General features: G+C 38.6%; 1 protein-coding gene across 1 annotated transcript; it reads right to left on the bottom strand.

Annotated features, from left to right (window-relative positions):
• Positions 1 to 10,870: 10,870 nt before the first annotated feature.
• Positions 10,871 to 25,247, bottom strand: alkal2b (ALK and LTK ligand 2b). Its single transcript, XM_028797750.2, has 6 exons — positions 24,702 to 25,247; positions 23,195 to 23,500; positions 21,842 to 21,895; positions 21,673 to 21,753; positions 20,915 to 21,014; positions 10,871 to 11,693 (listed from the first exon to the last, which is right to left on the bottom strand). The coding sequence occupies exons 2-5, from the start codon at positions 23,439 to 23,441 to the stop codon at positions 20,950 to 20,952; spliced, it is 447 nt and encodes a 148-aa protein (XP_028653583.1). The 5' UTR covers positions 23,442 to 23,500; positions 24,702 to 25,247; the 3' UTR covers positions 10,871 to 11,693; positions 20,915 to 20,949.
• Between the last annotated feature and the right edge of the window lie 35,748 nt (positions 25,248 to 60,995).

Here is a 60,995-nt window from a genome sequence, read left to right as displayed (position 1 = left end):
GGAGAAGTTTTTTTTTCCTGTTCAGGCTTATAGAGAGCCAGACTCTGTCTCATTTAGTTTGGGCACAAAGTCTCTGTCTTTCTTGGAGCTCACTCATAAATCCCCAATCATGGGGCCTGATAAGATCTGACAGCCATCTTAACAAGATGTTTTTGGATGGAGAGAAGCACATATGGACACAGAACATTCAGACTGCTTACATTTCAGTCTGGTAATTGAACTCTAGTTTAATAACTAAATGGTCGTTCAACCTTAAGCGCAATCTTAATTTAGTTTTCATTTGATCATATTTCTATACCTGTCACGGGGGACCAGAGCTTGTCTTAGGAGCATCAGCCATGGACATCATTGACACCAACCCTTTTACAGAAGCTACAGTGTTATTAAATGTAAAGCTTCTTCAAATGGTTTATTAGCAGAGAGGAAGAAGGATTTTAAATGTAAATAATATTATTATTATTATTATTAAGTCCTGTTGTCATTAGGTTAGCATAAGAACATAAGAAATTTGACAAACGGGACCATTCAGTTCATCAATTTTGTTTGTTTAGCTAATAGTTAAGGTGTCCCAATATCTCATCCACATTCTTCTTAAAGGTTGTCAAGGTTTCTGCCTCAGCTACATGTCACGGTAGGTTTTTCCAGAGTCTCACAACTCTTCGCATTAAGAAGTGCTTAATTTTCACTAATGTCCTCGTGTACCTGATACCCCCTTAAGCTGAAAGAACGTTGCTAGATCTACTTTATCGATGCCTTTGAAGATTTTAAATACTTCGATTAGGTCCCCACACAGTCTCCCCTGCTCAGGACTAAGCAGGTCATTTTGTGTCATCCATTTCCCAGTGAAGCAGGAAATGGGTTTTCTCTTCTTGAAACAAATGATATTCAGCTAAAACCTGTCCAATCCTGCTAAGAACATGGCAACCTGCACCATAGTATATAGAATTGTGCCCAGTGAGGTGAAGGGCATTTGAACTTTGACTTTTCCTAAGAACTGAGAGCTTCAAGGTTTTATTTGCCTATTAATATGTCTACAGTGACGTTTTGTTTTCTTCCTCTCAGTAGCCAGCTGGGCTTTCCATACTATAGCTAATCATCAACCTATCATGGAGTATGAGACAAGCAAAGCTGTGTGGGAACCTGTTCTGAAACCAGTCGGCTGCACTAGAAATGATTTAAGTGTGCCATATTAAAGGGTGTGAATGCTTATGTGATCAATTATTTTGTGCTTTATATTTGTAGTTAATTCAGACCACTTTGCAGAGCTCTGTTTTCACTTGGAAATTTGTGATCAATGTATAAAAAAAAATTCAAATCTATTGTGATTCGGTGTTGTATAACAATTAAATGTGAAGACTTCCAAGGAGGTGAATACTTTTTATAGGCACTAATTCTAACAATCATAAACTACCCCACCATGACAAAGCCATAATCCTAGGAGGGACAGTCAGGGCTAGATACGTACAAATATACTGTACATGCCTGTATGTACTGTATGTAAATGTTATATTGTTTAACTGTGTTTGATGTTGAACATCATTTTACAATTTTATTATATTTGTACATACAGTACATATGATGTTCTGATCTTCACAGTGACAGGTCCATCCCTTATCATTATTTGTGAGGCAGGAAGTTACCCTAAAGTGAATGTTAATGTTTTCCCATTCAAGAATTATTTAATCTGCACTTTTATATCATTTTGTCAGATTTTATGATAACTTTCTACTTTGCAGTGTGATACATGCTAACACATACTGAACTTTATGGACTGCTATAATATTCTATGCATTATTAGTTCAATGCATGCTTGGACTGGGTGTTGAGCAAGGTCTTGGGGTCCAGGAGCTGTGCAGCATCTGATGGCAAAGAAAGATTCATTGATCATGACTTTACTGACAATGTTGTGATCTTCATGGAGTCAATGGAGGCTCTGATTGGGGCCCTCAAGAGACTGAGTGAGAAATCTGAATGTCTGGGCTTGCGAGTGTCCTGGATAAAAACCAAGATTCAGGCCTTTAATGAAACTCTTAGGCATAGCCATCAGCAATATGTCTGTCTGCAGAGACAGTGTCGACATTGTCGAGAGGTTTACTTACCTCAGCAGTGACATTCATGTCTCTGGTGACTCTTCCTATTAAGTCAGTAGACGGATTGGGAGAGCATAGGTGGTCATGAGGTCACTGGAAAGGGGTGTGTAGCGCTCCCGATATCTATGCAAAAGGATGAAGGTCCAAGTCTTCAGAGTCCTGGTGCTTCCTGTCTTGCTGTATGCTTGTGAGACATGGACGCTATCCAGTGACCTGAGACAAAGACTGGACTCCTTTAGTACTGTGTCTCTTCAGAGAATTCAGTTGCTCATGGAGTCCTGAATGAGGCACATTGCCTGCATTATAAAGGAGTGGTAATTACGGCACTACGGCCATATGGCATGATTCCCCGAGGGTGATCCAGCTCGCAGGATCCTCATTGTTGAGGACCCGAGTGGCTGGACCAGGCCAAGGGGTTGCCCACGTAACACCTGGTTGTGGAAGATAGAGGGTCATTTTCAGAGGGTGGAACTGGACTGCATGTCTGCTTGGGGGGAGACAACAAGGAACTGCCTAAGATCCAAAGCATACCACCTCATCTATTAAACATGGTGGTGGGGGTGTTATGACTTGGGCATGTATGGCTGCCACAGGTACTGGCACACTTATCGTCATTGATGACAGAACTGCTAACGGCAGGTGTACAGTGAATTCTGAACTGTAGAGCAACATCTTATCTGCTCAAGTTCCAGTAAATGCCTTCAAATGCATTGGATGGCACTTCATCCTACAACAATATAATGATCCCAGACATACTGCTAAGGCAACACTGCCAAGATCAAGCCAGTCACCCAGTTTAAATCCAATTGTGCATGCCTACCATATGCTGAATGGAAAACATAAAGGTACAAGCCCTCGGAACAAGTAGCAGCTGAAGATGGCTGCATTAAGGGCCTCGCAGAGAACCACCAGAGAAGATACTCAGCACCTGGTGATGTCTATAAATTGCAGACTTCAGATAGTCATTACATGCAAATGAAATGCAACAAACTACTAAATATGGCTAATTTAATATACCTGCCATTGTCTATGTCCCAAACATTATGGTGCCCTGAAACAGGGGGACTGTGTAGAAAAAGTGTTGTAATTTCTACATGGTGTGACTGAAATTTATGTAAATACCCTTAAATTAAAGTCTGTAATGTGCACTTTAATCACATTTGAATTGAATGGATGGATGGATGGATGGACTTGTAGTGTTAAACTGAGGAGCAAAGGGGTAAATTCAGTGTTTCTTTCACCGAATTTTATGGAGGGCACTGTAAATCAAATGTCACAAGAAAGAACACTCCCAATGTTACTTCTAATCATTTCTCTTTGTGCTGTCTAAAGAGCGTGTTTAGTGAACCTCAGCAACAAAGCATGCGGAATGACTTGATGAAATTGTCAGGTGCATATCAAGACTTCAGCAAGGAATGTTAAGCTTAGTGCAATGGATTTTAGTGAACTGGTAATTTCTTAAGTCCACTTCCCTAGCCCTGCCGTCAACTATGAATGATACTTCCTTAACAATTTCCAATCTCAACAAAAACAAAGAGCTCTATGTAGTTTTACAACAGACGGATTCTTTTTGCTTTTGATTTCTTCAGATAAACTGCACAATTTTGGGATGTGGAAGGAAACAGCAATACCTGAGGAAAAATCGACACATACTTATAAGGGAAAAGGCGCAAATTCCAGCTAGCTGTACAGTGAACCTTCAATATGCAGAAGGCTTCTGGTGAGGTCCCACATCATTAAACTAAAAGAAGTGTAGTGTGTAGATAAAGGCAAAACTGCCTTCAACACAAAAGATTTCAGAGTGAGGTACTCTTCTGGATTAGGTGTCCCTCGGGATTAAGTGCTGGGACCACCAATCTTTTTAATATACGTAAATGATCTTGATTTAAAACATAAATAACAAGCTTGTTAAGATTGCAGGCGATGCCAAACTAAATGGAACAGAGGATAATCTAGAATGTGTTGAATCATTATAGAGAGACCTGGACAGCATACAGACTTGGAGAGATTTGTGACAGATTAAATTTAATTTCAATAATTGTAAATTATTACAAACAAAAACAATGTAAGAGTTGAATACACAATGGGAGGTTTGAAACTTGAGAAAGACCTAAGATTTGCTGTGGACACTTTACTGTCTACATCCAGACTATACAGTTGTGCTTGAAAGTTTGTGAACCCTTTAGAATTTTCTATATTTCTGCATAAATATGACCAAGTATAATATTTTTGTCTCATTTGTTTAACTGGTTTCTCTTTATCTACTTTTAGGACTTGAGTGAAAATCTGATGATGTTTTAGGTCATATTTATGCAGAAATATACAAAATTCTAAAGGGTTCACAAACCTTCAAGCACAACTGTATATAGAAGTGATTAAGAAGGCTCAATAGGATGTTAGGTTATACAGCACAATGTTTGGAGTACAAGTCAAGGGAATTTGTACTTAAGCAATAAAGCACTGTAGTGAATCTTCACCTCGAGTACTTTGTGCAGTTTTGGTTTATACATTACAGTAAGGACATAGCAGCATTAGATAAAGTCCAGAGAAGACCAGCTAAGCTGATTCTAGGGCAGAGAGGCAGGAGCTATCAAGAGAGACTGAAGCAGTTGAACCTTTTAATTTTAAGTGAATACAGATTAAGATATGACATAATTAAACTGTTTAAAATTGTGAAAGGAATCAATACACCCAATCTCAGTTGTTACTCTAAAGTGATATCGTCAACAAGAACATAGGAACATGGGTGTAAGAAAGACAGGAAGATTTTCTTCACTCAGAATACCATAGACAAAACTCATAAGTAAGCAAGGAGTGTGGTAGACACTTCAAAAGGCAAACTGATACCATCCATCCATCCATCATCCAACCCGCTATATCCTAACTACAGGGTCACGGGGGTCTGCTGGAGCCAATCCCAGCCAACACAGGGTGCATGGCAGGAAACAAACCTCGGGCAGGGCTCGCATACACACATCCACACAAACACCAAGCACACACCAGGGACAATTTAGAATCGCCAATGCACCTAACCTGCATGTCTTTGGACTGTGGGAGGAACCCGGAGCACCTGGAGGAAACCCACACAGACATGGGGAGAACATGCAAACTCCACGCAGGGAGGACGTGGGAAGCAAACCCAGGTCTCCTAACTGCGAGGCAGCAGCACTACCCACTGCGCCACCGTGCCGCCCCAAACTGATACCATTTTGGAGAAATTAGATGAATTAGACAGCTTTGTTGGTCTGAATGACCATCCTCACCCAAATTGTTCTAAAGAAAGTCAAACTCTGTCCCCAAGACCTGTAAGGCAGCAGTGTTAACCGCAATACCTTCCTCTAAGGAACTCTTTGTTTTCAGATATAGGTGAAGGTAGATGCTACAAATAGTATAATTAGACTTCTCTACATTTGGCCATGTGATGGTGTGGGTCCAGCTCCATGCTCCCACTTCTTATTTGGGGAGCCTCTTCAACCCAACACTATCGATAGTCATGGCCAGGATGAGCTGTACAAATGAGGACACCACATGAAGCAAGGGGAAGGAGCAAAAGTGTTCAGTGCTTTTATTAAAAAAAAAAGGTTAAAATAATCCCAATAAAGAAATTTAAATAAGGTTAACCCTTAAACTGCCACATACTTGGGGGTCACTGCACCCTGGACGCTAAATACTTTTTTGCTGCACTTTTTAAGGAAACGTCACAACGTCATAAATTTTAATGGAACACATATTTTTTTCATGCAATTACTGCAATACTGATCATTTTACACACTGCCAATGAACTTTAAAAACTATAAAAAAAAACTACTGCAACAATCTATTATTATATATATTTTATTATATATATATATGTATAAGGTGCAACTGACACCATTGATGAAAATCAGTAAATCACTGAGGCAACTGCGCTTGAACTGGCTGCACGCAATTACACAGAGGTAAACGCTGATGCTTGCAGGCTAGTCTAGTGCAGCGGCTGAATCCCAGGGACAGTGATGGTGATTCGCTAGGGGGCAGCAGTGGTCATGACCTGGCTGCTCAATGAATGTACGGCACTGACTGATCAGCTCCAGCGTGTTGGCAAATTGCACTGGGAACTGACTATAGCTGGTTGCAGCAGTTTAAGGGTTAAAAACTGGCGGAAAAAGTCCTTTTTAAAAATTTTTCCTTTATCTTGCAACTCCTCTGTTTATCCCTCATGGGTCTTGCAGCAGAGGAGTCACTCTAACAGCAAATGCAGCTGACCTTCCTCAGGTCTGGTTGCCTGCCATCACACGATAATGGACAGGCTCCCTCACAGGACCAAAACTTGGGTCCCCAATGGCCAGGGCACTCCTCCCAAGCCTCCTTGACCCCCACTGCCTTTCCGGTCTTACACGGCGAGCTGTTTAAACTGATGGTCACTCCTGCTCCTCACTACTGCTCAGCTGGAGCAACCCATTCCATCTGCCCCCAGGTGTCGGCCATTCACTCTTCTGCAGGGGCTCACCTCCCAGCTGTCTGCCTTCTCTCTCGCAAGCCTACTCTTCCAGCTCACTCTACCCCTGCTCTGGCTCTTTCTGCCTTCTTCTCTCAACTAACCTCCATTCTTTCTATTCCTTTCTTTTTCTTCTCACACTCACGTTTCCCCTTTAAAATGAGGGCGTGGTACAGCTGTGATGATTAGTAGCTCCCGGCACCAATTAGGGTCACGGACGATCCTACATTTGTGCACTTATTGTAGAACCACCCACTCCCACATCGCGCCCGGGAACCGCTTTCGGGAGCCAGCCAGCCTACCAAGACGGGAGTGCAGTGACTACCATATATACTGTCATATAAGTTGAGTCTTGTAACCCGAAAAATCGATCATAAAATCACACCCCGACTTATATGCCCATTCAAAAATGTGACACTTTTTTTTGTTTTTTTGCTTTTTGCCTCCTCCAATCTCGCACCAGTTTCTCAGACACTTCGAATTTTGTTTCAGTTTCTTTCACTACTTCAATGACTTTAAATTTAAAACCAGCTTCCTATTTTGTTCCGATCGAACGCTCCATCATAGATAAGGGATGCTCTTAAGATAAAGGTGTATGAGGTTGTAAGATACAATAAACACTAAATAGTACAAATGTTGGTTTCCAACAGTTCAGGTTTTAGCGTGTGGTCACGTAGGCGCAATAGAGAGAGAGAGGTTAGGAGCACACGCTGATACAGCACATTGCCGCACCCACATAGAAAAAAAAAAGGCAGTGTGCTCTGTGGTTACTCCCTCAGGTGGGCGCTAGCATATCATAATCCCTTGTACCAACAGCATGAGTTTTCCACATTCGACTTATACGACGACATTATACAGTACCAGAAATTATATGGTAAAATCAAATCCCGACTTATCCACGGGAGAACTTAAACACGAGTATATACGGTATTTATTTAAGACGATGCCTAACAGCCGTGCATCTCACTTTACCATGGGCCATTTTTCTTTAATACAAGGTTGGGTCCAACTGCTGGCCACAACATTTATATTGTATATCATTGCAGATAAAATGTATTTGCTGCTGCAGTATGTACAACTTTAATGAAAGCACTTCAGAACATCACTTCTAACTAATATGCACATGGACTGCTGTCATTAGTTTCTTAGCTGAGGTTTAGTTAAAAAAGTATAACAGAGAAGAGGTGAAATTAATATAAACATAATTAAATGACTAAATAAACATTACATCTCAATAATTAGACATTTACAGTATAAACAAAACACCTGTGTGTGTGTTTTTTCTGCGCTTGCATGCACCTCACGTCTCACTACAGTGATGTTGTGCTAATGACACAGATAAAGAGACAACGTTAAAACAAAGCAATACCCAGCTCAACAATGTGTAAGTGAAACACCTCAACAACAGCGGACAAGTTTTCACTAAAAATATTGCTTATCTGGAGGTTTTTTCACCTGGAAAAAGATTAATAGGACTCATATATCAGCAATACTTCTAAGATATGGTGTCTCCAGTGTCTTCTTATGAAAGCAAGCACAAGGTGGGTCCACGTCCTCTGCATTGGGTAATTCTAAAGAGTTAGTTGAAGCCTCTCCAATTTCACAACTATATAGTAAAACTTCTAGGGCGTCTTTGGGTTGTTTTTTTGACCTGAAAACCAAACACAGCTAGTAATACATAAAGAAACACTCTACCCTATTTTGTAGTTTGTTAAAAAACATAAAATCCAAGTGTTGCAGTATTTGGTTCCTGTACCAATATATCATATTAACTCTTTTTTTTATGAGTCTGTACATCTGTGTTGTACAGCACAATTGTGGCACTGGGAAAAGCACATTATCCAATATTTGTAATATTAGATATGCTAAAGGATAAATGTGATTAACCGAGAAGATTTTAGTGATAATAAAGTTGTCAGTGCCATTACCTTAAGGGTCCGGGGACCTGGATTCTTGTCTATATGCCAGTCTGTGCATTTGCTGTGGGGATTTTTTCAAGTTCTTTTTAGAAACTGAATTGGCCTAGCATTACGACGTAGGCCCTGTGACAGATTGGCATCACATCCAGGATCAGTTCTTCCCACCATTGTAGGCACTCCATGACTCTGTAATGGATAAAGCAAGTTCACACACTGGATAGATGTATGCCAGAAGTTTTCTTTCTTTTTAATTTTCTTTTTTGTTCAGACCAAAGTGTGTGTGTGAATATTTATTTATCTACCTATTTATGTATACGTTTATTTAAAGTGCTTCTGTAAAGAGCCAAATTTCCTCCTCAAGATGAATAAACTTCTATCTATCTATGGCTGCACTCTTTGTGATCATTGAAAATATTGAACACTTCTAATGTACAGTAGCTTAATGATTACTCTTCAGCTCTTCTATTCAATAGATCAACATAATGAATAACGATCCACCATTTCCCTTCATCCACTAATTTCAATATATGTTGTTGATTAATCATGGCAGCATTAAGCACATGGCAGGAACCAGCACTTTATGGGAGAGTCCCGAGGCTTTGGAAAACATCTTGTATCACCCCAGTCCCAAAGGTATCACGTCCTAGTGAGCTGAATGACTTTCGGCCTGTTGCTCTGACATTACATGTGATGAAGACCATGGAGAGGCTGCTGCTTCACCACCTTAGGCCACAGGTTCAACACGCCCTTGACCCTCTGCAGTTTGCATATCAGGAGAAGGTGGGAGCAGAGGATGCCATCATCTATATGCTACACCGATCCCTCTCTCACTTGGACAGAGGCAGTGGTGCTGTAAGAATTATGTTTCTTGACTTCTCTAGCGCCTTCAACACAATCCAACCTCTGCTCCATAGGGACAAACTGACAGAGATGGGATTAGATTCATACCTAGTGGCATGGATCGTGGACTATCTTAAAGACAGACCTCAGTATGTGCGTCTTGGGAACTGCACATCTGACATTGTGGTCAGCAACACAGGAGCGCCACAGGGGACTGTACTTTCTCCGGTCCTGTTCAGCCTATATACATCGGACTTCCAATACAACTCGGAGTCCTGCCATGTGCAAAAGTTTGCTGATGACACTGCTATCGTGGGCTGCATCAGGAATGGGCTGGAGGAGGAGTATAGGGACCTAATCAATGACTTTGTTAAATGGTGCGACTCAAACCACCTACACCTGAACACCAGCAAAACCAAAGAGCTGGTGGTGTATTTTAGGAGGCCCAGACCCCTCATAGACCCAGTGATCATCAAAGGTGACTGTGTGCAGATGGTGCAGACCTATAAATATCTGGGAGTGCAGCTGGATGATAAATTAGACTGGACTGCCAATACTGATGCGCTGTGCAAGAAAGGACAGAGCCGGTTATACTACCTTAGAAGGCTGGCTTCCTTCAACATCTGCAATAAGATGCTGCAGATGTTCTATCAAACAGTTGTGGCGAGCGCCCTCTTCTACGCAGTGGTGTGCTGGGGAGGCAGCATTAAGAGGAAAGGCGCCTCACGTCTGGACAAACTAGTGAGGAAGGCAGGCTCTATTGTTGGCATGGAGCTGGACAGTTTAACATCTGTGGCAGAGCGAAGGGCGCTCAGCAGGCTCCTATCAATTATGGAGAATCCACTGCATCCACTTAATAGTATCATCTCCAGACAGAAGAGCAGCTTCAGCGACAGACTGCTGTCACTGTCCTGCTCCACTGACAGATTGAGGAGATCGTTCCTCCCCCAAACTATGCGACTGTTTAATTCCATCCGGGGGGGTAAACGTTAACATTATACATAGTTATTGTCTGTTTTTCACCTGCATTATTATCATTCTTTAATATTATTTATTGTATCAGTATGCTGCTGCTGAAGAATGTGAATTTCCCATTGGGATTAATAAAGTATCTATCTATCTATCTATCTATCTATCTATCTATCTATCTATCTATCTATCTATCTATCTACAAGTCAAATATGGGACCCACATTAACCCGTTAAGGACCAAACTGAGATACATCATTTAATCTGATGTGCATGTCTACACCCATGCGGACACAACAAGGGCATGCAGACCCCACACAGATTGTACCTGGGTTAGAGTCTAACCTAGAAACTTAGAATTGTCTGGCACCATTAGAAGTCTAACCTAGAAACTTAGAATTGTCTGTCACCAGTGCATCTTCATGCCATAAATGAACAGTAACACAGCATTCTTAAACTCTCCAAAATTCAGTTCAGGGTAGGATCTTGGGCAGTGAACAATGATGTGTTAATTCATCCTTATTTAGTATTATAAATGTGAGTAAAATTACTGGAAACAGTAAGAGTTTCTCTGTTTCATCAGCTTCTGATTTTATTTAAATATATTTATATACATATACCTCATCACATCATTTATCATATACCAAACACAATTATTTATAATTGATATCTGTTATTTACAGTATGTACATATTGCACATTTTAGCAGGAATGTTTATTACATTAATTTACAGTAAGACTGAAGACATAAGCTCGAATATACGGTACATATATTCTACTGATATTCAGAAAAATACGCTGTTCATCTTTTACAGAATGTAAACTATAATCAGCAACTTATAAAGCAGATCACCTCTGCTTACAGCATAATGCCTTGCAGAGTGTAAAAGGCAAGAAAATTGTCATGCAGTTCATATTTTCAACATGGGATGCAATATGACCCCATTTGAACTTAATACATTTGCTGTGATGGATGATTTCTTGAAAATGAGACAAGTAATAACCAGTGCTGTGAAGATGATTTATGCAATGCCTCCTTGAATATGTTCAAAATGGCATGTCAGATGATATACAAGTGTCTTTCCAACATTGTGTTGATGAATTAAAAAAATCCATGCACACAAGGTTCATTTACTTTAGTTTGGCAAGATAACACTGAAAAACAGTGTTCTTTCTTCATTTATCAGTTTCATGGTACTATGAGGTTCATTACAGAATTGCTGCAGGTCTGTAAACAACATACAAAAACATGTCTGGAGAAATCTATGGAAATATTCCATCAGTTTGCAAAAATAAATCTTTGTTCACAATGGATCATGATACAAAAGTTGGTATGTTTCCCTGTTGGATTCCAAGGCACTTTTTCTTGGTTCATGGGATCTTGTTATTTCAGTGCAATCTGCGGAAGAAAAAGATTAGAATATTTAATACTTTCTCCTGTCATATCTCCTCTTTATTTATTATTTATGCATGAATTCATTTTAAACATCTTTTTATTAATACTTTTCAGAGGATCAGATCTCTTACAATTTTTTCACACTCTTTTCTTTCTTTACAGTGCTATTGCCTGTTAAATATTATATTTAAAAAATGTAAGGAACCCCAAACTTCCATTCCTTTTCAAAATTGCACAATCCAATTATGGGATCATGGAAAGGTGGGGTCTATCTTGCTGGATCAGGGCCAGTGCAGGAAACAATTAACCTAACATGCCCATCTTTGTTAGCAGTGAGATGCTCGAAAGATTATTGTCCAGTGGCTTTGACACCGATAATTGTGAAGTGCTTTGAGATATTCATATTGTTATACATCAAAACCATCATACCCCCACTACAAATCTTGATCAACACCAGTTTACCAGGCAAACAGACGCACAAAGAATGCTCTTTCGATTGCAAACCACATAACTCTGACATATCTATAGAATCAAAATGCATATCTGAGGATGCTTTTTGTAGATTTCACTTCTGCTTTTAATACAATAATGCCCACTAAACTCATCAACTGGTATGGGCCTAGGGACTTCACTCTGCACTTGCACTATGGACTTCTTAACCAACAAACCCCAGAATATCAGGGCTGGAGGCTACACTTCCTCCACCTTAATCCTTGGTAAGGATTAAATGAAATGCTGGAGATGACATATGAGCCAAAAAAACTTGGTCAGGAATGAACCAAAAGTCAAAGCCAAGAAGTCAACAAAATGAAATCAATAAAGCCAAAGGAAAAAGGCAAAGACGTAGATCAAGAGACAAAACCAAATTCAGAGCCAAACAAACCTAACACCGGGGTCTACGTTTAGAACAGTAGAACAACCTAGATGAGAACAGGCTTTTCAGCCCAACAAAGCTCGCCAGTCCTATCCACTTATTCTTCCAAAATAACATCAAGTCGAGTTTTGAAAGTACCTTAAGTTTTGCTGTCTACAACACTACTTGGTAGCTTATTCCATGTGTCTATGGTTCTCTGTGTAAAGAAAAACCTCCTAATGTTTCTGTGAAATTTACCCATTCCAACTGTGTCCCTGTGCTCTTGAAGAACTCATTTTAAAGTAACAGTCTTGATCTACTTTTCTAATTCCCTTCATAATTTTAAACACTTAATCACCTCTTAATCTTCTTTTGCTTAAACTAAAACAGCTCTTCTAATCTTTCTTCATATTTCAAGACCTTCAGCCCTGGAATCAGCTTAGTCGTTCTTCTTTGGGCCTTTTCTAGCACGGATATGTTCTTTTAGTAGCCTAGAGACCAAAACTACACACAGTGCTCAAGATGAGGCCTCACCAGTGTGTTAAAAAGCCTGAGAATAACCTCCTTGGACTTGTACTCAACCTATCATGCTATATAACCTAGCAAGCTAACCTAACCTGTACTTGGTACAGAAGCCAACCAAAACTAAGAATTATATTGTTTGCGATATCCATTCAACATAACTGAACATGCTACATATTGCCATATTTATACCAGAAATAAAAATGATGTGACTGACCCAAGTCTCATAAAAACGACAATGGGAGCATGATGACACACAACCAAAATGGCATCAAGTAAATAAGAAAAAATATGACAATAATCAAAAAAATCAATACCCTTAAGTAAAATAATAATAATAAAGTGAAAACTAAGGTCAGCAATAAAATCTCCAGATATAAAAACCCCAAATCAGATAAATACATATTAAAACAACCATACAATCCTCAGTAATGGAATGCTACATGTGTTTATCCTCAGCCTTCTTTTCTCCTCCCTTTTTATAGATAGATAGATAGATAGATAGATAGATAGATAGATAGATAGATAGATAGATAGATAGATAGATAGATAGATAGATAGATAGATAGATAGATAGATAGATAGATAGATAGATAGATAGATAGATAGATAGATAGATATTATAATGTGGCTCTTAATACCCATAAAACTAAAGGAATCATAATAGACTTCAGGAAATCCAGGAAAACTAAACATTTTGTTCTCTATATACATGGAAAGGAGGTATAAAGGGAATAATGTTGTAGATTCCTGGGAGTCTAGCCAATCAAATAGATTTACATCATAGGGAGAAGGCAGTCCAGGCAGTTATTGAGACTGAACTCTTGAGCCTGGATGTTGTTTACACTTGCTGGCTATATAAGGTTAGTAGTGTTGCTAGAGACCCAACTCACCCTGCACACTGTGTGTTTGCTGTTTTACTATCTGGCAAGCACTATAGGACAATCCATACTCACACAAATAGATTACAGAAGAGCTTCTTTTTAAGATCTTTAGCTTTCCGTCACTCCCACTATACTGTTTTGAAGCTTTGAAACTGCCTCACACATCATCACCCAGTTATTGATTAATGAGCATGTTATAGTAACAGTAGTGAAATAGATCACAGAGTATTATTATTTTAGCTGTCTCAGGTTATTTGTATTTTACTGTTTTAATACTTTATATGCATGTAGTTTGTATTTAGTACTTGGATAGTGTGTCTTTTGTGTTGTATATTGTATGGTGTATTTTATTATTCCATTAAAGGCCTGTTGCCATATGAATTTTCGTTGTATGTATTATAATGACAATAAACTTTTTTATCTTATCAATATCTTATCTCTGGAATGTGGGATGAAATCCAACACAGATCCTCAAATTCAAACACAGGACACTGGATCTGTCAGGCGGCAGTGCTAACCTTCACTTAAGTGTTAAGTTTCACTCTAAAACTATTAAATATAATACTTTAAAATACTCAGGCCTGGGATAAAAATACAGCTTAAATGCCTTGATGCAAACCCTATGTATTGTGTCCACTAAACAAAACATATGGAGACATATTTGTCTTTGAAAATTATGATATTTTTGAACAGTGATAAATTGTGGGAAATTTTTTGTTGAATACTTGGGTTTGCATGGATAGATAAATGTTATTCTATAACAAGGAGAATAAATTTACTGCTGGCTTGCATGGGGTTGGTTCCTGCCTTGTGCCTAGTGCTGCTGGATTGAGCTCTCTAGCCTAACATCCCAAAATGGATTGAGCAGAGTTGTAAATGAATGGATGGCTCAATAGATCAAATTATTGAAGTATTTAGTATTTTCCGTATTGGGCAGGCACACAGTGACAAGTGTTGAAAGTATATGAAACTACTGTATGACTTCTAAAGTGTCCTAAACTTTATTAAGCTTTATAGGACAGACATTAACTCTTAGCATTAAGTCAAGTCAAGTGGTTTTATTGTCTTACCACCCATATGTAGTACTGCAGAATACAGTGGCACAAAATAACATTCCCTAGGACAACATATACTGTACATAAACACAAGACAAGTGCAAAACAAGCAAAGAACTATACTATCCTATGAATAGGTAAATAATAAACAATGGGTAAGTGAAAAAGTAATAATTGGACTTGTGGTTTGTTTAAAACTTTCATTAGTTACATTAAAAGAAACAACAGGAATAAATAAGTGGTTTTCAATCTTGTTATCAATATATGACTGTGAAAACTGGACCACCATGAAAGCTACAAAATCCCATGATTCTGAGCTACAGTCCTAGAGAAGATTGAACTTAACACAGTGGATGCAAGAAGGAAAGGCGGTTGATTTTGGATCAAGCACTTGACCCTAAAATAATATATCTTGCTCACATCTTAAGAGTTCTGTGTCAATAAAGAAGCAATGCTTGGAAGAGTCGCAGGTAAAAGTCATTGAACCCTTATAGAAGATACAGAACTGGCTAACACTTTTTGTAGTAAATAAGAATCCTGAAAAGCTGTTGTCCACTGGGTCACAAAAAGCCAGAAATTATTAAATGGTTAATAAAAATAAGCATGGTGTCTATCTGTGTTTCTTAAACTTTTTAGGATTGCATAGTCTTATACGAATATTTTGATCTGTGGGAGCTCTATGAAAATTAAAAAAAGAAAGGAAACTACAAAATAATCAGTTACGTGAAAAATATTTTAATCAAGAAAAATATGTATAAATATATGCTTATACGATATGTTTTTACGAAGAAGATGAGACAATAAAAAAACTGCTTCAGGCATTAAATGTGAATGTAAATGAAAAGGATGTGCTGGTATTGTATGACTCAAATCATCAATGTATGGTGAAACGTTTATTAAAGATAGCCTTTGTGACGTGAAGGGGTCATACAGTCTTCAGCCTGTTTTGATAAGTTGTTTTTGTTGTAATGACAGTTGAAAATCTACTTTCACAGATGTGTGTAAAAGCAAACTGCAGCAGGGGTTTTAAAAGCTTATTTTTTTTTTACCTATCAAGATGTAAACTAGTTTTCAATTTTTTTAATAATATCCAAGAAAAATTCATCCAGTATATTTTTTTTATTTGTTTCTAGATTATTTGTTACTTGTTCATTCTAGTTAAATTGAATCCAGAATCCACAAACAAGCCCTTCTCTCGAGTCCTGGCTATCAGGAAAATAGTCTTGAAATTTAACTAACAACTTTTTATAAATGATTAATAACAATAAATTTTAGTTGGTTAAAATAGTAATCTTCATTTCTTCGAAGTACAGTTACATTTTGAAGTTATCAAAGAACTTATCATCAATTCTTTGTATCCGTTTAAATTTTTTTTCCTTCGGCCTTCTATTTTTTTTAGAACTGTCAATTGTCTTTTTTTGTGATCAACTGTTTATGTTATTCAACAATGTCAAAAATAGATCAATACTTTAAAATGTGTAACAATCAATATGTGAATTAGACCATGTTTCCTGAAGTTAAAAGCTTAAAGGTTTATAAAAGCCGAAGTATGTCTGTAAGGTAACATAACTTCAGGTTTCAATTTGTTTCTTTGAAGAACAGCACAAGGTCACAGTTTTTTTTGTTTGATAGAAATATAATTATTTTTGCTCTCAGATCTTCACAAAGTGATGCATGCAATAACAATTGAATATATATATATCCTAGAAATCATCCTAGAAATAAATAAAAATAAATAAATAATAACTTTACAAAAATTAATACAATTAGGTCCGTTAATGTGCACAACTAGATGCAAAGTATCAAATACAACACTGCATGCATCAAACAATAAAGACATTCAGTAACTGTCATTGCAGACAGCAGGACCTCGACTTTTGGCATGACCTCAGATCAATGTGGCAAGAGATGCAATATATGGTGTGTCAAATTCTACCTATCCGTTGATCTCTGCTAATTTTTCCAGTAGCTCCAGTTAATACAAGGCATTATGACTGACGGCCCACAGAAGTGCTAAGGTTTTCCAGAACACAGTTTAAGAATCACTGGTGTATGTTATAAGCACATGTATATATCAGTAGAACTTTTCACATGGAAGGAGTTTTCATTAATTGTCCTACGTTTTTAACATCTCAAAATATTCACAATTGTAATGAGAGTGGAGTAGAAGTTAGTAATTATGCCTCATGGAACTATTGTCCTGGGTTCGAATCCTGAGTCCCGAGATGGCCCATATGGACTTGACATGTTTTCCCTGCATCTGTAAGATTTGTCCTCCAGGTTTTCTTTCATATCCCCAAAGATGTATATCAGACCAATTGGCCCTGTAGGAGTGCATCCTGTGATGGTCTGGGCTAATTCCTGCCTTGCAACCTAATCTTCAGAAATATTCTCCAGTTCCTGTAACCCTGATTTGGATTATGTGGGCTTGAGAATATTATTTTAGAGTTAAAGTTACACTTGAATAATTTAGGCTGGCGGCCATCCAGAATTAGATCTTACAATAGGCTCAATCCTGCTCAGATGAGTTCTAGCTCATGCAAACCCAGATTTAAATAAGCACGTTTGGAAAATGAATAAATTCCTTTTATAAGTAAGGTGCATGTGTGTGTGTATGAATGTGTGGTTAGCTAGAAGTGAATTAAAGTTAGCGAGCTCTTTGATGGACTGGCATTTTGTCCAAGCTGCTAGCTGCCTCATGCCCAATACTACTAAGGTGGACAAATAAGGTATATTTAATTTTTATGTACAAAATCATTGTGAAAAGAATGGCATTTACTATATATGCAATGTGTACTTAACATAATTCATAATAAACTAATCCTGGATGTAGCACTAGTACACAAACCCACAGCCACTCACTCAAAACAAACAAATTTAAAATGACCAGTCAAGTAAATTCTTTCACATGCTGTTTTCATTTACTAGTCAGCATCTTTGTTATAAGAAACCTTCCCATCTTCACTAATCTTTCAACACTATCTACTCTGGAATATGTTATAGATAGATAGATAGATAGATAGATAGATAGATAGATAGATAGATAGATAGATAGATAGATAGATAGATAGATAGATAGATAGATAGATAGATAGATAGATAGATAGATACTTTAATAATCCCAAGGGGAAATTCTTAAATGGGGAGAATATTGGCAGTATTTACAGATGTTACTCATTAATGTCACAGTGTTCAACACTAGACAGTCTTAGGCAATGCTGGGAAAAGGAAATCTCTATTAATATCTCATTCAGGGTAGGGAATTCCGTTGCTCATAAAGTATATTCTCCATCAATCTGTGCAAAACATGGTTTAATCTGCCTTCAAATAGTACATTATACACAATAGTCTAGATTAAAATCATCTAAAATATATCAGGGAATGGACCCTAATTGTGAGTGACACCATGTAACCGTGGCCTGTCTATGCCATATGTTTTGGGACTATCCTAAATTAGGATCATTTTGAGGGAAGACATTTGCTCATCTATCAGAGAGTATTGGATTAACATTTATTCTAATCCATTCACAATGTTCAGAGTTAACATCAGTTAAGATTAAACTAGCTAGGGATATACACATTGATTTGCTATACTACACTGTTAGCACAGCCTGATTTTGCCCAACTAGAAGACTTTTAGTGCACCCTCCGTAATTCTACTATAAAACTAAAAAAAAAATTCTATTTACATTGCGTGGAACAGTACAGAGATTTTCCAGAATTTGGCACGGATTTATCAATGTTATTCTAAAATTAATCTGCTTTGCTCCTGCCAAAATTTTTGTTTAACTTCGGGTGCTTTAATTAATGTGTTGAACTATAATATAATGCGCTGTCTGTTATCAAGTATCTTTCCATACAGAGTTAAGGGTGGACTTTGGAGTGCTGGTTGTGATTAATGTATCTTAATTCTTTCTTTGATATGTCACATTGATTCTATTTTTGATTGGACTGTTTTATGTTTTCATACAGCAGTGTACATTTGATGGTTTTGCTATAACAATAACTACAATTTAATTTAAAATAAACACAGTCACTAGATAATGTAATCTGTACGTCCCTTAGAAGTTCGTGGGAATGATGTAATGACACAACTTGGATTCTAAAATGTCTTAAGAGTGAGTCATAATGTGTGCCCTTGGGCAGCTATACTTACTTGTGTGTTAGTTACAGGAGTTATCCGATTAGATAGATACTTTATTAATCCATCCATCCATCCATTTTCCAACCCGCTGAATCCGAACACAGGGTCACGGGGGTCTGCTGGAGCCAATCCCAGCCAACACAGGGCACAAGGCAGGAACCAATCCCGGGCAGGGTGCCAACCCACCGCAGGACACACACAAACACATCCACACACCAAGCACACACTAGGGCCAATTTAGAATCGCCAATCCACCTAACCAGCATGTCTTTGGACTGTGGGAGGAAACCGGAGCGCCCGGAGGAAACCCACGCAGACACGGGGAGAACATGCAAACTCCACGCAGGGAGGACCCGGGAAGCGAACCCAGGTCCCCAGGTCTCACAACTGCGAGGCAGCAGCGCTACCCACTGCGCCACCGTGCCGCACTTTATTAATCCCCAAGGGGAAATTCAACTCACATACTCCAGCAGCAGCATACTGATAAAAACAATATTAATTAAAGAGTAATAAAAACACAGTGCAAGTTAAAAAGTGCAAGGTGGAAAGTGCAAGGCAGGTATAACATTCAAATTGTATAATGTTACCGTTCACCCCCCCCGGTGGAATTAGAGAGTCGCTTATTGTGGGGGAGGAACAATCTCCTCAGTCTGTCAGTGGAGCAGGACAGTGACAGCAGTCTGTCTCTGAAGCTGCTCCTCTGTCTGGAGATGATACTGTTCAGTGGATTCTCCATGATTGACAGGAACCTGCTCAGCGCCCATCGCTCCGCCACAGATGTCAAACTGTCCAGCTCCGATTGCCAGATTATTTCTGTTCTGTGAGTGATACAATAGGCAACGACCTCCCTACATCCCCTTGTTGTTTTCTGCATTATTGAAAGTACACATAGGTACTGCAATAATATCATCATTCGCTTTGTAAATCCGATAACAGCAGGACATAACACACATTGTGAACAAGGAGAGAACTTGCAAACTTCAGTGCTGCTAATCACTACAGCTGATTTCTTCTTCTTCTTTCGGCTGCTCCCATTAGGGGTTTACCACAGTGGATCATCTTCTTCCATATCTTTCTGTTCTCTGTATCTTGCTCTGTTACACCCATCACCTGCATGTCCTCTCTCACCACATCCATAAACCTTCGCTTAGGCCTTCCTCTTTCCCTCTTCCCTGGCAGCTCTATCCTTAGCATCCTTCTCCCAATATACTCAGCATCTCTCCTCTGCACATGTCCAAACCAACGCAATCTCACCTCTCTGACTTTGTCTCCCAACTGTCCAACTTGAGCTGACCCTCTAATGTCCTCATTTCTAATCCTGTTCAACCTCGTCACATCCAGTAAAAATCTTAACATCTTTAAGTCTGCTACCTCCAGTTCTGTCTTCTGCTTTCTGGTCAGTGTCACCGTCTCCAACCCGTATAACATAGCCGGTCTCTCTACCGTCCTGTAGGCCTTCCCTTTCACTCTTGCTGATTCTAATCACTACTGCTGTATGCAATAAAAATCCTTATCCATTCATATATTGCATTAACCTCAGCTTCCAACATTGATTATTTCAGATACACATCAAACTAAGTGAAGGAGATGTTAACACTAAGAAAATGAGTTCATGGTGTCAATGTGCCACTTTATGCATGCTCTTAACTTGAACTTTTCCTTCACAGAAAAGACTCCTTGCTGGTTTCCAAAACTTTTTGGTCAGCTGCACCACATGTAACTTCTCAACAGTATGTCATTCTATTGTCAATTCTGAAAATGCTTACCTTAGATTTATTCTTTTTTTATTTTCTTTGTAAAGCTACCCATCCATGCACATTGGGCTGACTGCTAATCTTGTAAGAAGTCTGGCACACCTTTTGTAATCTGTCACACAAGAGAAAACTGTTGTAATACAAGTCGTGGGTAAACAGAACAACAAACGTATTCTCATGTAACATTGCAGAACAGAAGTTCAATTTAATTCAAGTCACTGGTTTTGAATAGCACTCTTCACTGCATGCAGGCTTAGTGCTCTAGATCTTTTCTTAAAGTTGCACTTCTGAATTTAAACTTTTAACTTAAGACCAGAACTGCTTATTTGTATCAGTATGACCATGGTGTCATGTTAAAAGCAGTTTTATAATGGCATAATAGAGCAAACACACCGTCAATAATTCTAAGGAAAGAACTGACTGAAATACCAATGCACACAGCGTGTTTTTATATTGTCCTACACAAATATATTGGAGGGATTTGTCATCAAGGATAAAGGAATCAGCATTCGGCCAGCAATCAGTGACAACACTAAGCCAAATTTTGTTATCAGGATTTCATACAATCATTTTATTAATTAGTGTTTTTAAAACAAATCTATTTTTACACTTTTTAATAGCATCATTGTCAAAAATGGATTACGGGTTTTGTATACAGTACATCAGTTTAATAAATGTGTGCCTGCTTTAAACTTTAGTCAAACAACATTCTTGCATTATAAGACATTTCTATTTTATTTTATTTTTCAGTACGTGGAAGTGGCACTTACATGCTGGCATATTGCAGTCCCTTGTATTGTGATAAATCCTGTGAAACTGTTTACTGCACTTTGGACTAAAGTAAAGAGGACCTGAAAGGGAAAAATTAAAATATCTATAAATAATCATGGCACCAAAAACAAGAATGTATTTTGTTGATGAAATTTTAAATACTCTTACCTGTCAAATGTTTTAAAAACTTGTCTTTTGATCTCAGATCTCTAGGAAATATTTCTGTGATAAAAAAGCAAACGTTATGCCATTAGCTATATAGATGGACAGACTATGGTATAATGTCTAATTATTACTATATAATGCCTTACAAACTGAGAGTGTTTGCTCAAATTTACAGCTAAAATGCAAAAATAATGTGTCAAACCTTACAACATTAACATACCTGAACAATGAGACTCCTTTAAACAAACTAAATAAGTCATTTCATGTAAGAGTGCACAATTTTATAATAATGCAACAGTTACACTGTAAAATAATCCATCCATCCATTATCCAACCCACTATATTCTAACTACAGGGTCACGGGGGTCTGCTGGAGCCAATACTGTAAAATAACTACAGTTTGTGTATTTTGCTATTTAGTGCGGCTTATGAGTGTTTTTGAAAATACAAAAGAAAATTGTCCATGGACATCACTTTCATAGATGGCAAATTATTCTGCACATGTGAAATAAGCAGCAATACTTCAAATTTATACAAAGGTTACTAAATGAAGCACTGTTTTGTTTAAACTTTTCACATCTAAATCAAACAAAATGTCATATGATTAAAAACTGATGACACCCATTATAAGAAACAATTGACAGCTCTTTCATCTTTCTATCTATCCATCCATAAACCATTTTTTCAACATCTTCATCCGGTTTTGGATTGTGTTTGTGGTGGGGGTCTGCTGTCTGTCTCTGCAATATCAGGTGCAAGGCAAGAACTAAACCCACATGGAGCCCACTGATACTTTGTTTTGTACATATCTACCCATCACTCCCACCATGCCTCTTTGGACCTGCCAGTTAATCTCACCTGCACATCTTTGGGCTGGTGGAGAATAAGGTCATCAGAAAAAAATGGGGTTAAGAGTTTATCAATCATTTATATTGTGTGATTTTCAAAATGAACACTTAAGAATTGTAAACAGCCGTGATGTGCTAAAATAATTTAATTATTCTTTATGCATGCCAATCCTTAAATGGTGCCTTGTTAATTTACTGCTGATTGATTTTGTGAAATTAGCCTGGAGGAGTTGTTCCTTAGTTGCCAGTTGAGGTTAAACATCTGCCAACTGAGTTTTCACTTACGTGGTTATACATGTGAACAGAACTCATTTTACAGAAGTGTAGGGTTACCTGTTGTGGAGTTTGGCATAAAGCCTGTCATCTCCAAGTTGAAAGCGAGTTTTTACATCATTAAGTAACTCAAAAAGTCACATTAGTGCATGATGGATAAAGGCGATGACTTCTAGTCACTTGCAAATATGAATACACGTTTTACTTGGCTGAGGCTGTAACAATGAAGGCTTACCAACTTTCCGATCTGTGAAGGACTTGTTTTCTGGTAAATCCTTAGATGGAACAGTAAAAGTCTGACTTTTCAAAAAGGGTCCAGCGCTAGTGCCGTCTTGTGTAGGGGTACTCTTCACCTGGCTCACACTATTCATGATCAAGTTCAACAGTTTATGTTCCATCGGCCAAGTGGTCTCTCTGCAATGTCCCGCCGTGCAAATTATCAAAACCAGTCCCAGAATGAAAGGAGACTTCGGTCTGCTCATCGCTCCAAGCAATCCAAGCAAACGACACTCCTCGCCTTGGGCTCTGCCTTCAGCTTCCCCTGGAAGACACAAGTAATGAGATATTTGAAACACACACACACACACCACCGCGATTAAAAAGTGGAGGCCAGTATGGCAACATGTGTCACCGGTAGGTTACGCATCCAGGCGTAGCGGTGATTTCATTCTGAATAACCTTATCGAGCGCTGCCTAGAAGACAGCGTGGAGTTTTATGAAGTTTCCACCGCATTTACTTTGTTTTTCCTTCGTCATCTGAATTGCACCAGCTTAAGGGAACGTCCTTTTCCCGTACCAGCGCACGGACAATTTACAGACCGCCGCAAGGTGTCTAAATGGAAATCGAACGCTGCTCCCTGGTAGAGGGGCTAGCCACTGTACTACCACCCTACCGGGTCACCGATTAGCAATTTGGCTGCTTTAAAGTGCCTACTTTATGCAGTACCAAAAGCCAGCCCTGAAGCACTCTCGCGATCCGGGGCGCATTAGATCTTCCATTCAACCGTTGCATTCACTAATTTTTTTAAAGTAGTCCCCTGAATTTAACACCCTTTTTTTAATTTAAATAATTTTGCGCCACTGTCTTATATGGGTCGGCACCGTGCTTCTCGGATCCAACCCACGGTGTGCTATTATCCAGCTGCTTGTGTGAAGTTTGAACCTTCCCTCCTTGTTCTTGACAGGTTTTTCGAAGCGGTTCTTCCCATTGTCCAAAACCTGCATTTTAGTTTTACTGTTGATTCCACACAGATCCCGAACGGGAGTGTGAGCCCTATCAATGACTTGCCTTCGTATACGGTTAGTTCCTGTCTTGTCCTCGGATCTGCAGGGACGGGCTCCCGTTTCCCGCGACCCTGGTCTGGATTAAATGATTCAAAGAATGGTGTCATGTTATGGTATTATAACGTACAACACGGCACTGTAGCTGTATAAATCAAACAACAGTTCAAGTCCTATCTCATCTTAATTTACACTTGTCCTAGCTGAAGTTTGTTCAGTCCTCCGCAAATAAACATTTCTCCGCTCTGACATGTTTATTGTACTTTAAACGGTTAATATTTAAGCTATGATCTGATCTTCGTTTGTGTTGATTTATCTTAAAATTGTACAGTGTTACAGGTGATTTGAATTTTTTTACAAGGAGTTCTGCTTGCCACTTGTCCGGTTATTTTAAAGAAGTATGAAATCACCAAGGAACTTTAGCTATGCATATGTAGTGCCTTGAAAATATTAAGTGTTACCTTTTATTCCCCTTTGGTTTCCGATGCTTCTATTCCCTGTTGTATGCTGTACGATCCCACTTGTTCTTCCAAATGATCACTCCGAGGATCCGCTTCAACCCTTGGGATTACAGCGCAGTGCTCAACGGAGCCGTAGGCTCAGGTATTCCCAGTCCTTGTACAACTGCACCATGTCAGCCCCGCAGCAGGAGGTTCTTATATATCTTTATGAGATGCATGTGGCAGCCCAGGCTGACTTTATCGACTTCAAAGTGGGTGGAAAATAATAAAAGTCCTCTTGACAACTTATTTCTTCTGCCTTCACCCCCGCTTTGGCGAACGTGTGTGTGGCTCCTGAAGTTTCTCTCCCGTTTTTCGGTTGGGTCTCGCTGACTTTTTATTCTCTCCTGCCGACGTAATGAGCAGTCCCCTTGTGGTTTAGCCCGGCGTGTCTTTAATTAGAAACGCGTTTACATCCCTGTCTGAGAAATTCATTTTATTTTCCCGATCATCAGACCTTTCCGTGTTAAGTAGAGTTGCGCCCCCCCGCCCTCCCCACTTTGTATTTTCTCCCACCCACCACCTCCTCTCTCACACTCTCTCTCTGTCTCCCTCTATTCCTCTCGTCAGTCTTTACAGATGGGAAAGATGCGTGTCTACCAGGAACTTTGCTTATTTCCTTAAACGGGAATGCCTGGTGTTCGACATGAACATTAAGAGAGCATGCAGGTTAAATGGTCGTTATCTCCTAATTTTCCTGCCGAGGATGCCTCGATCGATATGAACTTCGCGTTTCACTTTAGATTTCAAAGCAATGACTGGAAATCAGAATAGCGAATTTAATTATACGCAATTATGGTAAGTACCAGCAGATTGGCCATTTGAAAAAAAAGTGCAAATTTAAAAAAAAGAAAAGATATATATGTTTGAAAGACGGTTCTACACTTGCCATCATTAGAAAGAAAAAGCAAACAGGAAAGTCGTGCATGACCTGCTCAGCGTTTGTTTGTACTAACTGCTCGTCGCCACTCCCTCTAAGTAAAGCTAGAAAGCCTGAAGTCCATGCTTTAGCCTTTCCAACTGATTTTTTTCCATATACATTTAAAAACATTTTTAAGCCGTTGTCTGCCCCGCCCGGCTGCTTCAGCCCCTCGGACGCAGACGAGTCCACCGCGCACAGGCGCCGATTCAGCCCAGCACTCCTCCGTGTCTCTAATGAAATAAAATGGTACTCAACCTTTTTCGATTTTTTTATTTTGTGGCAACCAGTACCCACTTCTCTTTTTGTTAGTTTTGAGATTAAACCATAAGATCAAAGAATACATTCTTCTTTAACACATAGTTTTTATTTTTTTTATTTATTTATTTTTTAAATGTTTTACACTTACCTTCCACTGCTGAGTACCCTGCTGATACATTTAGATGCCATGAGGATCCATCGCACCTGCTAAGCTCTTATTTACAATGCAATGTGTATTGGTGTGTCATTGTTAAGCTGTAGTGATGTTGTAGTAACCTACAACCTATAGATGCACTATAGGAAGCCCCCATTTAAGTTGGCAGTGGTACTTTGCACTTCTGATAATCCTTTGTTAAACTCTTGTTACCTTGTAGTAAGTGATGCACTAAGGTATCTTAACTTTGAAAGTGCCATCAGTGCTTTGCAAGTCTTATTTAGGCTAAACAAAGCCTTTGTTAAGGACTTCCAACTTTGTAGTAACCTACTAATAAATGCCCGATTGTAGTGTTGTCAGTAGTAGTTGGCAAGTCTTAGTACAGTAAAGACTAACCAATCATTTGGTAAGGTCTTACTAGGCTGTAGTTAAGTAATGTGCCAAGGTAGCCCCTATTTTAAAGTGCCAGTGGTGTTTTGCAAGTCTTATTTTGGCCAAAAAAGCCTTTGTTAACGAATTGTGATGCTGTAGTAAGTTACTAGTAGGTGTAGTGTAGGTAGACCATTTTCTGAAGTTGTCATTGATGCTTTTGGATGCCTTTTTTTTAGAACATTAGAACAATCAAGATAAGAACAGGCCATTCAGTCTGACAAAGTTTGCCGTTCCTATCCACTTAATTCTTCTATAAAAACGTCATGTCTAGTTTTGAGAGTCCCTAAAGTCCTACTGTCTACCATACAACTTGGTAGCTTATTCCACGAGTCTATGGTTCTGTGTGAAGAAAAACCTCCTAATGTTTCTGTGAAACTTCGCCATTCCAACTGTGCCCCTGTGTTTTTGATGAACTAATTTTAAAGTAATAGTCTCGATCCACTCTTCTAATTCCTTTCATAATTCTAAACACTTAATCACATCTTAATTTTCCTAATGTTTGTGGGAAATTTACCCTTAACAACTTTTTAACTGTGTCTCCATGTTCTCGATGAACTCATTTGACTGTACTGATCCACTGTAAAATTATGAAGGGATTAGTAAACACTTCAATCATGCCTCCTCTTAATCTTCTTTTACTTAAACTGAAATGGCTCATCTTTTTTCAATCTTTCTTCATAATTCTTCCCCTGTAGCCCTGGAATTAGCCTAGTCATTCTTCTCTGGACCTTTTTCAGTGCTACTAAAGCCTCACCAGCGCATTATAAAGGCTGAGCATAACCTCCCTGGACTTGTACTCCACACATCGTGCTATATAACCTAACATTCTGTTTGCCTTCTTAATGGCTTCTGAACACTGTGTGGAAGTTGACAGAGTCCACGATGACTCCTAAATCCTTCTCATAAGGTGTACTTTTAATTTTCAGACCTCCCACTATGTATTCAAACCTAACAATTTTACTTGCTACATATAATACTTTACACTGACTTACGTTAAATTTTATCTGCCGCAAATCTGCCCAAGCCTCTATGCTCTCCGAGTCACTCTGTAATGATTCTATTGTTCCAGATTATCTGCCAATCCACCGTGCTTAGTATCATCTGCAAACTTAACCAACTTGTTACTTATATTCCTATCTAATTAATGACCCCTGTGGAACACCACTCTTAACATCAGCCAATTCTGCTAAGGTTCCTCACACCATCACCCTCTGCTTCCTGTGTCTGAGCCAGTTTTGTACCCATCTACACATCACACCATGAGCTCCCATTTCTTTTAGTTAGATGCCCAACCTCTTGTGTGGCACCTTATCTTATGCTTTCTGAAAGTCAAGATAAATAATACCATTTGTTATTAGTTTTATACACCTTATACAGTTGTTTTTTTCCTTTGGAGCTTCTTTTACAAGTCTTTATTAACCCACTGCAGAGTTTTTTTCATTTACTTTACTACTAATTCCAAATTTAGGTATGTACCTGTCCTGCATAATATGTAAAACATTTTTAAACCTGTTCCACTGCTCCTTACCATCTCCACACTTAAAAGCTTATCCCAGTCTATCCTCCTTAGACTTTGCCGCATCTGCTCAAAATCTGCCAAGAGCAAATCTTATAAACTGTTTGTTAAGGTTCTTAACTTAATACCAGAAACTAACTGATACACCTAGCTAGCTCATATTCTAAAGTGTTAGTGCAGAACATGCATATATCAGACGTCTATAAAGTGACCATACATTTATTTTCTGTACAACAAAACAAAAACAATGAGGCTGACTCCATACAAGCTACTCTGGCTGCACAGTGCCCAGCTGTGCCCACTCTCTCCTTTTGTATACAATGCGTTGATGGGAATTTGCAAGGCTTATTTTATTTAGGGTTGTTCTTCTTTACCACAACACACATGTGGACATTAAGTCTGGTAATGTTTCAGTGGATCATTTAAATAATCTTTGTTGCTTCAGTTCATCTGATAATTTTAGTAAATGGTATAGTAGATAGCAATACACTTTCATGAATTCAGCAGCTTGGGTTCAAGTCCTCCATCAAGGTACTGTCCTACAGGAGTTTGAACATTTTCCCCATGTCTGCATGTAGGCCTGTCTCTGGGTACTGCAGTATTAGTCCAAAAGATAAGCAAGTTAGGTTAACTGGTTATTTTAAAATAGCATATTATTAGTGTTGGTTATGTGAATATGCACAACATCAAGGGCTGGTTTCTTTCTTCTGCTTAGTACATGGATTGGATAGTCCAGTTTGATTATATTAATTATATTATTTTAACAAATTCAAGTAATAAGAACAGTGGAAAAGAAATCCAGTGCCTCTTTCTCATCGTATGAGCTTTAATTTTCATTTGTGTTAATCTATATTTATAAAATTCTTTTCGCGTTTGAAACGGAAATTACGTATGACCACAGAGGAATAGGAAAAACATTCTTAATAAACCTGATTCTTGCCGAGAGAGCGAATGGTGACATAGATCTGGCTGTAGCGTCATCGGGAATCACTTCTACATTATTAGATGGAGGCCGTACAGCACATTCGGCATTGCAATTACCATTAAACCTCGCTCACGACGAATATCCAATTTGCAACATACGCAAGGGCTCTGGAAAGACAAAAGTCTTGCAACATTCAAAGATAATAGTTTGAGATGAGTGCACCATGGCACATAAAAGAGCTTATGAACTCTTGAACCGAACAATGCAAGATCTCAGAGATGCCAGCAAAATAATGGAAGGTACTGTCGTTTTACTCGCAGGAGATTTTTGTCAAACATTACCAGTTATTCCACGAGGGACACCAGCGGATAAACTCAACGTGTGTTTAAAATCCATGCTTCTCCCACAGTAGGTTATATGTCACATGTTCTCGGGTAGGTACACCAAAAAATGTATACATTTATGAACGTAATGGGCAAACAAAAAACGTAGTATACCCGAAAGCACTGCAGTAGTACTCAATGTATCTTTACTTCTTAAATGTTAATGTTTTACTGTTTAATAATTTATGTGTCTTATATTTTGTTCAAATTCTTTTATTAAATTAGTTTACTGTTTAATAATTTATATTAATATGCAATGTGCTTCTTATATATTACTTCATATTCTCATATGATAATGATGTTAATGTTGTTTATATTGATTTCTATTTTATAAAATTTTTATTTTTTATATTATAAAAAATCCACTGCATCCACTAAACAGTGTCATCTCTAGACAGAAGAGTAGCTTCAGTGACAGACTGCTGTCACTGTCCTGCTCCACTGACAGACTGAGAAGATCGTTCCTCCCCCAAACTATGCGACTCTTCAATTCCACCCGGGGGGGGTAAACGTTAACATTATATAAAGTTATTGTCTGTTTTTACCTGCATTATTATCAATCTTTAATTTAATATTGTTTTTTGTATCAGTAAGGTGCTGCTGGAGTATGTGAATTTCCCCTTGGGATTAATAAATTATCTATCTATCTATCTATCTATCTATCTATCTATCTATCTATCTATCTATCTATCTATCTATCTATCTATCTATCTATCTATCTATCTATCTATCTATCTATCTATCTAAATACTACATTTTTTTTTTCCCTTGCACTCAGTGAGCGAAGCCACTGGGTAATCAGCTAGTAAACTATAATGATCCAACAGATTTCATAGGATCAGGAGACTGTTAGTGAGCTCAGCCTGATGTTACAGAGCAGGAGGTCATCCTATTGCTCTATGATTTGTGGCTCCTTTGCAACTTTGTAACTCAAAGGTCGCTGGCTTGAGTTTTAGCAATGTCCTTGGCCAGATGAGCCAGAGCAAATTCCCAGTCTAGATTCACATTTACAGCAAAATCCAGTAGTTGGTAACTCATTGAAAATTCAGCCAATGTGGACAACACTTTAAATTATTTGCAATACAATGGGTTCATTGCTATCATCTCATTAACAGGGAAGTTCCTTGCACTTTGCATGAGATTGACGGCAAGAAATCACATCTTTAGAAGTCCGCTTCTTGACAGAGCTTTGAGGTAAGAGTTGATAGAACTTTCCTGTAGTCATTAGGTGGGCATGTCCTTTCACAGACATTTCACTGATTTGAGCCCACAGCTTCTCCGTGGCACTCAACAATGAACTCCAGCATCCTGCAGCAGCCCCCTTGGCTTCTCAGGCCTAACATCTACTCAACTCTCCCCTCTGCTTAGTGAGTTACTGTATTTCAGTGTTCATTGTTCTTCAGCCACAGCCACCTACTGTAAATGCTGATTCTGCTTGCTTGGTGATGTTAACTGCAAGCTTCTTTCAGGTTGAATCTCTAATCCCCAAAATGAAAAAGACCCTCCAAAGTGACTGGTCTGGCTATATCCTGTGCAGCCTACTTCCATTGGGAGATTCCATGGCTGCCATCTCCTCTAACTCCAACTCCAACTCCAGGAGCACCACTTATTTTCTTGCACTATACCATAGAACTATATCTGGCTTGAGCTTTGAGTAGAGATCTCCTTAGGGAATTTTATTTATTTCTTGAGATCCACTCTCATCCCCCAGTCATCAGCAGATGACTAAACTCCTGTGCCAGTTGATGTTTCTCCTGATTTGACAAATCAAATGAAACAGGACCCTTTGGTTTTAATGTTATTTCACATCTTCTATTTCAGCCACATCAGTCAAGAGCTGGTCATACTTCCACTTAAACGTCCATCTCTAATTATATAAAGACATCCATTCATCTGGCATCTGTGCCTGGGCATAATGTCATTCAGTATACGCAACATGGCTGGAATGTCCAATGAACAAAGGCAACAAGAAGCACAAGAAGAAAGAAGAGGTGTAAGGGCTAGAATGTCTGATGAATAAAGTCAACAAGACGTACAAGGAAAGAGGGATATAAAACATATCCAGTGAACACAGGTTCATAAATGCAGAATGTGATCGAAGCAGATGAACTTACTATTATACCATTAAGCCAATTTTAAAAAACAGGTGTTTCGCTATGGTGATATAGTCAATATTGTCATTTGCTCCTCTGAAAACAAATCAGATTTTTTTCTTCATTACAAAATGGCCATTCAGTCATTCTCTGAAACCACCTTATTCTTTATACAGTAGTGCCACAATGAGCTTATCCTGGAATCATGATACACAAAGCAGAGACCAGCCCTGAATGTGATGACAGTTAGTGACCGAGCAAACAAACAACTCACCTTCACATTAACTACACTGGTATAAAAATGCCATTAAACCTAACATGAATTGGGAGGTTGTAGTATGCTGGAGAAAAGTGACATGGACAGAAGGGGAACATGCAGATTCTCCACAGGCAGTTTAACAGACTGGGCCCTGATCTATAAGGCAGAAGCACTAGCTATTACTCCACTGTGCTGCCCTATTCATTAAAATATTTCATATACTGTATACTGTAATATTTCAGTACACTTGTGCTATTGAAACACCTTTAGGCCTATACATCTCTGATATTTTGTCATAATTTGAATTATGTTTGGTAATGTTTAGTAAACATTGTCAGAAGAAACTTAGAATAGGTGTTTTTCTGACAATGATACAGCATGTATGTCTCAGGTCCTAACATTTCTCTGCTTGTCACTAACTGTGACCCTGCTGCATCAAAGGGTCTCCACAAAGCAGTTCTGTCAAAATGCTAGCAATGCTCATGAGTTAAACTTAATCTTGGATTTCTTAAAAATTCACTGAATGTCAGGGCTCATGATATCATTCTCAGAAAGTGAGTGTCAGGCTGTTCTTCTTGTGCTGGCTGTAGATTAAATTGGTTATGAGTCATCCATCAAATTTATTCTTCTGAGCTAAAACTTTGTAGAACATATCCAATATTAGTCCCAATCAGTGATTGATTTCACCATCAACCTGCTTCCCTTGACCACACATTTTAGTTCTAACCCAAGCTTGTGTCCCCCAGTTCCCACACATGTAAATCTCCTATTTAGAATTCCTTTGTGGGGCAGTGTTGCTTCATAGCTTTACTAGACTGGGATCATACAGTTCCCATCAGATGAAATGTTGTTGCCATTGGCTGAAGGGTTGTCTGAATAGTACACAGATGTCAGGTGGTAGCCCTTTAGCCTGAAGTCTTGTCAAGCTGAACAGGAGCTAAGGGCATGTTGGGGAAAGTTGGAACACAAATTGAGATTCTAGAGCATTTTGCTTAGTTAGCTTTGAGTCTAGAGAAATAGCTTTGAGCTGACTGTGGAAAGATTTTTTTTTTGCTTATTAGTAATAAAGATTTCTTGCAACATTTTGTGGTTTCTATTATGTACAGACTGTACTTTGAATGTGTGTTTCAGTTAACTATACATGTCAGTGCTCCTTGATAGCAGTTATGAGACAGTGACCCAGATTGTTTGGGCAAGAAGGGATAGGGAAAGCAGATATTTTTGGATGGATTGAGGACACATACTCTGTAACTAAAGAACTGACCCACCTGAGTCTTGCTGTTGCTAATGAAATCTCATGAAGATTTTAACCACCCTCATTGTATGACTCTGTCTATCAATTTGTACTCAGTGTTATTAGTTTTCATGCATCTGTTTTTGAGTGAATTCTTAAAGCCAGTGTTTCTATGTCTAACCTTTACAAGCGGCCTAGGAGATTACATTGTTCATTCATTATGTGCCTGAAGTCCCTTCAGTATAAAAAACTACACCTTTGTGAAGTGCTCTGTTGGCGGTAGACTGAGTTGAAGTAAAGGTTTAAAAGAAAAGACCACCCAAGTCAATGAGCAGCCTGCCATTGAGGTGCTGAGGATGAAACTTGTGGAGTGCAGCAGCACAGAACAGCTGAATAGATGGTTTTGACATTTCTTCTTATCCCACTTCTGGAAAAGATCCTAAGAGGTACTGTAAGTTAGTCCATTTTGCATTAAGTACATGTCAGAGGTGATCTGATAGCATGATTAAACAAACAGCCTTAGGCAAAGATGACAGCAACCTGTTGTCCCTGCACTGGTGGCATGTGTTTTTTCCTACCAAAACCAGTACTTAAAATCATCACGTTTAATTTCCATTCTTTTAGGTGTATTCTAGTTCCATTGGGCTCACCTCTGTTTAGAGGCAGTAACAGGTCATAGCCATTAGAGAAACTGGTAAAGCCTCTGAAGTCAAGTGCCATGTTGCTTTGTATTGCAAGAGTGTTGGAGAAGACCTGGCACTCTGTGTGGCTTGGTACCCTTCCAAGAACTTTTCAGCCTTACCATTTGCCTGGTCGTGCTGAAAGAACATATGTACAGCAGATACTTTAAACTATTAGGTAAGAGGTTTGTTGCTTCTAGTCTGAAGTCTTATCAAACTGAACCAGAGCACAGTGCATGCAGGGGGAGTTAAAATATGATGAAGGAATCTAGAGCTATTATTTTATACTTTTTTGATAATGATATCTGATTATGATGCTTTGATAATGATGTCTGAAACATTTTTCTTTGCTGTCTCAATGCATGCTCAATAATCCAGGTAAGGAAATTCTAGAAAGTTGATTCAGTTCATCTGGACATAGTTCTTTTCCAGGTGGATACGTTACATCACTCATCCAAGTGACTTCCTCAGTCTCAGGTGGCTGCAGGTTTCTCCAACCTTATAAACAGTACCTTTGCATAGTGACCGAAACTAGCACCATTGACTAACAATGGGCCATGTGATAAATGATATGCAAATTGTCCATTGATCAATGGCCATGAGTACCATTCACAGAGAGTTGGGGAATGGCTGCAATCACAGCATTGTAAAATGGTGAAAGATGTACCAATAGGCCCCCTCCTCAGTTCAGAGATGGTCGTTCCTTTTTCATGTAAATGGCCTCCTTGACTCCTCGCTCAAACCAGCGTTCCTCCCTGTCCAGGATGTGAACATCTTCATTACTGAAAGAGTGACCACTTTCCTGTAGGTGTAAATAGACTGCAGAGTCCTGGCCTGATGAGGTAGCTCTTCTGTGTTGTGCCATCCACTTTGCCAGTGGTTGTTTGGTTTCCCTGATGTATAATTAATGGCAATCCTCTTGGCACTTAACTGCATAAACTATATTACACTGTGAATAGTACTCATGGGCATTGATCAATGGACAATTTGCATATCATTGATCACACGACCCATTGTTAGTCAATGGTGCTAGTTTCAGTCACTATGCAAAGGTACTGTTTATAAGGTTGGAGAAACCTGTAGTCACCTGAGACTGAGGAAGTCACTTGGATGAGTGATGTAACGTATCTCCCTGGAAAAGAACTATGTCCAGATGAATTGAACCGACTTTCTAGAATTTTTCTGTGCTGTGAGAAAATGCAGAAAATAATGTCAGCATGCCCTGTTAAGATGGAAACTAGTATGGCAGGTGTTTTATATGTTTGCTCATTTTGGGAAAGACATTTTGGGGTGTGGTTGCTACTGTTGTAGAAGAAGACACATTTCAGAGGAGCCCTCCCCCTTCCCTCTACTGCTTTTAAAAACTGCTGAAGAGTTATCTATCTCTCTCTCATGACATCTTTATTTTGCCTGAGAACACATGACCTGCAAGAAAAGAAGCCACCCAAGAATGCTTGGCCTGGTTGGAGACTTGACACACCCAGTTTGTATAATTTTTTGAGTCACTATATATTAGCTGTTAATGGTTTTGGTGCAAATAAATATAATTTTCAATTACAATGTTAAATCCTTGACTCTGTCTGGCTGTTACTCGAATCACTGAAAAGCTTAGATTCTTTGTTCCTTGTCTAACTTGCATCGCTTTTGAGAAGCCCTCTATTAGTGGTTAGTTGGTTTAAAGTAAAGAAGTGAAAGTAAAAACAGTCCCAGTCAGCAAAGCAGCCTGCTGATAGAGGACCATAGAGCTGAATACATGGGGTACAATATGGACACTGAGACAATAAGAGGCTATAAGTAACAGGTGTGTAGCTAGTTTTGACATTTCTTCTTAACCTTCTTTGGACAAAGAGCATAAGAGCTTAGTTGGTACCTTTCGGTTAGGTGATCTGATAACATGATGAAACACCATGTAGAGATGAGGTTTATACCTTTATATTATACAAACCCTGTAAACCCTATTAATCATTATCAGCGGCTAAAATTTACACCAGACTTATTCAGGAGAAGTGCTGAGAACATCTATAAAAGTCCAACAAAGGGTACCCTAGACCATACAGGGCATAAATATCTGGCTGTATACCTGCATTGTTATCACTCTTTAATTTAATATTTTCTTTATCAGTATGCTGCTGCTGGAGTATGTGAATTTTCCCTTGGGATTAATAAAGTATCTATCTATCTATCTATCTATCTATCTATCTATCTATCTATCTATCTATCTATCTATCTATCTATCTATCTATCTATCTATCTATCTATCTATCTATCTATCTATCTATCTACCATAAAGTCTTTGTTCGTTTAGGAACTTTTTCTACAGGGTGTTCTGGGTGGAATGTGTGGGGATTATATCATTCTGTTGCACTAGTTTTTCTTGTTTACTATGTTTGAATTTTATTGATGAGTCTTGTTTAAATTTATGAAAATTCAATCACATAAAAAGTCATGAAGCAGTATTGGTATTGCAGGGTCTACAAAAGTCCTGCTATATATAGTAAAAGGCTACATTAGTCAATAAAGCAGGCATGATGAGGTAAGCATAGAAATCTTTCATATCCCTGTCAGTACGTGGATGTCACATGAAACTGTTCTTGAGCTTAAGTAAATCTTGGTAGTAACAATGCATCATTGCTGGAAAACCTGGGTGGACGGTTATTGGAACCACTTTATGTATGGTGTTCCAACATGGGAAATTATTTTTAAGTTTCACACAAGATCAGTTAAATAGAGTCATTTGTTCTGGTGCGACTCATATAGTACATTCACAATATCTCATCTGCTTTTTACAAAAACTGCACTTTAACTTTGGCTGGGAACACCAGAAGAAGTATGGCACTGAAGTGGATTGCAGCTTGTTGTGGTATCATTAAAATAATTTTGACTAACGGTGCAAGCACAGGAATTTGAAGCTAGTTTCGGGTATCTCCAGCAGAATAAGGCAATTAGACTTTCATGCCTACTAACCAGATTAGCAGCAGAAGTGGAAGGTGAATTGAATTTGTGGTGAACAGAAGGGAAGACATGTTATCAGCCATGAAGGTGAATGCTCTCATTTAGAGTCATGCCATGTGAGTACCGTGGAGGATCTCATCTTATTCAAAAGAGGTACCACAGCATCTCCATAACTCCCACCAGGACAGTCAGGTCAGGTCAGGTTGGGGAGCATGCACCAGTACAACATGTTGCTGCCCACGCCACACGATGAAACAGCTCAGAATCCAAGTTGGCAATCCCCCAAGCGGTTATGCGATCCAGTTATGCCCCCCCATCTATCTGCCGCAGAAAGGAGTTGTGTGGGCGTCACCTTGACCTGGTCCATCTGCTTGGGTCCTCAACAATGAGGATCCTGTGAGCTGGATCACCCTCGGGGAGTCACGCCACTTGGCCAAAATGCCATAACTGACGTGCCCTCGCAATGCAGATAATGCAGGTGCCTCATTCAGGACTCCATGAGCAATCGCTCATTCAACACAAAGTTAGACTAGTGGTACCCAAAGGATTCTCTGAAGAGATACAGTTCCAAAGGAGTCAAGTCTTTGTCTACGATCAGTGGATATCGTCCGTGTCTCGCAACCATATAGCAAAACAGGAAGAAATAGGACTGTAAAGACTTGGACCTTTGTCCTTTTGCAAAGATATCAGGAATGCCACACACCCCTTTCCAGCTACCTTATGACACCTCGTGCTTTCCCAATTTGTCTACTGACTTTAAAGGAAGGCTCATCAGAGACATGAATGTAAGTAAAGCTCTCAACAATGTCGGCACTCTCTCCGCAGAGAGACACACTGCTGATGGCTGTGCCCAAGAGATCATTAAAGGCCTGGATCATGGTTTTTATCCAGGACACTCACAAGCCCAGACACTCAGACTCTTCGCTCAGTCTCTCAAGTGCACCAATCAGAGCCTCCATTGACTCTGCGAAGATCACAGCATCGTCAGCAAAGTCAAGATTAGTGAATCTTTCTTCACTAACAGATGCCCCACAGCCACTGGACCTCACAACATTGCCCAACACCCAGTCCATGCAAGCACTGAACAGAGTAGGAGCTAGAGCACACCCCTGACAAACACAAGAATCAACTGGGAAAAGCGCAGAGGTTCTTCCTCCACTCTGCACAACACTCACAGGACCAGTGTACATGTTGGCCATGATATTCAGCAACTTCGGGTAACTGAGCAACCGAGGGTAGGGAAGGCTGCAGGGATCTGTGGTATCCGGGGTCAGCTTCTCCAGGCTGGTTGTATGGCTGTCCTCCTTGCATTGCAAGCAATCTTTGCTTTCATTTAGGAGACAGGCGTCATCCCAACTGGCTGGAAAACAGGACTTGTCATCCCTATCTGGAAAGGGAAGGGTGATCGCCTGGATTGTGGCAACTACAGGGGGATAATACTGCTCTCTGTGCCAGGTAAGGCTCTTGGTAGGATCATCCTCAATAGGATCATGATCACTTGCTAACCTACCAGCGACAGGAGCAGTCTGGTTTCACATCTAAGAAGTCCACCATGGACCATATCCTGGAACTGAGCGTTCTCATGAAGAACAAGTGCAAAGCACAGGTTCTTTGCAGCCTGTTTCGATTTTCATAAATCATTCGACTCAGTTGATCGAGCTGCTCCCTGGGGGACACCAGGACAGAGGCCAGGATTTTCTGGAAGCAACTGTGAGGTAGAGTACAAGACAAAATCAATGGTGGTGAAAAGGACATCTCCACCAAAGATAATAGCACTGTGGAAATTGGTAAGACTTGAAACTTTGAGGCAATTCAAGCAGAGGTCCAATGATGAAATTAGGTTACAGCCACATTCTCTGACTGTTTTTATCTCCAATGCTGATAATGGGCATTTTCTAAGGTGTTGGCTTTGCTCATTTCTGTCATAACACCAACTTATGAAGAGCTAGAGAGAAGGCTGAGGAGGCCAGTACACCAGGAAAGCCAAATGTGAGGACTTCAGCACTACCTGCACACACTAGTGTGGTGGCCACCATATGAAGCAGATATGGAACATAAATAAGGGAAATCTTTGTTGCACAGATAGCTACATATTATGATGGAGGACTGGAGAGTTTAATATGTGAAACACAAGGTGTATGTTCATAAACAGAAAAGAGTTACGGTGGCATCTAATCATGTATCTGGTAATAGAAGAGTTCACACATTGTCCAGTTCAGTTGTGTGTACCTTAGAAGCTACCTTCTGGATGCACAACTGTATTGATAGCAGGACCCAGGGACTGACAGTAAGAGGCAGGAGAAAATGATTACATTCACTTTACTAAAGTCTGTTTGCCCTCAAACCACGCCAATATTTTATCCTTGATCAGTGTGATGAGGAAGGGCGTTGTATGGTGGCACTAACCAGCCCAGCATCTGCCATGAAGATGAAAAAGTACATCATCCCAGAAGCAGTGAGAGTAGTCATTATTGATGCAGATCTTGCAACCATCTCCACTTTCAACATATTTTTAAGGGTGATGTTTAGACTTCTTGGTTGCACAGGCACATAAAATACATATTACTCTATTATGGAATCAGGGTTGAAATTGTCCAGGACTTTCATAAGAATTTCATAAGAGTCATGGTTTAAGTCAAGTTGGAACTTTTGGCTTCTGTGTAGTCTAGTAGTGGGGTTTTGAACCTGATGCCTGTCAGAATTGGGAGGAAATGAAGAATAAAAGAGAGAGGGAGGAGGCAGTGTGTTACATGCAAGAACCAGCTGCCATCTTACTGGACTTTAACAGAGTAGATGGTTATGTCCACCATGAGGTTAATAATTAACAAATGTAAAAATATAACATTCAGTACCTGAATAGGAATACTATAATGGTAGTACATTCAATAGTGCTGGCTTATCTGTTCAGGAATTTGATCCCCCTATCAGTCACTCAACCACCCTGAGAGAGCAGCAGGGATCAAGCTCGAGCCACTGGATTACATAGCCATCTTTTCTGCTGCTGTGCTAAAAGAGAGTTCCATCAGCCCAATGGCCTTTACTGACTGAGAGGATGCCTCTTACGTAGCAGCAGGCTCTCCCTCTCAGCCTCATCTGTACTTAACCCTCCCCCTCACAGCTACCCATCATCCTTGAGGAAGCAGCAGCAGGAGGAGAACACACAAATTTTGTATTGCACAGCAGCCTGCTTTACTCCCTTAGTGAAGCTAGATAAGCATTCTCTTCAGACCTGTGAAAATGTAAAATAGTGAAACATGAGACCCTTAGAGGCATGAGGCTAATCTAGGATCACTCACAAGAAGGACAAGCATAAGAGAGGTTAAGAACAGAGCCAGACTGAGAAAGATAATGTGCCTCTGTATAATACCATACCCTCCCAGATGTGGAATAAACGTCAGAGGTCCACTTGCTCAGTTAAAAAGAAGAGTTCCTTTTAGTGAATCTGGATAAGTACCTGCCCAGGTTTATGGCCAGCCTCTGTTGTCTGAGGACGTGAAAATGAGATGGATGAGACATGAGCAATTCCTTTCCAGTGACAGCAGATGACACAAGGGAATGCAAAGCAGGTCCTTCTCCTTTGTTGGATTATCACTCAGTACAGACTTCCAAATTAAGCAGCATACATACGTCTCTACAGAAGCCTGATAGAATGCATTAGATAGATAGATAGATAGATAGATAGATAGATAGATAGATAGATAGATAGATAGATAGATAGATAGATAGATAGATAGATAGATAGATAGATAGATACTTTATTAATCCCAAGATCAGATCACCACTAAAGAGCATTAGGCAGGGTTAGCCAGCGTTGCTTGCAATAAAATAAAGGTGAGGTGCAGTCACTAAAAAAATCCCCTGGGTGAAAAAATTTGGACCCGAATTATAATTTCACTGACTAAACACGCAGTTGGAAATAGAACTGCATACATTCCAAAAAATGTCTTCAAGGGATATTTCCCTGGTAAAGTACAGGTGTGGCCACTAAATACATTTCTCCAAGGGGAAAAGTTTAGAAACAAAACAAAGTTTATGGTATTCCGCTGTACAAAATGGGGAATTTGTAAAAACATTGTGGGTGACAGGTTCAACAGTGTGGATTTGCATACCTGTCAAACACACATTCAGCTTCATAAATTAGATTTCAAAATAATAATTGCCCCACATGATACATTACAGTTTCTAAATTAGGTATCCTTATATTGACTGTAACACTACATCTGGTCATTCAGGAATGGTTGAAATTGGGTGTGACTATCTGGTTTATTTTATTGTGTATAAAAAATATGGCTAATGAAAACTCTGGACATGTGCATTACTGTTCCTCTATGTGTCTTATAGTTTCAGCAAAAAAATTAAAATGCATATTATTGGCTCATAATGTAAAGCTGGCGAATGGCGTGTTCCCTCATTGCGTCTGAAGCATGGGTAGAGTTTAAGGGGTGACCGGGGGGGCCTGCCCCCTACAGATGAATTATATTACTAAAAGAAGTCTCAAAGGTGTTTTTTTGCTCATTTTTTAAGGCCACAGCTAATGTAAATATGTTAATAATGTACTTATATGTAGCATCCATGGTGTAGTGTTTGTACTGCTGCCTCACAGTATCAATGATTATATGATGTATCAACAAATTCTGTAACCCATCCTGCCCATAGCAACTCTCTCTTCCAATACACTAACAGAAACCACAGAAAGTGGTGGCTCTATAACTAAAGATCTCTGCTGGTATCTGGAAGGTTGCTGGTTCAAATCCTGTTACTGCCAGAAGGAATAGTACTCCGTTTGGCCCTTGAGAAAGCCCCTTAACTTGAAAATTGCTCTGGGGTGCTGTACAATGGCTCACACTGAGCTCTGACCCGCAAAGGTCATGTGAAAAGACAATTTACCCTTAAGGATTAATAAAGTATATCAAATCAAAAAGAAGCTCTGAAATATTGCAATTACAAATTAGTTTACTGTTACACATTTAGCTTGACAGACATAATTTCAATTAGAATATGTTGTACTGTATTCAGTATTTTCCTCTACTACACCTCCAATAGCCTTCTAGTCCCCTGTCAGCAAAGGACAGATCCTCAGTTATACTAATAACGACACAACGTTTTATTTATATAGCACCTTTACCATCTTCAGAGCAGTTCACAAATATTCAAAGGAAGACACTTAGAATAAAAATAGTCAGCATGAGCGATTAAAATGGTAGTGCATGCATGCACTGCTTGCCTATACAAACATCAGTGTGGTGCTCTGAGCAAATCTCTATCACACATCTTACATACCATTGTGACAAAATATTTTAAAACAAAAATGTGATATCTGTCTCTTTGTTGAAGCAAATAAATAACAGAAAACACTCCAACTTTCAAAACAAGTCTTAACCTGTTAAAAAAATAATAAAGTGCTTGTTTTGCCACAATTACAATAAGTAGACAAACATCCTTAAAGAGGTAACATTTTCAGTCATTTAATTACTGTTAGAAGTTTTTGTGTACTTTTTTGTAATTTAAAAATTTTAAATGAATTAATGTAAGTGAGACTTACCTCATACTGTAACTTTATATTACAAAGAATTTACTGTATTTGATATTTCATGTGAAAAAAATATGTAGCAGTAGAGTTGTGACGCTAAAAAATCTCCGCACATGTGCTGAAGATGGTGTGCAGAACCCACCCCAGGTACTGTTTGTGTGGAATTTGCACATTCTCTTCGTGTCCCTAGTCAGTATTCTTCCTTCATGCCAAAGGCATGCATGTTAGGTGTTCTGTCAGTTTTAAACAGACCTTGATGTCATTGTGGGTAACACTGAAGTTAACGAACAAAGCCACATTACACGTATACATTTAGCAATAGAAGAATAATGTTGTTCGATAAGTAGTGTCATCTCTTGTCATTCCCTTGAGATACTACTGACATCATGACCTTAAATCACATAAATACATAGATGTTAAAACAAAATGACCAACAGTGATGTAGATTAGATTAGATTAGATTATACTTTATTTGTCCCCAAGGGGAAACTGAAATTTTACAGAAGCTCCACAAAAAAATGTAAATACGATAAAAACAAACAACACCCCCTCCAAACACATAAAAACCTCAGGCTTAGATAACAAAGTCCTGCTACTGTCAATAAAAGCTTGTAGGTGGCAGTAAAATGAGGTCAGCCCAGCTTGGATTGGGCCACAGGTTTATATTTAAAAGCATTAATATTTCGATAGAGCAGTACCTACAAAAGTAACAGGCCTAATAGGCCTTGGTTCCTTCTTTGAAGTCACCATCATTAACAATGATAAATCAAAAAGATGCTGGCACAGAGTGAGTTTGTCTAGTCTGTCGTTGGAGATAGACGTGTAGGGGGAGCTCTGTTAGCAGCGGTGTTATTTTAAACTTTCTTTAAAAATATCATTCTGAAATACCCTGTATTTATTCATCCCAAGAGGATTTAATAATACTACAAACAAGTACAAATAAGCATGAGTAGCAAACAAAGGACTTAGAAAGAAAAGGATAAGGCAGCAAAAGCCCCATCAAAGTCTATACCGGCTTCAAGTTCATGGTATGGCCTCCCAGAGATAGACCTGGATCAGACAGGTGAAGGTACAGACCTGTCAGGACCTGACACGGCAGCATCTGCTCCAACTGAGAGTGTTAGTAGGAGAGAAACTGCAAGTAAGAGGGCGAGGAGTATTTGTCGATTCCAGAAAGACCATCGGAGCAGAGCGTAGCCTTTTCATCCCCACTATCAGCCTCAGCTAATACCCCCTTCGAGTCTGCCACATCATCTCCTACTGGACTCGCAACTCTGCCTACGGAGATTGGGGAAGACTGAAATGTTCTCTGCGAGCTGAAGATAACAATCACCTCGGTTGGGGTGGGGGTGGGGCATAAATGGAAAAGTGAGATATAAAGAAGAACAATAGGGAAATAAAGGTCCTAAATGAGAAAAATGAGAAATTGCATCAGGATATGAAAGATCTGCAGCAACGTTTAAGTACTAAGTTTACTACAACCTTTATAGAAATGCTATGAAAAACTATACAAGAAAATACGAGTATGTTAGAGAGTAAAATATGAGTATGTTAGAGAGTAAAATTAGAGTACTTGCTGCTCAGTTGGAAGATGTTATGAAAACTTTTATGATACTTATTAAAATAGTTGAACAATCGGCTTCTGCCATGGATGAAAAAGCAATTGCTGCAAAATCAGAATGCAAAGTGTTCGCTGACAAACTGGCGGCCTTGGGAGATAGATATGGAAGGAACAACATCAGAATTGAAGATCTTCCTGAGAAACAGGAAAGTCCAAAGCCAGTGAAATTTGTAGCTGAACTATTCTCTAAAATAACCGGAGAGGACTTTAAATCATCAAGATCTCTGCAGCCTACCGTATACGTGGATTGAATGCCTCCAAACCAAAAAAGCCCAATTGTTCGTTTTGACAAATTCGACTCTAAACAAAATCTCATGTCCCTTCTCAGACAGAAAGACAAAATTATATTTGTAAATAACCACATTCATATTTTCCCAGATTTCTCCCCGGCAACAGCAGCTAAACATTCTGAATTCTACAGCATTAAATAGTGCTTATGTAAAGCTGAAATTAGATACAGCCTCTTGTATCATGTTGTAACTGAAAGATGTTATTGAAGAACAGTTTTATATTTTAGTTGTCCTGATGAAGCAGATAAACAGGTGAGAAGACTGATCCCGACTTTCTTTTATAACACAGGATCATGAGTCACACCGTGTTCTGGCAAGGCAAGGAAGAGCCTACCTGAAGCTTGCATTTTGGACCATTTGTAATGTGATATTTGCCATAACTATATATTATATTTTATTTATTTTACTTTATTTTATTTTTTTACTTCTTTTTTGACCATCCATTTCTGAAGCTGCAACTATCATATTGATATTTCTTTCATTAATCATATGCACATTTTGGCAGCTTATGGTTACATCTTGGCTAACTGGTTACCAAAAAGTAAACAGCTATTGACAGTTTGTTTAAGTTTCAGTTATTGTATAGAAACGTCTTCCATTAATTATATGCACACTTTGGCTACCACAAAGTAACAATCTATTGTATTTTTTAAAACTTTAATTAAGGAAACCAGCCTTTTACAGCTCTTTATCATCAAACCCTTGATCTATTATATTTGGACTGTTTAAGATTATATCATTAGTCTACTGTATTTGGACTGTATCTTCACAAGATATCTCAGTTTTAACATTCCCCCTTACTCCTGCTGGATGCTCTAGATATGCTCCTTCTTTTGGCATGTCAGATGACTTTGTGAAGTGTGGTTTGTCTCACTTTCAGAGGCACATTGCAGGGGACAGCTTGGGGGTAGAGAGAAAAAGAGCAATGCTATTTCTATTGTATCCCTTATAGCCCAATAGCCGTTAGTGCCAACATAACAATACACATCATAGCTGTATCACTTGGCAATAACATGAAATTTGTGTCAAAGCTATCATATGTACCAATATACTAATTTAACCCAAGACTACAAAATGTCAACAAAAGTTCAAAAGAAATATTTCTGTGACCAAATAGTGAACTTTGAGCTGGAATGTTAAGGGTCTCAATCATGAATTAAAGAGAAAAAAAGTATTCTTGCATTTAACAAGTCTAAATGCCAAGAGAATATATTTACAGGAGGCTCACCAATTAAGCAAGGACCAGTTTCGGTTGCAAAGGGAGTTGTCTGGCAAATTATTCACTCTAGCTATACAAAAAAAACAGGGGTGTGGGAATGTTAATACATGGAACTATTCCATTTGTAGTGTCAGAATGCAATATCTAATTCTGAAGGGCGATACATCATGGTGACGGGCAATTTATCTAATAATAAAATGATTTTGATTAATATCTATTAATATCACTTGATGCGGACGATAGAGATTTCTTCCAAAATGTTTTTGATTCTATTCCTAATGTGAATACTCAAAAAATTATAATAGCTGGAAACTTTAATTGTGTTTTAAATCCAAACCAGATACAATGGGAATAACATCTAATTCTGCAAGGATAACTACACAGTTTGTAATGCAGCTTAATTTATCAGTTGCATGGAGGTTTTTAAATCCTAACCTAAGAACATACTCCTTCTTTTCATTCTTCATAGACAATAATTTTCTGGCCACTATCAAATCTTGTAAGTACAATGCTACTGTTATCTCTGACCATGCCCCACTGATCATGGAGCTAAAATTGCTGCATCCTACACATTCATCTTGTAGCTGGCATCTTAACCCCCTGTCATTAGCTGATAAGAACTATACAGAATTCATATCCAAAATAAGTTGATTATTTTCTTGTGACAAATGCACCCTCAGAGGTCTCAGCAGGTATACTCTGGGAATTCTGAAGACATTTTTAAGAGGACAGATTATTTCATATCTTTCTCACAAAAATAAATTGGAAACCAAGAAGGCGTCTGAGTTAATCAGAGAAATTAGCAGAATAAATCTAGAATTTGCCAAGTCTCCAAAGGAAGGCTTATAGGAAAAGGCAGGTTTTGTAATCATATTTTAACCTCTTGACTACTACAGAAATGGAACAGCTTACCTTTAAATTGCGACATCATTATTATGAACACAGAGAGAAGGTCAATAAGATCTTAGACCAATAAATTCACAAGCAGGAAGTCCATAATGCAATAATACCAATTTACAACACAAATGGAGATAAAATTACTAATCATAAAAATATAACTTACACATTTAGAGAGTAATATGAGTCCTTATGTTCTGCTCAGTTTAAAGAAGATAAAATACCATTTAATGAATTCTTTGATTCATTACAGATACCACAGCTAGATACTCCTAGTGCTGCGGAACTGGGTAAACCTCTGACACTTTCACAATTACTAGATGCTATAAACTCACTTCAAACTGAAAAAGCATCTGGCCCTGATGGCTACTCAGTGGAATTTTATAAAAAAATTTCAAATAAGTTAGCTCCAGTATTATAAGCAACATTTATAGAAGCTAAAGATAAAAAAATTCTACCTCATACTTTTCGCCAAGCATTAATTATCATCTTTCTTAAGAAAAACAAGGACGTACTACAATGTGCTCTCTCTTCTTAATAACGATGTTAAAATACTCTCTAAAGTTCTAGCTAGAAGGATTGAGAAAGTGCTTCCTTCTGTAATATCACAAAACTAAGCTGGATTTATTGAAGGCAAACACTTAACTTCTAACCTTCGATGTTTGTTTAATATAATATGTTCACCCATTAAATCTAACACCCTAGAGATCTTGTTATCTTTAAATACAGAAAATGCATTTGATATGGTGGAATGGCATTACTTATTCACCACATTGCACAAATTTGGGTTCAGCCCAAATTTGGATTTGCATGGATAAAACTACTCAATACTAGTCCGGAAGCCTCACTTCATATTAACATTATTTCAGACAACTTCAAACTAGAACGTGGTATCTCAACAAAGATGCCCCTTTTCACCTTTGCACTTTTTAATCACCATTGAACCATTGGCTGTATACTTTCAAAATGCATCAGAAATAAAGGGGATTCTCAGTGAAGGACTTGAACAGAAAATATCATTATACAGTATGTGGATGATATGGTATGGTATATACTGTATCTGACCCACAAAATTCTGCACCAGCAAGCCTAAAAGTATTAGCAGATTTTCAAAAGATATCTGGACTTAAAATCAATTTGAATTAAAGCTTGCTTTTCAAGTGAATTCTGTAGAACATAAAATTGGACTGGACACCTTCCTATTTATCTTAGCAGAACCCGTTATCTACCAGTGTCCTATTTGTAGGACAGCTACATATATGCCTATATCTGTTGCACCGAAGCAACCACGTGATCCGGGGTACATTCACAGCAGACTTGAGGTTGTGTGTCACAACACTTCTGCGAAGGCGGCCATGTGCCATATAGCGTGTGGGCAGCAGGTTGTGCTTTGTGTCTTTGGAGGCAGCTTCTGATGTTCCGTACGTGTGACGGCGAGTCTGGACATGTTGTGCTAGTTTGCTGGGACGGAGAGATTGACGCAATGTAAGTAAACTATCTACATGTCCGTATTGCTAACTTGTATTCTAATCACACTTACATAGATGTTATTTTGCGACATTTCCCACTGTCCTGTGAAGAGGACATTGGGATGATGGCATGTATATAGTGCCTATATCTAAAGTGCACCTTATTTATCTTTTTTTGTGTAGTGAGACAATTCTACTGCAGACAGCAACATAGGTGACCGATCATTCAAGGTGAAGCCGTTGTTTGAACTCTTGAATGAGAATTTCCGTAAATTTGGCTATTTTACACCCAATATCAGCATTGATGAAAAGATCGTGAAATATTATGGGAGAAACAACCTGAAACAATTTATAAAGGGAAATCCCATCAGATTTGGGTATAAATATTGGGCCATATGCTCCAGCGAAGGATACTGTTACACCTTCTCATTGTATTGTGGAAAGGAAACAACTGCAACAGATGTGCCACTTGGTTCTCGCGTTGTCTTGAATGCTGTACAACATATTGCTGATCCAAGCATCTATGCTCTGTATTTTGATAACTTCTTTACAAACATGGATCTGCTCTCTCAACTGGCAGATACAGGATTTCGAGCAACCGCTACCATTAGAGAAAACAGGATCAATAGAACATGTCCAATGAAGTCATCAAAAGAGATGAAGAAATCAGATCGTGGTGCCAGCGAGTACGTCTACGACAGAACGTCAGAGGTACTTCTTGTGCGTTGGCACGACAATAACATTGTAACAGTTGCCACTAATCATGACTCTCTTGAGCCACTTCATGATGTCAAGCGACATGTAAAAGGCCAAAAAGAAAAAAGCACGGTGAAAATGCCTAACTTGATATCTAATTACAATACGTACATGGGCGGTGTTGACCATCATGACTGGCTTGTTTCAAAATACTGTGTTTCTATACGTGGAAAGAAATGGTACTGGCCCCTGTTTACTCGCTGCATTGACATGGCAATAGTGAATGCGTGCATTCTGCACAAAAGTTTCCATGGGGGAAATGCCATATCACTGAAGGATTTCAGACGAGCAATTGCCACAGTTTATTTGAAGATCACTATCCAACGCAATTATGCAGGAAGACCCAGGGTGCCCAGACTACCAACAGGAGCTGACATGATGCGACACGATGGCGTGGGACATTTTTTCTGTTCTGGGGACTCCAAATGACAATAACTTTACAACGGAAACAAAAAAATGTAAACAAAATTAATTTGGGAGATAACGGGAATATTATCTAGGGGTACATATTACAAGTAAATATAAAGCTCTTTTTCAACAAAATTTGCTGTCTGCATGGAAAAAATTAAACAAGACGTGAATAGTTGGTCTACCCTCCACCTTGCATTAGCAGGGAGAATCAACATTGTTAAGATGACCATCCTTCCCAAGCTGCTCTTTCTATCTCAAAGCATCTCCATACACATTAAAAAAATTTTTTTTAAGAAATTAGATTCAATCATAACTCCATTTATTTGGATTTCGAAACATCCACGCATCCAAGGGGTGACTCTACAACGACCTAAAGCAGAAGGGGGCATGGCACTACCTAACTTTCAGTTTTATTACTGGCTGGAAAGTACATATATAAGCTACAAAGACCTGTGGCACCATGTATAAACAGTGCGTACACACAAAAATGTTGCACATGCCCGTTTCCATGCTCACATTGCGATGTATAAAAATTAACTTGGCATAAAGCTACGCACATTCTTACTCCAGCTCAAACCATTGCATACGCAAGTTTTGGGCTCGGTTTTCCAAACTAGTGACACCCAGCATCAAAGCAGTGCTACTGTTACTGTGTGGTTTCCTTTTATTGTTTAGATTCACATCCCTGACGCGGCTTTATCAAATACACTGAAATTAACCGCATATCGTTTTTTTAGTTTAAGGCATTTGATTGTAACCAACCTGCAACTATACAATGGTGCATGGAGTGGCCGAACTATTATTTCAAATACCATAGCTGCTTTAGTGTTGTTACTCTCAGTGCACCACTCAGAGTATTTTAACCCACTGTATCTGGCAGCTTGTGTCAAGAGCGGTGAGAATTATCGGGATTCAGCTTCTAGCACGTGCTGCCTCCAATTCGGCAAATGCTTCAAAGCCTTTCCTGTACGGATCTTGCGGTTCAGAAACAGTTTCATCCAAAGAGCTATAAACACACTCAGTCAGTCCATCAAGTGGTCCTGGTGGAACTATTTGTATTTATAAGTACAATTACCTCACTATAAACCTGCATTACAGTTGTATTACTGCACAACCTGAGCCACTTATGCTTTCAAATTGAATATTTTTTATTGTTTTTTATCATATTATTATTATTATTTATATTGTTTTTGTTGTTGTTATTTTACCGTTTTATAGGAAAATAAGTTTATGAACGATTTGCATATTGAATCTCATTGTACCATACAATAACAATAAAGAAATTCAATTCAATAGAAGAGAGCGCATATTTACATATGATGACAATTGGCTTCTAAGTCGATTTAGATTTCCAGGTGCAATATTCTTGGAGCTCTTGAAATAATGTTTAAGATGAAATGCAGTAAAGTATATATATTACATTATACAGATATATTTTTACAGTCATTTAAATATTTTTAATAATTAACCGTGTTGACAAGGTGGACAGCGGTAGCAATGAACTGGTGCCCCGTTCAGGGATTGTTCCTGCTTCGCACTGTATGCTTGCTGGGACTGGCGCAACCCTGGATGGATAGATGGATGGAATAATTAAACACAAAGATGTTTAAATTTTCCTTAAAATTTTTGATGAATCAGCGTTCTAAGCTTACAGATGGCTTTACATTTATTAAAAAGCTGATTGTGTGGCAATTGGTTACTTGGAGAAAGAAAAGGAAGAAGAGGAATTGGGGGGTTAGTATGTTTGAAAGAGACAGTACTACTGCAATAAATAATTTTATTGAGGGTTGCGCACGGCACAACAAGCATCTTGTAGGAGCCAGAAACAATCTCTGGATGGGGAGCCAGCTCATTGATACCACTGCGCCACCATGCCCCTTTGTTTAATACATGCTTTAATTCATTTCACATGAATATAATAACAAGTATTCATCTTAGTATTTAAATTGTTCAGAGGGCTGTAATGTCATGAATGTAATGTATTCTGTGGTCTCTCGGCATAAGAGAAAGCTCATTTAAGAAGCATGTACTGATTCACATACATAGAGCACATAGAATAACACATAGAATACGAAGTATTTAATGTGCTACTTTCGTTACGATGGGATCTGAGAAAGTCTAGTAAATTAAACCCTGATTTTAAGAATAAGTTTACAATGTTCTACTTTAATGACAAAATAAACTACAAGATTGAAGTGGACATTTTGACCTTTTTTTCACTGTGTCCCTATTTTTTTCTTTTCTCTGTACCCTAATACGCTTCTGCATGACACTCAGACGGTGGGTAACAACTCGCCATTCTACAGCGACTTTGATATCTGACCTTTTGGACTTTATCTTACGAGTTTTTCTGCACTCTGTATCACTCAATCGCTTTCCTTTTATTGTTTATAGCACTGCTTAAGCCAACAAATAGTAAGTTTTTCCTCGCCTCATCTTTTCCAATTGTCTTTTAACCAAACACTGAGCAGAAAGGACTATTTATATTGATTTGCATATTAAAATATGCAAAATTCTGGGAGGAGTCAGGGTGGGGTGGCAGGCGTGTGCACAAGCATTACTTTTCACGCTGACCGGGATTTATGTAGTGGAAGTGTGTGGAAGTTTGCTTATGCACGGTTTTGTGCATCTGAATTTTTTTGTGCATATGCACATTTCCACTTTTGTTAATGCACCATGTTTTAGTGTAAATTCTGCACACGGCATTATACATGAGACCCCTGGAAATCAATAGACAATCCAATAGAAATAAAATTTTGCAGTACTTCTTTATATTCCCTGCTGTGTGCCCCAGTTAATACAAACTATCGTCATTACACTAATAATCCAATTGCCTTTAATTCTTGCGGAATATGGAACCAATGTAAGAAGCACTTTAAGACAGAGACGTTTTTATCTGTTGCATCTCTACATGACAACCACTTTTTCCCACCCCTCTCAAACATATACACTATTTAATGTCTGGGATCTAAACACATAGAGACTTGTACATACTGCGAACAATTATGCTTCAAATACAACTTCTCATCAACACAGTTTTTCCAGTACTTTCAAGCTAGAAACTTTGCTAAACAGAACCTACCCAATTTTCCTCACCTTCCACCTTCTTCTATTCCAGAAGAATTATTGATCAGTCTTGAAGACTCAGATAGCGTCTTTACAATTTATAAAAATATTTTAAATTCTCTTCCTTTCAAAGACCCCAGTGGACACAGGGGAAAGGATCAATCACTTAATATTTCAGAAAAGGAGTGGAAAACAGCCATACACAGAATACACTCGAGCTCCATATGTGGAAAGCTTTCAATCATTCAACTTAAAATCTTTTATCGGGCATATTTATCTTGATTAAAATTGTCCAAAATGCTTCCAGGGCAATATTCAACCTGTGAACGTTGCAATCTAGCTGCAACCTCACTGGTCCACATGTTTTGGGCCTGCATCAAACTGACAACATTTTGGACAAAAATCTTTGCATGCCTATCAGACATCCTCGGAGTCACAGTCTCTCCTAACCCATTAACAGCTGTGTTTGGTGTACTCCCAGACGGCCTTAAAGTGGAGAAGGACAAACAAACTGTAATTTTCTTTACTACACTACTATCACGTAGACTTATCTTGATCAATTGGAAGAATCCCACCCCACCACTCTTAAGTCAGTGGGTAACAAATGTTTTATACTACTTGAAATTGAAAAAAAATCTAATTCTCACTTAGAGGATCTGTTCAAAACTTTTTTAAAATATGGCAGGATTTAATCATTAACATTTTCAAATAAGCTTGCATTTTGGGGGAAAGGATAACCTTCCTTTCTTGTTCCCTTTATAGAGTAGCTTTGGTTGCTGACTTTTCTCTCTTTCTCCTGGGTTGGGGTTGAATTTTCCTTTGATTTGTTAAGTTTGACTTGACTGTATGGAATGTTATCTGTTTATAATTAAAATCAATAAAAAAAAAGATAAGTTTTTGGCGCAGAGTGAATCATTTCTGTTACTGAGTCAGCCAGGATGATGTAACTTACTTGCCCGGAAAATGACATGGACAAATTCAGTCCGCAACCATTCCATCAGCATATAGTGATCAAATTTCTTGTTAAAGAGGAAATTTCAGTGGCTTAATTATGTAAACGGAGACACAGGCATGGTTGCCAGTACTGCAAGGAGGTTGGTCAACCATTTTAAAGATGGTTGCACTGACATCCATCACCGTTGAACATCCCTACATCAGTCACCATTGAACAGCCTCTATGGAACTTAACAAGGAAAGGGTTAATGAGCCCATTACAGTCCCATTCAGGCAACCTCTGATTACCATCTGTTTGGAATGGACCAGACGCAAGGCTGACACTACAAGAGCACAGAGGTTATCCAGCAAGCTGTACGTTAGTCTTCTGTTAAGGTATCTTTAGTCTTCCAGAATGATAGAAAAAATATGTCCAAAGAAATGAAGATCTTGTAGAAAAATAAATCAAGGTGTGAACATTATGATGTCATGCTAGTTTTTGCAAGCATCAAAACTCCCAAGTTTTTAAAATGGTTGCTCACCTTGTGCTGTCTATCAATTTTTGTACTTATATACTAAATACGGGCAAATCTAAAATAAATAGACTTAGTGTTAATAGTGATTTGTTATCTTTACTTATAATTACAAATTACTTATTAAAATTAGTTACCATCAGTGGTTTAAATAGCAAACCGTATTTAATTTGGGAGTTGCTTGGTGGTGTGCTGGTTAGTGCTGCTGCCTTAAAGCTCCAGAAGCCTGGGTTTAATTTCCCACCAGGTAGCTGTGTGTGTTGGGTTTTGTGTGTTCTTTCTCAATCAAAGCTGGTTTACTCTGGGTGCTCTGTTTTCCTCACACATTACAAAGCCGTGAGTGTTAGGTGTAATTGTCTACTGTAATTTGGTCAGGTATGTGCCAGTGTGCTCCGTGATAGATTGGCCTCCTAGCTTCTGTGCCTCCTTCCTTACGAATGGAAAAATGAGGTTCTAGACAATGATGAATAGAAGGCTTTATTCTGTGTTAAACCCTATTAGCTAGCACAGGTCAAGATGTTTTGCAGATAAAAGTGGTCTTATGGAGCTATAAGTGACAAATTACATTTAATCAGTTTAGAAACCACATGCTCCAGTTACCAAAAATATAAGTGGTCTGCAGTGCAAGCCTTCCAAATCTGGGAGATACTGAAATTTATGTATATATTCTGAATTTCTGCCATGACTTTCAGATTTTTTTTCTTTGTAATGTGTGCAGTGCTTTCCAAAGCATAATGCAATAGATGATGTATTATTTATTAAGCACTGTTAGAAGGGCTATTTTTGTCACAATGGAGCCTTTTTTGCTGTTATAATCCAAATGATGAGAATGAACTAGTGTGCACTGAGTTGCAAAAATTGTTCTCCATGACTTGTATTCCATGTAATGTGGCTGAGCAAATAAATGTCACTTGTGTAAATACTGCAATCACCCAAACTGCAAACATACTCATTATGACAAGTGACTTCCTAAAGTCAAATAAGCAAATTTAGAGTAAAGCATATTTGCATTTACAGTAATGTGTATTTGCCATACTTATTTAACACAAATATATAATCCGCACCTACACTTGGAGATACTGTATGTATAAGAAAAGATTGCAAATTAGGGCATGCCAATCCATTTGACCCAGCTATTCTGGACTTCAAACCCAGATGTCATGATTTCAGATCCTGCCACTGACCCTATGTGATGATGAGCAAGTCACTTGACCTGCCTGTGCTACAATTGGAAAACCAAAAGAAATGTAACCAATTGTATCATAAATGTTGTAAGTCACCTTAGATAAAGGCATCAGCCAAATAAGTAAATGTAAATGTATTTAACAAATTTGCACAGTAGTGCTGCTGCATCATAGAACCAGTGTCTTGGGTGTAAATCCTTCATGGTTTTTCCTCTCACGTCTCCAAATATGTACTGGCGAATCTAAATTAGCAAAGTGTGAGAGTGGATTGATGCATTAATAGGGTCATGTAATGGACAGAATCACCATCCAGGACTTTTTCCTGCAATTTTGGGATACGCTTCAGTCCCTCATGACCCTGAATTGTATTAAGCGGGTATGAGAATGTTATGTTATTGGTACTTTTTAACAAACTGCACATTTATTAAAGGTCATTGCACAAATACAAATATTTGAATGAACAATGAAATATTTGATAAATATTTTAAACAACAAGTCAAAGCAAGTAATAAGTATGAAATCTATTTTTATAAATCCATACACAGTGCCATGTTGATGTGCAATTCAAATAAAATGCTGAAAACCTTTCATTTAATTGCAAGTAAGAGCTCATTGATTTGTATAATTCTTAGTCTACTTTCTCACATTTCAAATGAATGATTTTACTTATCAAACTTAAACTCTATATCCATTATGTGTATATCTATTAGGGCAGTGACTAAGTGATTGGCACTGCTGCCGTACACCTGCAAATTCCTGGCCTAAAATCCTGGCCCGGACACTATGTGGAGTTTTCACATTCTCATGTTTGTGTAGGTGACCAGGATATTTTCTCTTGTTTTCCTGCCATATCCCAAAGATGTCAAGGTTAGGTGGGATGAGAATTTTAAATTGGCTCCCTAAGGGTATATATGTGAGATGCTCATCTATCCTGACTAGAGCTGCTGATTAACTGTACATACTGCATCTCTGTTGTTAGTCATTAGCACTAAAACATAAGTAACATGATAGTTAGAATTGGATACTAACCCTCACCTATTCTGTTTCTCTTCTCGGTACTGAAATGTGGCACTTGGTGCCACGGCCCACCTGCCAAGTTGTTTTGCCTGCCTAAGGTAAAGTCATCCCTGATGGAGGATCGCAGGAATCGTGGGAAAGAGGGGTCCTTTCATCGGATTGGCTGGCCCAACACTGTTTCAGCCATGGAATGGCCAAATGGGGGAGGCAGCTTGATGGATGAGGTCTCCAAGAGTCTAAAATTATCCAAATCTTATTATGTGATATCATCTACTGTTAAATTCTGCTCCGTACTTCTAAAAAATTTTTATTTTTTATTGAGGATTTGTTCTGTTCTGTGTATTGTATTGTATTGACCCCCTTCTTTTGACACCCACTGCACGCCCAACCTACCTGGAAAGGGGTCTCTCTTTGAACTGCCTTTCCCAAGGTTTCTTCCATTTTTCCCTACTAGGTTTTTTTGGGAGTTTTTCCTTGTCTTCTTAGAGAGTCAAGGCTGGGGGGCTGTTAAGAGGCAGGGCTTGTTAAAGCCCATTGCGGCACTTCCTGTGTGATTTTGGCTATACAAAAACAAAAACTGTATTGTATTGTATCTAGAATTGTATCGTGCCATATGCCCAGTGTTGCCATGATATTCTCCAGCACCCTGTGATCCTGAATTGGATTAAGCCCATATTATAAGTAAACTTTAACCAATGTTAAGTGTTACGGCTCATTATATAGCAGGTTAATTCACTGAACTTATTTATTGGATTGCTCAAACAATCATTGTTCATTTTATATATTATGACGAGTGGCCATGGCCATTACCTGGCCAGGATGCCAAAGAAATGGAAGGATTGGGGAAGAGAGGATCCCTGAGGCAATACCTCCTCTGGGACGCTAGAGGGCAGCCCTTCTATGAGGCTGTGGCACCGTAGATTCCCGCAGGGGATGCCCGGAGCTGGAGTTTGGTGCATCCCTGTTGTGTTCCATAGGTGGCTGCTAGGGGGAGCTGTAGAGCCCTATTGAGGATTTCCACCACACCTGGGAGTGATTCCAGGTAATCCTGATGAACCACCTGGAGCACTCCCAGGTACTGAATAAAAGGAGCCGCCTCACTCCAAGTCCGAGTTGGGAGGAAGAGGACAAAGCCTGTCTGGAGGATTAAAGGTGCACAGGGACGAAGGGACTATGTTGGTGTTTTGTGCACTGTGTAAATAAACCGGGTGTTGTGTACTTAATCTGTGTCCTGCCTGTCTGTGTCGGGGTTAAGATGGCTGTACACGACCAGGCTTCACAAAATATATAAGACTTTTAACAGTGAACATCAGAACTAAGACAAGTATTTCAAGTGGTTACCTTATTTCTCTGCATGATATCCTCTAAAATGTCCCCTGTTTGTTTTACTCAACCCCTCTCATTCTAGACTTTGGTCTTCATAACATTAATTTTTTATCTCCTTGGCCGTTAATGACCATTTTATTTCAAGTCACACCCAAGTTTTATTTTGAAAGCTTTTTCGCGCCACTCACTTCATAGCTTTTAAAGCCCTCACACTTATGTGCCATTGCCTCTCTACAGTACGGGATTGTTGCCAATGTAGGAAAAGATAATCAACATCAGTCACTGTTGGAATTTGTTCATATTCCTGTCTGGTGTGTGGTGTTAAAATATGAACTTTTTGAAGATAACATCTAGATAACATCAAATGATAAAGATGTTTTGTATATTCTGTTTTATTATTCTGAACCATTCGCATATTCAATAACACTCCCCTAACCTTTCCTTCTTGCTGCATTATGATATGGCAAGTAAAACCATGCACTAGCACTAGAAAAATCTTTAAAGAAGGAATAAAGGTAAACATAAAAGTGAAGTCAAATGTGTCTCCCTGTACATTTACAGTGACAGCATGGCACAGTCTGTCACAGTAGCACCCGGCAGGTCCCACGCAGGGCACACTTATACACAGACACCCACTTAATCATGGAGGGCCAGTTTACAGCTGCCTGCACTTCTTTGTGATGTGTGAAGTAAACCAGAATACCCAGAGAAAACTGACATAGAGAACTGGGAAGAAAACCCATGCAGACATATTGAAAACGTCAGTTTGAACGAAATCTCAATTAGCTGTGGGGCAGCAAAGCTACCCAGTATGTAAGGTTTAAGGTTTCTTTATTTCGTCATGTTTACACATGATAATAATACATAATGAAAAGTGTTTTAATAGTAACTACATAACATACAATTCTAATATCTTTTGTTGAATATGTTTACTTTTCCTAAGTCTTTACAGTGTTCAGTGTGCATTACATTATTAATACATACAGTGGACATAAAAAACACATTTTTGGCACCAGCACCCACCCAGGTTTGATTCCTGCCATGTGCCCCCAACACAGAATTGGGCAAAGTGTATCAGAATATGGATAGATGACGTCCTGCATAAGAAACACAACCCTGATTAAGAATAATATACAAAGCAAAATGTGCAAGCTTAAACTAAGCATATTACCCAGTCAGTGTGCCAATTAGTCAGTATTTCTATTTTACAGTGCCCTTCACGACAATGTGTTTTGTCAAACAGATAGAAACAATGCTTAGCTCAAGCCCTGAAATCAATCTGTCTTTTTTTTTTTTTTACTTTATATTGCTCATATTTTTGTCAACTGAACACTGAACAGCTTTACGCAGCAAGCAAGTTATGGTATGTAAGAGACAAGCAAAGCAAAGCAATACAATAAACAAGCCAAAAAGACAAGATTTTGAAGAGGTCTAAAGCATAGTTTCAAATTTCATCTTTATAAATAATTTATGAAAAAAAATTCTAACCATGTTACTTGCACTCAAATTCTTCTGTGGGAGTTTTTAACTTGATTTTTTCTGTATCAACTTTATCTGCTTGCTCTTTCGAGAGTCTCATATTTCTGTTTCATGCAATAATCATGCTTGGCAAAGGAAGATATTTGATGGTACTGCCAAATAAATCTTTTATTTGTTAATATGAAAGTTTATTGCCTTATCTTGCAGGAGCTACATTTGTGCTGGAAAAAATGAAATACACACACACATTACATTTCTGTGGATACGTTCATAGACATATTGGTAATATGAGCTCAGCATCAAATTGTCTTTGTGAAGTCATCAGACTCCCAAAGACTGACTCATCACTTAGCTTTACAGTAATATCAGCTGGCCTGATTGATTTAGGAAATATTGGTTGTAAGGTTTCACAGAATAAATGATGAAATAAAAATAATTTGACGGTAAAGGTTCAGAATGCTTTTTGTCCTAAGGTAGTGAGAATGATACAATTTCTTTTTTTTTTTTGTTTTCTGGGATATACTGATGAGCCAACGCTTCTGTAATCTGGATCGTTATAAAGACATGCTGAAAGGCTTCTTTAGCAACCACGCAGATCAGCTTGCACAAACAGCCAAATCACTCCTGATCTTCAAAGAATTCACTTTTATTGCACTGAGCCTGTTATCTTAAGTTGAGGATTATGATGAAGAAGAAGTAATGGGATTTATATGTTCGAAATTCCACCTGTTGGCATAATTTTTGAACAGCTTAAGAACATTTTTTTCCTTAGAAAACTATTCATTTATATAGGATTGGCAAATAAATGTTGCAGCAAATTGTAAAACGATGTAAAACAGTGACTCCAGGAGCTCAGGGTCAAATTTAGCTTAGCTCTCATAAATGTGGAGGTCTTCTCATTTCTACATGCATTTTCTACAGATGCTCCATGTTATTGTCACATCCTAAGAAAACATAAAAATCTATCTATCTACTGTATCTTGTAGCGCCTTTCATATCTATCTATCTATCTATCTATCTATCTATCTATCTATCTATCTATCTATCTATCTATCTATCTATCTATCTATCTATCTATCTACATATCTATCTTTCTATCTATCTATCTATCTATTGAACTGTCATCAAATCCATGGTTGGACCTGCTGTGAAAAAAAGTGGTTCAACCCATCTTGGTATCACAGTATGTTGAATATATAGCTTAAATAAAGTAAAAAATACACATAAACTACACAATCAAAAATTTTACAGTAGTCCATTGTAACCATAATAGCTCAGCCAGCCAAATACAAATTCATAGAACATGCCTTCCATTCTGGAAATTATCAAAGATTTATTGTGAAGGCTCCAATACAAACTATCTTCAAAACAAGCTTTTCTAAACTTTTAGAGCCCTTGACTTATTTTCAAACATTGCTATATTCCATAGAATATCTCCTGCACTTTTTGAGTAACATTGTTCTCTTATGAGGGCGTCTTACCTCAGAAATTAGTAGACATATATAAATGAAAGGCCTGTATGTGTGTGGAGTAGTCTACTCTGCTCATGCTCAACCACAGCCACTAGATGGCGCATGCATACACTTTAAAAATTTTTCAGTGCTTATATGTACCTCAGTTCTCACTACGAAAGAGCTGTGTGCAGAAATGACGTAGTGCTATGGACACAGATGAAGAGACACAAAGTCAAAATGAAGCAAATGCTGTGGCTCAACAATGTGCAAGTGAAACACCTCAGTAACAGAGGGCAAGGCTTAAAGTTTTCACTAACAACATTGTCTATCTGGATGTATTTTCTCAAGACAAAGGTTAATAGGACTCATATGCCAGCGATACGACTAAGATATGGTATCGCCAGTGTCTTTTTACAAAAGCCAGTGGGGTAGTAGGTGGGCCGATGTCCTCTGCACTGGGTAATTCTTAAGTTAGCTGACACCTCTGCAAGTTCATGAATATAGGAAAACTGCTATTGTTTTTTGTCTCGAAGACCACACGCATAGAATTGTCCGTAATTTACACTCTGAATTATAGGGTTTGGGCCCCTTTCCTGAGAGAAAGACCTTCCGCAAAGTGAAGTTCCTTCTTCCAACACAGCAGGAAGTGCTGAGAAGCATTTCAACTGCCACATGTTTTCAGGAAGTCACTGTGCAGTGGAGAGATTCCAAAGGACTGGAAAATGGCAAATATCATCCCATTATATAAAAAGAGTGACCAGGCATATCCAAGCAACTATAGGCCAATAAGCTTAACATGCATCACAGAAAAATTAATGGAAGGAATTATTAAGGATAAGATTGAGCAACACCTGGCAAGGACAGGAGTTATTAGGAACTGTCAGCATGGGTTCAGAAGAGGGAGGTCGGTTTTTACTAACATGCTGGAATTCTATGAGGAGGCAACAAAAGGATACAATCAAAGTGGAGCATATGATATTATTTATGTTAACTTTCAGAAAGCATTTGATAAGGTGCCACATGAGAGGTTGGGCATCACACTAAAAGAAGTGGGAGTTCAGGGTGATGTTTTTAGATAGCTGCAGAATTAGCTCAGACACAGGAAGCAGAGGGTGATGGTGCGAGGAACCTCATCAGAATTGGCCAATGTTAAGAGTGGTGTTCCACAGGGGTCATTGCTAGGGCTATCTTTAATGCATTCAAATGATTTAGATAGGAATATAAGTAACAAGCTGGTTAAGTTTGCAGATGATACCAAGATA

This window comes from Erpetoichthys calabaricus, chromosome 3, assembly GCF_900747795.2.
Source record: "Erpetoichthys calabaricus chromosome 3, fErpCal1.3, whole genome shotgun sequence".
Classification (NCBI taxonomy): domain Eukaryota; kingdom Metazoa; phylum Chordata; class Cladistia; order Polypteriformes; family Polypteridae; genus Erpetoichthys; species Erpetoichthys calabaricus.
This window is presented reverse-complemented; position numbering and strand designations above follow the sequence as displayed.

What these genes read in the sequence shown, in the direction of transcription:
- alkal2b (XM_028797750.2), bottom strand. Translation starts at nt 23,441, where the DNA reads ATGAGCAGACCGAAGTCTCCTTTCATTCTGGGACTGGTTTTGATAATT. An exon ending in CTTCACAGATCGGAAAGTTG is followed by an intron (nt 21,896 to 23,194) that starts GTAAGCCTTCAT and finishes TTTTTATCACAG; the next exon opens with AAATATTTCCTAGAGATCTG. An exon ending in GGACTGCAATATGCCAGCAT is followed by an intron (nt 21,015 to 21,672) that starts GTAAGTGCCACT and finishes CTTGTGTGACAG; the next exon opens with ATTACAAAAGGTGTGCCAGA.